Source organism: Podarcis vaucheri (genome assembly GCF_965113315.1).
Source record: "Podarcis vaucheri genome assembly, chromosome: 12".
NCBI classification, from domain to species: Eukaryota; Metazoa; Chordata; class Lepidosauria; order Squamata; family Lacertidae; genus Podarcis; species Podarcis vaucheri.
Window position 1 is genome coordinate 9,106,410 of NC_138750.1, and position 71,423 is coordinate 9,177,832.

At 45.4% G+C, this 71,423-nt stretch overlaps 1 protein-coding gene and 1 long non-coding RNA gene across 4 annotated transcripts in view; both read left to right on the forward strand.

Annotated features, from left to right (window-relative positions):
• The window catches only part of LOC309515255, a 3,688-nt gene extending 3,385 nt beyond the window's left edge, over positions 1-303 (forward strand). The window contains exon 2 of the long non-coding RNA XR_014212364.1: positions 1-303. This exon is cut by the window's left edge and continues 477 nt beyond it. This is a non-coding gene — a long non-coding RNA (uncharacterized lncRNA).
• An 18,764-nt stretch (positions 304-19,067) lies between these two features.
• On the forward strand, positions 19,068-60,103 carry TBX20 (T-box transcription factor 20). Of its 3 annotated transcripts, none has more exons than XM_082192871.1 (8): positions 19,068-19,491; positions 27,717-27,957; positions 31,405-31,569; positions 38,440-38,548; positions 41,210-41,368; positions 46,564-46,640; positions 57,107-57,219; positions 58,108-60,103. In XM_082192871.1, the coding sequence occupies exons 1-8, from the start codon at positions 19,365-19,367 to the stop codon at positions 58,446-58,448; spliced, it is 1,332 nt and encodes a 443-aa protein (XP_082048997.1). In that variant the 5' UTR covers positions 19,068-19,364; the 3' UTR covers positions 58,449-60,103. The 3 variants fall into 3 exon arrangements, with proteins under 3 accessions (XP_082048997.1, XP_082048999.1, XP_082048998.1); XM_082192872.1 differs by lacking the exon at positions 19,068-19,491 and adding an exon at positions 24,437-24,613; XM_082192873.1 differs by lacking the exons at positions 57,107-57,219; positions 58,108-60,103 and adding an exon at positions 51,170-51,710.
• Positions 60,104-71,423: the final 11,320 nt, after the last annotated feature.

The window sequence follows — 71,423 nt, forward strand, 5'->3', positions numbered from 1 at the left end:
CCTGGAAGACTGTTGTCTCCATAGATCCAGCCCGAGCTCCTTCTCAATGTAATGGGTGCAATTGCTGGATGGTAGAGAAATCACATTTCCTTCCAGTAACTCCATGTTGCAGTGGGAGTGCTGAGGAAACGTAACTTCCCAAAACTGGGTAGATGCACTAGCTGGAATAAGGATGGGAAGACTGTGGCCCTCCAGAAGTTGTAGAATCATAGATTTGTAGAGTTGGAAGGGACCCGAGGGTCATCTAGTCCAATCTCCTTCAATGCAGGAATTTCAAAATCCCATAAACAATGTGGAGGGAGGAAAATTGCAAGTTGCATTAGTGGCAATACAAGTTGGGTTCAAAGATAATTTGGGGTAGGAATCACTGCTGTTTATACGTAACAGGGCATCAAATCCCATTTCTCTAGAATTCCTCTTCCAGTTCATTCTGGAATCGATAGTTTGGCTATTTTATCTCATAGTGACAACCACAGATGGCAGAAAAGTGTTTTAATTCTTGGAAATCTTTTAAAGAATACTTTTAAAAACTACGGTATAAAAGGAAACCTCTTGGCAGACTTAGACTGAACCTTGCACGGTATAAATATAATTTGTAGGGAAGTTAACAGAAACTATATATGAAATATGTAACTGTGTAGTACAAGGTAATCAACAGATAAAGTACAGTGGGACTAATTGGAAGTCATTTTTAATTTCTTGTTTTATAAGTTCTATAATTGTTCACATCATTGGGAGTATAAATGATATAGTTATAATAATTGTGTTGGTTCATATATTGTTATTGCTTGTTTGTTAATTTGTTGTTTGTCTGTTTGTTTGTTTGTTTGATTGTATGTTTGTTTGTTGGTAGGTTGGTTTCTTTGCTTTCCTTGCATAAATGTATCTATTTTAAAACAATAAAGATATACATAAAAAAGTGTTTTAATTTTATTGCTGTTTTTCTTTCCGTGAAGGAACTCCCAAATATGCTCTAGCTAAGTGGATTGAACTTCTCTGTCTCCCTCTCCTTCTCTGTCTCTCAGTCTGTTCCTTGTCAATTCACATCAGTTTAAGGTCAAGAAAGCTAATAGGGAACAAGGCGCTACAAGATTTGAACTCAACCTTGCTTTCCTTAGGAACATAACTGACAATTAGCACAGGGATCAGCATCAAAAAAGAGCAACCCAGCATGAAGCCTGTCTAATTAGTCATATGAACGAAGGGCTTCCCCCTCACTTCCTCAAGGAGCACATGCCTGTCAGATCTTATATGGCAAAAGCCGCTCTCCCTCCAACACAAGGCTGAAAGGCGGTTGAGAACAGGTAACACCAGCTGAAGAACTTAATTAAATCCTTGCCTAAGACAGAAATATTTCATGGGTGCCTATAGGGGCTTCTGGTGCAGTTCATCATAAACGTTTGGCCAGTGATAGAGAGTAGGGGGAAGGTGACTCCCCACTATGAAAAAGTACCACCTCCATCCCCAGCTTTCACCAGATCTCCTCCAAGATCTTCTTTTCCTACGTTGACAGACAAGTATCAGCCCATGTCAGATTATGAGATGTGTGGTATGAAAAGCTGCCTATTTCTCATCGTCCTTTTTCAAATATTATATCTTCCTACCCCAGACGTCTGGGTTCCTGTGAACCACAAGAAGAGTAACTAACTCTCAAGCCTATTCTTCATCCTTGATTTTGACTGTCGTGTTTTACAAAGGAGCGTTCAGTTCTTCTGGCTGAAGGCCTGCTTGAAACAACTGCACTCAAAAGGCAAAGATCAAGTGAGTGGGTTGGTATGCCCAACGGAGGACCTTAAGGTTGAGGCTCTATAAATGGCAACACCCTAGAGGTCCCGGGCCCTAAGGAAGTTAGATTAGCCTCAACCAGAGCCAGGGCCTTTTCAACACTGGCTCCAGCCTGGTGGAACGCTCTGTCTCATGAGACCAGGGCCCTGCAGGATCTGATTTCTTTCCGCAGGGCCTGTAAGACAGAGTTGTTCCTCCTGGCTTTTGGCTTGGAATTAACTTGATCCCCTCCCCCTCTTTCCTTTTTCCTTCTGTGATGGAACTCCTACTTGGGGACTTCCCTGGCTTTTTTCTGGCCCACGTAAGACCAGTCTGGATAGTTAGCCTTGGTGAAGACATGACATTTTCATCTGCAAAAAAAAGTTTTTGAGTTTCTGCTGAAACGAGGTTGCATTTTAATGTTGTATTTTAATCTTGTTTTTTAAGTTGTATTCCAGTCAATTGTTTTACATCTGGTGTTAGCCGCCCTGAGCCAGGTCTTGGCTGGGGAGGGTGGGGTATAAATAAAAATTATTATTATTATCATTACTATTATTAGTTGCCATTTGCTTCAGTGCCTTGATGTAACTCATTTAGGACTCCTAAATGTGTTTCCTCATCCTCTCAACTCAGGAGCAGGGAACCTTTTGTTGTTGCTGAACTACAACTTCAATGACTAAGGATGATGGAGAGCCAAGGTTCCACATGCCCACCATAACTCATAATTCTGCTGACTGCATGTATACCTTGCCATTTTGCAGAACACGGGGTAAATGGTATAGCATATGTGAAATAATATTACCCACAAAACAATTCAATGAGTTGAAAGGAAGTGACTCACCCAAGACAACTTGGGGAATTCCTTGACTGAGCGGGAACTTGCACCTAGACCTCCCTGATACGACTCCTTGATTTCTTCCGTTTTCTGCCTAGAGTAGTAGTATTTGTGATGCTGTTGCATCCTATGTAGAACTAAAGGGCCTCTGATACTATACTTGACACCAGCCTTTCTTTAGCCATATCACTTGGATTGCATTGCCCTGGTATGATGCACTGTGCTTAATAGAAGGTTTTTTTTAAAAAAAATAAGATAGTAATAATAATAATTAAGTTTTTACATCAAGGTTAAGGTACATAAAAGCATAACAATACTAATAACAATCTGTTAGATCACCCTTCTCTCGGAGGTTGAATCCACTTCTACTTTAAAGTAGCTTGACACTAGAAAAAATTAGGACAAAACTTTGAGAATTTTTAAGTAAAAACGATGCTGAGGATCATATGATTACTATAACTTGGGAGACGCTATAGTCTTGAGAGGATATTTTATTAGTGAGCAAAGTAGAATTAGAAAGGAAACAAATCTTGAAAGATCAGCCCCTTCAAAGGAAATTAAAGTTCTACAGCAAAAGCATTTTTTAAAAATGGTATCAAAAGGTCTTATTCTCTTTTACTTTAAAAGCATACTAAACTCTCCTCTTTAGATAATGCAAAACTTTCATGCGTGCTTCAATATTTAGATCAACCCTGCTATGAATTTGTTGACAAAACTCAGATTTAAGGAAAGGAATCTGAGAAATATGATTATGCCATTAGATTTTTATTACATTCCTTTTCCAACCTAAGATACAGGAAGTGTGCAACTGATCAATATCACTCCCTCTGTTTCTGATGTTCGGAGGTGAGTAATGTTGCTTTTGTAGCCAAAATGGCACTCCTTGTCCACAACAGAGTGTTGTCAGTAGGCTTAGGTAAAACCCAAGGTTTGCAAAGGTACAAAAAAAACTTTAGGCGAAGAAACCATGTGGGGGTGAAATAAAAACAGCCAAATGGTGACTAGACATATTCAGTGAGCATGGATTCACTGTTGGTGGGTGTGGTATGGAAAATTGTGTGGGCAGGGAAATCGTGGAGAGTCTCATGGCGGAAAACTCAAAGTTGTAACATTTTGTTGCTGCTTCCACTTGTCCTCCTGTAAATCTGTGCAGGTCAAGGATGCTGCAATAAAAAGGTACAGATTCCTCCTGCTCCAAGCTGTCATGTGGGAGGGAAATACAGCTCTGGTATTACAGCACTCAGGTAAACACAAGATGACCGAGGGAGGGGGGATGTTAACTGGTTGACAGCCTGGTGAGAACATTATCAGAGTAAGACCATCTGCATTCCTTCCAGGGAGAGAATGATAACTGCTTCCACTCTGGGAAACAATTATCTATGGTGATTGCTATGGCAGAGGGAAATTCTGGGACAGCACACCATGTGACAATTTCATCCTCCTTGTGAAAATGGAGGTATTAACTCACACTACATGGTGGCTGCAAAATGAGCTATTTGCATTTAACAGTTTACCAGAAGCAATGGATTTTGTGTGTGTGTGTGTGTGTGTGTGTGTGTGTGTGTGTGTGCCACAGCATACAACCAAGACATCTGCAGAAATGTACAGAAAAATCTGCTGATCAGCTGCTGCACACAAATGATTCACCATGTAGTGGGGACTGCCACATTTTAGTGGACATCCATGCCTTCGCCATCTCTGAAAACCTTGCAAGGTATAAAGTACCCAACAGTAAGAAGACAATGAAGCAATGTAATATCAGTAAAAGACCCTGGAGTTCTTGGGAGTGTATTGTAGTTTTAATGCATTGTAGCCATGTATTTCCAATGGAACAATTAATGGTAATTGAACCCATGAAAAGTCGTTAATTATATTTATATATATATATATAACTGAAGGATCAGTAAGAAAAGGAGAATTTCCTTAACATTTTTTTTTCAGCAAGGTTGCTGTAAAAGTAGCCTGTCTTGAGTTGTCTGGCTCTCTATCTGCTCTGGATTTGGGCTTTAAAGTGATAAGGAAGCTTTATCTCAAAGCTTGTGTGGTTTGGGAGACACTGGCAGTCTGAAAAGCTCCGCTGAGGCCAGCACAAAAAAATTACAGGCATCAGCGGCTGTGTGAAGTGCAGAAAAGTGGAAAGGAAGACCCAAACCAGCTGAGGAGCGTGGAGACATTCTGCAACAACAACAACAAAAGTTGCACTGCGGAATGCTAACATTCAGGGTGTCAGCCACCCATTCATGCCATGCCCCTTTCGGGGACACTCCATTCCATTCTCCCTCCCCACCCCCAGTTCCCATCTGCTTTTTAAAATTCTCCAGCTGTGAGTATTGCATAGCCACTGAGCCATTGTTCTGTCCTCACTGGGCTGTTTGGGGGGTGATTGCCTCCTTAGGGTATTTTACACCCACAAACCCCCTTTTTTACAGTCTTGGGGTTCCCCTGAGTCTGCTGCCCTAGCTTCTTCTGTGTGGGTGGTTCTGTTTTGGCTGCATAAGCATCCATACTCAAGAGAATGAGTTAGCTTTCAGTACATAGGAAGTACACACCCAGTTGATGCAGCTAATGTCCTGGTCAAAGACGTTTGTGTCCACGGTCCTGTATCCAAAACCCTGGAGATCCACCACTAGTCAGCCTAGAGAATATGGAATTTGAAATAGAGTCAAGAGTGGATTTCATGCTCTTTATTCAGCTCATAGTGGTGAGGAGGAATGAAAGTTTCCCCAAAGTATCTGCTTTATATACATTATTTACACAATGGGCTGCACATGATTGGCTAATTCCGGAATTCTCCTGTAGGCCAATCAGGTTGTGGATTCACTTCCATCTGGAGCTGGATTGGGTGGCTCCTGCAGACCAATCATACTGCTGCATTGTTCTAGGACCAATCAGACTGCTGCATTTTGGATCCTACTCAACTGAGTACATAAAAGAACTAGATGGGCCAATGATCTGGTAAGCTCTTTGGCCTGGTCTCCACCCACAAAGCAGCGTGGGATTTAGGGTAGTGTGGGTGGTTTTCTCCCCGGTGCCGAGCCGAGGGGGTGCAAAACAGCGCACTTGAGAGCATGCACAGAAGGCGAGATGGGGCGGGAAAACTGCGAAAATAAGAATTGCGCGGGGGGGGGGTTGTCCTAGCTCAGGGCCCTGCACAGAGCCAAGGTTTAAATCAACCCAGCTGTAAGGACGGAAACAAAAAAGGAGGGTAGCTTTGGTCCAGACTCCACCAACTGCTTCTGCCGAGGAAGCAAACTGCCAGCGCTGGGACCTCGAGAGGCTAGAAGGGTCGCGCTGGGGAATCTCCTGCCTTTGCTAGGTATTTTGGGACCAGAGCTGGGATTTGCTAATGGGGCCAAAGCTCCTCTGGCGCCATCCTCCCAAACCGGACTGATAATGGGACAGATTAGGCAACGCAAGGAGGGAGAAGGCCGGGCAGTCGCCGGTGCGCCTCTTGCGCTTTAGACTCACATTGCAACAAGTGTGGGGGGCGGCGGCAGTTCTCGGCTCTTCTGGTTGGCCGCCAGTCCGGGGCAAAGTGGGCGGGTCGCTACCTAAAGGGGCGGGGCAAGGCTGGGGGGGGCAAGCGAGAAAGGGGGAAGGGGGAAGGGGCAAGCAGCCCCGCGCTCTTCCCGTTCCCCTCGAGCTAGCCTGATTTGGCAGGACACAGAATCTTTAAAATCCACCAATTTGCAAGGCGGGGAGGGGGGGAACCTACCTTTGGCCAGGTAGAAGGGGGAGGGAATTGTTTGATCGCCAAACAAATCCTAACCGGCACCTGCACAAACATGGGCGTAGCTAGGATGGGGGGGGGGGCAGAACTTCAGTTATCTATGCATTTTGATTGATGGGGATAACTGGCCCTCCCCTGGCTACGCACATGTGCCCAAACAGGTGTTCCATGTCTGCTCCCATGGTGTCCAATTACCCAAAACAGTTCCTGTTTGTGGGGATATTTTTTGCCTAGGGGAAAGATGGCGAGGCGCCTTTTCCCACGCCCATGTCCTTGTGGATCGACGTCTCCTAGATTTGCCTTCCTTCAAGTCTCTCCTCCCTTCCCAGTCTCTAGAAGTTCAGTCTTTTGCGGTTGCATCTTGAATTTCGCGCGCGTAACGGCGACTGTGAAAGGAAATTGGCGATGTATTATATTTGGAGACGTGCTCTAGAAAAGCCAAGCTTGATGCTGAAAGGCCAACGGGATAAACTAAATCCTTTCGAACTAAGGGTCACAATTCTCTGTTGAAAAGCCACAGTTCTTGGGGGAAGTGTGTGCTTTAAATGCACGATGTGTCGGCGGCATGTTTTTATTTTACTCCAACCACAATCCCTGGTCATCTCCGTGGGATCCTAGCAATGTTGACTTGGGACTTAGTCTCGTTTAGGCTGCAATCCTATTATGCTCACTTTCCTGGGAGTCAGTCTCGCTGAAATCATTGGGATTTACTTCTGAGCACCTTCTGTTGAGGAGAAGCCTCCAAGTAACGTTCGTCTTCCATAGCATTCCACATCCAGACAGTTTCTCCCACCTTCTCAATTCCACTCACACTTTCAGGAAGTGACCTTTAACCTGGGGGCGGGGAGCTCTTGCCCGGTTAACCAGTCGGTACCTGGCACCCCAAACCTAAACAGATCACTTAGAAGAACGAATTTCTCCTTGGGATCAACAGGGATTACTTTGAAAAGGCAAGTCTGCAAAGAAAATTACCCACACTGATTCCTGAGCTGTTTCTGTAGTGGCAGAGGGGGACTCAGCCTCAGTAAGGTGAAAGAACTCTTTATTAGAAAGTGAGTATTCTAGTGTGCCTGAGCCCGATGGGAGTTCTAGTTCAAAATTTCTAGAGGACACCAGATTGAAGAAGGATCCTGACCCAAGTAGTATACCACAGTGTGCACACTATCCATTTAAAGCATTACTTCCTCCAAAGAATCCTCAGAGCTGTTTTTTTGTTAAGGGTGCTGGGAATTGTAGCACCGGGGTAAACTGCAGTTCCCATGTTGTGGTTTTGGGCGGGGTGGCTTTCAAAGAGTGGAGAGTATGTAGCCATAGGCCATACGTCCCAGATTTCAATTTTGTATGTATTGCGGAGCTCAAGCTCATGGGCCTTCACATTTTTTTTATAAACCCATCAGCAAATGAGCTCCACTCAACAGAATGAGCAGGAAATGAGGACGCTTCCCACCCCTGTCCGCAAAAATTTTTTTTTAAAAATTAAAAATGTAGCAGAGTTGCCCGCTTACCATATTTTTTAATTTGCATTGTCATCTAAAGCAAGCGGAGGAGTCAAACTCACCTAAGTGTGCCACTGTCTCTGTTGCGTGAAGTTCCATCGTTTCCAAGGATGCATATGCTGAATGGAAGCCGCTTTAAAAGTACTTCGCTTTGATTGGATAGTGCTGGTCCCTTGTGGCTGCGCGCACACCACACCTGTAAAACACATCCCCCAACCACGCACCCAAAGAATCCTGGGAACTATAGTTTACCCACTACAAGTTCAGCACCCTTAAACTACGGTTCCCGGGATTCTGTGTGCGCGCTTTGAATGAGCTTCTGCTGTAATGTGTGTATGTTAAAACTATTTCATTTACACCCATGGAGAAAGAGACACACAGTGCCTGCTGAATTCTGGCTCGCTTTGAATATGTAGGTAGAACAAGGAGCCAGCTCTAGCTTAAAGAGAGAGAGATGCTTTAAGGTACAATCCTGGGCGTGTTTACTCAAATGTAAGTCTCACTGTGTCCAATAGGCTTATTCTCTAGTAAATATGTGTTGCGCTTCTACTCCCTATGATCAGAACGTGTTCCATACATTATAGGCCCGGTGTTTGTGTTGACGTGAGCAGGGCATCTTTTGCTACGCCCGCGTTCACACGTTACGCGCGTTTCTTTTACCAGATCCACCCTTCCTACGACGTTTGCGCTCGATAGCTTCGACTCTCGGTCGATGGCAGGCCGTCTCCGTCGGAGGCCTGGCCCTGGCTCCCTCGCCTCCCCTCGCCTGGCCCGCGGGAGCCGGCAAAGTGTGAATAATTCTCAGGAAGGAGTTACACTAAGCGCGAAAGCTTTTAGCACATTATCCGCTGGCAATTGGACTATAATCTAATTGTCAACCCTCGGGTCTTAATCGAGCTTTCCCCCCTCTTTCCACCCTCGGATTTGCATCGGGGAAATGCCTAATGGGTTTAAGAGCGCCTCGCTTTGCGCTGCAAAGAAGACACCTCGGCTGAGAAGGAGGTGACATTGAAGGGGCGCGGGCGGTGAAATTGGATAGAGGTCGCCAAAGTCTCGCGCAGATGGCGAGACGCCTGGGGGCGGGGGGGGAGACAGAGACTCTTTCAGAACCGGGTCAGGAGGATCTAGGTCTGTCTGGGCTTTCCGAAAAGGCAACGGGGGATTCTCCTGCGAAAGCCCCATTGAAACAAACCGGGCTGCGCAAAAGGCACGCTTGCGCGCGAGACTAGGGCTCCCGAGCCCGATTGCGCGCTTCCTAAGGACCCTGCCTTGCGTCACCCAAGCCCCCATCCCGCTCTGTACGACTGGTTTAGGCTGTGATGCTTGGACTTACGCCTTCCAATAAGCCTGACATTTATTTATTTAATTTGTCTCACGCATATATATCCCGCCTTTTTCTCCAAGGAGCTGGAGGTGGCACGCATGACTCCCCCTCCCCTTCATTTAATCCCCCACAATAACGCTGAGAGGTAGGATACGTTGAGAGGTAGCGGCTGGCCAAAGGTCACCCAGTGGGTTCCATGGTCAAGCGGAGGTCCGAACCCTGGTCTCCAAGTCTGACACTCAAACCACTACACCGCACTGCCTCCGACGTCCAAATCTTGGCGCTCAGCTTCTGTTGGGACTTACTAAACATCTCTGGACCATCGTCCTGTATAACGTGTGGCACCTGCCACGACATGTTGCAGAGTGTCTGTTTTGTTTTACAAATTTCACCGCTTTATTGTAATCAAACCTCTAAGCGGGTCGCAAGCAACGCGAGCAGTTTACAATTAATCTGAGCGGTTTTCCCACCTCCTGACAGGAATGCTCTGTTCACGTTGCTCCCAATTAGCCAGCAAACAATTCTTGTTGTCTGTATTTCCCCCCTGTCAATCAACCTCCCGTGGTGACTGAGCGTGCGCAGTCCTCATAAGGCTTTTTGGGGGGTGGGGTGCCGCTTTAATCCCCTTCCCTAAATAAAAATTGTACCCTTTCAAGCCTGATGGTTCCGGAATATTCAGATACTTCTCTATGGCTTTATTAACTACTAATTGCATTAATAGTTGCTGTTTGCCTTATTACATGCTACTGTGTTTGATGTTTGTTGTGATTGCAGTGTCTGTTGTTGTTTGAAAGCTATTGCGGTTATGGTGGGCTCAACATTTATTTTTGGAAACGCGGGGTTCAATGAGCATACCAAACTACCCGTTGTTACACAGAGGTCCAGTTTTGGCTTCATTTCTGTCGGCACCCACCACCTGCGATTACTATTGAAGGGAGCAATAATGCGAGCTGAGAAACTTAGGGTGAAGGGAAGGCGCATCTCTTCCTACTACACGGAAGAAGTTCTGTCCGCCTTCTTTAACTCCAAATCTCTGGAGAGTTTGTGGGACTAATCTAACTGGGCTTCACTTCCAAATGATATGAGGATGATAGGGTGGGAGATAGCAAGGTTTGTATCCTTTGTTGTGGGTAAGCCTACTGATGATCACAGTTCAACTTGTTATTGTTGTTGTTTAGTTGTTTAGTCGTGACCCTCTGGACCAGAGCACGCCAGGCACTCCTGTCTTCCACTGCCTCTCGCAGTTTGGTCAAACTCATGCTGATAGCTTCGAGAACACTGTCCAACCATCTCGTCCTCTGTCGTCCCCTTCTCCTTGTGCCCTCCATCTTTCCCAACATCAGGGTCTTTTCCAGTGAGTCTTCTCTTCTCACGAGGTGGCCAAAGTATTGGAGCCTCAGCTTCACGATCTGTCCTTCCAGTGAGCACTCAGGGCTGATTTCCTTCAGAATGGAGAGGTTTGATCTTCTTGCAGTCCATGGGACTCTCAAAAGTCTCCTCCAGCACCATAATTCAAAAGCATCAATTCTTCTGCTATCAGCCTTCTTTATGGTCCAGCTTTCACTTCCATACATCACTACTGGGAAAACCATAGCTTTAACTGTACGGACCTACAGTGCAACTTAGTGTCCTGCAAACAGGATCAAGGCTTGACCTGCTGGACCAGAGATTTCTTCACACCTCTCTCTCTTCTTCTCCGCTGCACTTGCAAGCCACCGGGTTAATGCAGATGAGGCGAGGTCTACAGAAAGATGCGCAGCGTTTGACCTTGAGCACGTTGGATGAGGTTATCCTGCCTTCTCTTGAGATGGAAAGGGAGCGAGTGGCTGCACGGTAGCAGGAAAGAGGAAAGAAGAGTTTTGAACTAATGCCAGTGTTGCTTGGAGACAGAATTGGCATTCAATACTCCAGTTCGACCCTCGCTACAACCCTGTAAAGTAGATTAATCTGAAATCTGACCCAGGGTCGCCCTAGTGAGATTCAGCATTGATGGGGTGGGATTAGGACGCCGGTTTTAGGCCTATTGAATAGGAAGCGCGGGCGCCAGTTTTAGCGAATTATACGTGTTAATTGGCCCAGAAGTCCGTCACCAAAAACTGTTTTGTGAATTACCGCGGGTAAGTGTATAACTATCGCTGCTTGTGCTCTGGATAGCGCTTCAGGCATCCGGTGAAGTGGGTAGGAAGTCCTCCAAAGCTTATTCTTTATTATTTATTTGTTAAATTTGTATACCTCCTTTCATCCGTAGATCCCAGGGCGGTTCACAACGCATGTCATATTGAAATTGAGGTTGCCACAAGATTCTAACCAAAAGCACCAACCCTCCTATCGCATTATAAAGTAGCTTCCTTTCATCACAATGGAATCCTCTTCACAGTAAACTATGCGCAAGATCAGCCCGCGCAAGACCTGTGACTTGCCCTCTAAAAATAGGATTTAGGGCAATGGCAGCTGGTGCCCATTGGGACTGTTGGAGCAGAAAACAGGGAGGTCTCTGAGCCAACTAATTCGAGTTTTATCCCACCTTGAGACTGAGGAAGCTGGATGTGGATAAGAAGACTGGCATGGCAGTGCCCTGTTAACCCCCACTAGCTGAGGGTAGAAAAGGAGGAAGCATTTGCTAAAATTGTTTGTGCTGTCACGAGATTTTTTATTTACTTTTGAGGCTGTAAAGCTACATTTCTGGAGTAGGAACTGAGTCCCATAGAAGAAAATGGGGATTACTTCCTTGAAGGCATGTTATGGATTTGTGCTGCTGGTGTGTTGGGGGGGGGAATCCCGGAGATATAAAGCCCACACCAGAGAGCCAGGGCGTGGGACTAAGACCTGGGAGACTAGGGTTCAGATTCCCTTTGGGCCCTGAAGCTCAGTGGGTGATCTTGGGCCAATAACTGCCTCTCAGGGTTGTTGTGGGGGTTAAATGAAGGGGAGAACCATGTAAGACACCTTGATCAGGTGGGCTATAAAAACAAGGAAATGAAGAAAGGAATAAGTTCTAGCCAGAGTTAGAAATCCCACCAGAGATCCAGATTGAGTTCCATCACTCAAGTGTGCCTTGATCGTCTCCGTCGCCTGGCAGGTGAGTTTATCACAAAATACAGATGTCGTGTAGCAAAATAGTCTTCTGGGATTATCCCAAATCTCCGGAAGATCACTTGATACACACAGCGCAATCCTAACCATATCTCATCAGAAACAAATCCTACTGAATTCAGTGGGGGGGGGTCACTCCCAGGTAAGTGGGGTTAGGATCGCACCATTTGGTTACACTCCTGGGATTCACTGGGACTTGCTTCCCTCACTGCGAGAAGCGAGGCTACAGGGAACCAGGCAGAGGGCCTTCTCGGTAGTGGCACCCGCCCTGTGGAATGTCCTCCCATCAGATGTCAAAAAGATAAACAACTACTACCTGACATTTAGAAGACGTCTGAAGGCAACCCTGTTCAGGGAAGTTTTTAATATGTGACATTTTAATGTATTTTTAATCTTTGTTGGAAACCGCCCAGAGTGGCTGGGGAAACCCAGCCAAATGTGCGGGGTACAAATAAATTATTATTATTATTATTATTATTATTATTATTATTATTATTATTATTATTATTATTAACATGGCTAGGATCGCACTGTTCAGGAGGAATCGTCACCTCCTTAGCACCCCTGGTAATCTAGAAGACGCTTAAGGAAGCCACTGAATCCTGTGGGATTTACTTCCGAGTAATTATGGATAGATTACTATCTATCCATGTGCTAACAGTGGCTAACAGAACAGCAATAAATTGGAATAAACTGGGAATGCAGATTGACCAGGCAGTGATAGTTCTAGTGGGTCGGTTAACGCGCAGTAGTACCAAAATCCAGTTTGCAAGAAAAGGACGTGTTTGGGACCTGTCCGACCTGCAGAGAGGCGGCGCCTTACTGGCGCCTCAGCACCCCCGATTGGCTGGATTCAGGGCATGCACAGCAGCCCCAGTTCCACAAAGCACTACCAGGAACTTAAGCAACCAGGCGGCTCCAGTTGTTTCCTTAAGGGACAGGCTTTGGCAGCTAAAGGAATTTCTCTTCCCCCAGCTCCTCTCTTGGGGGGTTTTCCTGTCTATATAAGGAAGGCAAAGGGCGTCTGAAGAAAGGGAGGTCTGGGGGGTCGTGCCTCAGACCAGATTTTTAGGTGATCTGCTTATTCAGCTCTATTCAGTTCTGTGGGTCCTGTGGATCTCCCGCCCTCTTGCTCCTAACTCGACTTGAACCCGCTGAAGGAAAGGCCCGCATCACGTCCCTGGAAAGTGAAAGTCCCCTGAAAGCTGGTCAGGTTCAGTGTAGGCTAGGTTTAGCCCTGCTTTTGGACCCATTTCAAAAGCAACTCCCACGGCCCTGCTAAATGTAGAGTATGCCCCCTTACCTGGGAGTAAGGGCCTTTAAATTCAACGAGACTCATTTCTGCGGAAAGAAGCGTGCTTTAAGCCCCATCGATTTCAGATATTTACTGCTGGAGCTCGAGCTCTGCGTTCAGTAAATGTGTATAGGATTGAAGCCTTAAAGTGCGCGCTTTCCTCTTCCCATTGAAGCCAATGGAATTTGAAACGTGTGCTCAGATTTGGTGGGATCGTACTCAGGGTCGTGCTGGAAGCCAATTTCTCTGCAAGCGCACGGGTTACGCTGTTTGGGGATGGCACCATCCGGCAACCTTATAATTCGCAACGGCGCGTTTCTGAAAAGTGCGTTTCTGCTTCCGGCAGGTTCAGGTTGTTTAAGGCGAGAGTGAAAACCCCAAAGTTCCCCGAAGCGGTACCCATTTTTTAAATCAGTCCAGGGGATTTATCTTGGCCAATCCCGGAGGGAACTGAAATACATATAGCCTGAGTGTGGAACTCTTTCCTTTAAGAGACGTGCCTGGAAGCTGGCAGTTTTCTTTTTCGGGAAAAGGGGCAGTTGGATGAGTTTGGTCAAAGGTCAGTAACAACACTCTGCATATGCTCAAAGGCGATCTGCACTTTCCTAGGTCCCAGGGCTAAGAGAGCTGGCTAAACTAGATTGCAATCCAGTTCTGCTGAAGGAAAAGGAAGCTTAGCCCTCGGATCTCATTTTCCTTCCAGAACCACACCCCCCCCCATGCAATTATTTTACATTAGCAGTACTTGAGCTCTAGAAATGCAAAATGAACGAAGGCCAGGGGAGCCGGCGTGCTTTCGGGTTCAGCTTCTCACCCATTTACTTTCTCTGAGAAGTCCTAATGAACGCGGAGAGGTTTTGCTTCTGAATCGACAGGGAAAGTGACTGCCGACGTCCGCACACCTCTGGCAACAGGCTGATAATACACTTCTGTTTAGGACCGGAAGAGTTAGTTATGCATTTAAGGTCAAGCCAGATGGCTTAACTGATGTGTGGATCCGATTTATAAACACAGAATTCCAAAACTCACCAGTTCGCAAGGCTGCAACAGGGAAAACGTCTCACACTTTCCAGATACATTCCAGCGCCTGCAATTCTGGGAAGCTTTAGCGAAGGAAGACACGGGTTTCAGCTGGAGAAAGGATATCAGTTTCTGCTTATGGGGGCGGGGGCAATACGTGCCCAAGTCAGTAAAACTGAGGAATGGAAGCTGATGCGGGGTTTGGGTGATGGCACTTTCAAGAAACAACCAGCATCCTATACTGCAATTTGATAATGCAGCCTGACCTTAATCCGTTTTTACTGGGAAGCAAGTCCCACGGAGTTAAAGCAAGCCTGTTCCCCCCAAAAAAAACTGTGGAGGGGAAGGCGCTGCAGTTTAACAGTCCGATTTCGTGCTTATTTTCTCCGATGCAAGTCCCACCGAGTTCAGAGGGTCTCACTTTCCAAGAAGTGTGCATAGGATTGCACTCCGGTCCGGATTTAGGGCTGGGGTTTTACACTGTACAGTTGGACAAAGTCCTCAAATGTCGCTTAGCGCTGCGAGTGGCAGCAAGAAAACTGAGACCCTCGGCTTAACCTGGTTAGGATCGCAGCCCAAGCTGACCTCCAGGGAAAGCATATGCTGACCTGTAAAGAAAAAAGAAGAAAAAGCGCAATTTTTGTCGACCTACTTTTGAAATCATAGGTAGAGGAGACGATTTGGTCTTCCCAGAGTTAAACAGTGCATGCTCTGAAAACAAATTTAGTTTAAAAAAAAAACAAATTTAGTTTGGTGTTCAGTGCATGTTAATTAAATTTTGCAAAGGAAAAATAAACTAAACTAAAATCTTAGGATGCGAATCCTTTATACAGACGCTTTCTACCGATGGCCTTTTATAGATAGTCCCGACCCCGATCCAAATACGGTGCGTGGATATATTACAACCTATGGGACACCCAAGGAACAAATCAGAACGGTTTACGGAGCATCCGTTGAAACATGCGCATTCCTATATTAGTCGAGGGAATCGCAGGGGTGGAGTGTCACAAGAAGGCTAATTCCTCGGATTTAATCCGGTTTGGCCCAATGGACGCCCATCGGCTTCAGTCAAAAGGGACCCGCTTTCTTCGGGATTTGGATCCGGGTGTCGAAGTGACTCTGGGTCCATTTATGCATGGGGCAGCTGGGAAGGTCAATGTGGGTAAATGCAGCGCAGAGCTGTGGGTGAAAGTGAGCAGCCTTCAGGATCTCTCGCACACTGCCTGCGTGGAAGGGAGCACTGCTGCCACCTGTGGGGCTGACTGCCCGTGGGGCTGAGTTCACTGCTTACAGGCGCGTGGCGCGATCTTAAGCCTATTTAGTCGGAAGCAAACTCCCAAATAGCGCAGCGAGGGGACCGCATTGAGAAACCCTTGAACTACCACTCCAACCGGGTTTCTTTGAATAGGGGTTGGAGTGGGGGGACGGGACCTCACACTACTTATTTTCAAGTAAGCTTTCTGTGGGATTGTTCCGGAGTAAATGGCTCAAGCTTGCCCTCTCCGGCGCCGATCCAAAATACGCTGCCTTGGAAGGAAGTCTCGCTGGAAGCAAAAGCAAAACAAACCTCATTCCAAAGTAAGAAGCATATTTGAGATCGGCCGCATTATCTTAACCTCATTCCGTTAGAAAAAGACAGTACAGTGGTACCTCAGGTTAAGTACTTAATTCGTTCCGGAGGTCCGTACTTAACCTGAAACAGTTCTTAACCTGAAGCACCACTTTAGCTAATGGGGCCTCCTGCTGCCGCCGCGCCGCCGGAGGACGATTTCTGTTCTCATCCTGAAGCAAAGTTCTTAACCTGAAGCACTATTTCTGGGTTTGTGGAGTATGTAACCTGAAGCGTATGTAACCCGAGGTACCACTGTATAGACAAAGAGCGGTCTAAATTTAGTGCAAATCGGATCTCAAAAGCAGTGAAGATATTTGGGTTTTGGCTGTAAGGAATGGGAAGAGTAAATAATAACAATTTTTAAAAACCACGCGTGTTTGTATAGTGCGATTCACACACGCAGAGACACACCCATAGTTTGCAGGCAGCGGTCGGGACTAAGTCCCAGCGCCTCTTGGAACTGATTCACATAACCTTGCCATCACTTGGACCTGAATGAATGTGTATGGACCCGAGCAGGAAAGAAAAACAGGACAGCATATGCTTCGCCCACCCAAAGATTCCTGGGAGCTGCAGTTTATCCCACAGCTACAATTCCCAACATGCTGAGCAAACTATGACTCCCATGATGACTTAGGGGAAGTGCGCTTTAAATGCGCTCTTAAGTGTACAGCGTGCACACAGCCGAAGGAACAAAGCAGACACATCTGTCTCTGGTGTTAGAGCTCTGCCGGTTCATTCGCACGTGCAAGAAGCCATCAAGAGACGCGTGAACCAGCCCTTGGAGCGGAAGCTGCGTGGTTTAGTGGAAGGCAGTGTCCACAGCTAGCTGGTTACTGGAGCAGCCAGATCGCTTTAAAGGCGTTTTCTTCCCTAGGAAATGCGTTGCCAGAAAACGTCCAGCTTCCGAATCAAGGTGGTTAAAGGACAGGCGTGTCCATTTTTAGGCAGATCCGTCGCCGCGTAGGCAAAGAGAGTTCCTTAGAGTTAGGGCAGAGTAAATTCACTCTGCTGGGCTGCAGTCAGTCCCCGCTACGCCTCTGAACAAAAGGGGCGAGGGGAAATTGTGCAGCGGTTGTGGAACCGCGAAATCCCGAAGCCCCTTTGAGAACAAGCGCTCTTGCACAGGATCGGCCGGAAGACAGGACAAAGTCGCTGAAGGGCGAGAAAGAGAAAAGGATAATAATTCCTTTTGACAGTGGCGTAGCGTGGGGGGTGCAGGGGGGGCCGGCCGCACTGGGCGCAACATCTGGGGGTTAGGGTTAGGGGGCGTAAATCCACGGGTTAGGGGGCGCAAATCCACGGGTTAGGGGGCGCAAATTACTTGCCTTGCCCCGGGTACTGACAACCCACGCTACGCCACTGCCTTTTGAGAAACACCTTTAGTACAGTGGTACCTCGGGTTAAATACTTAATTCGTTCCGGAGGTCCGTTCTTAACCTGAAACTGATCTTAACCTGAAGCACCACTTTAGCTAATGGGGCCTCCCGTTGCTGCCGCCGCGCCGCCGAAGCACGATTTCTGTTCTCATCCTGAAGCAAAGTTCTTAACCTGAAGCACTATTTCTGGGTTGGCGGAGTCTGTAACCTGAAGCGTATGTAACCTGAGGTACCACTGTATAGGGAAGTGCTTGATGGAGAGCCGGTGGGAGTAAGACCGGGCTCTCCCTAAGCTGGTGAGCCGGTGTCTTGGCTGCAATTCAGTCTGCGGGCGGAGGCGCCTCCATAAGTGGGTCGGAGTAGCCAGGAGTCCCGTAGGCAGCGCTGGCTGTCAAAGCGGCAGTCAGTACAGTGGTACCTCGGGTTACAGACGCTTCAGGTTACAGACCCCCGCTAACCCAGAAATAGTACCTCGGGTTAAGAACTTTGCTTCAGGACGAGAACAGAAATCGTGCGACGGTGGCGCAGCGGGAGGCCCCATTAGCTGAAGGTTAAGAACAGTTTCAGGTTAAGAACGGACCTCCTGAACGAATTAAGTTCTTTACCCGAGGTACCACTGTACTACTTGACAGGAAGGAGGGGGAGACGTTGGGGTGCGGGGAGCAAAGAAGTCTGGGAACCAGAGATCTGGCCTTGCAGTTCTCGTCGTCTGAAACCTTTTCAGTGCAGGCAGAAGAGTCTTAGGAATGGTTAAAGGCCTCCTTAAGGACGCAGGGCAAAAGAGCATGATGTTAAGAACCTTTGTTGTGGATATATACAGGGGGTGTTTTGAGCAGGAACTCGGGGGGACTGAGTTCCCTTACCTTTAAAAAAAGTAATTTTTTTGTCCGGGGTCGGGGGCTGGAATGGATATACAATCCAATGTCTGAGCCAAAAATCCACCTATATCTGTAATGAAGTTTTGGGCATTTCTAATCCAAATCATTGTCTGCTTGAGTTTAATAATAATAAACCTTTATTGTCACTACACCACCTGTGTGCAGTAATATCACATATTACATTTAGCCACTGCTGGGGGGTGGCATTGTGACTGGGCCCATAATAAACAAACAAACAAACAAACAAACAAACTTCGTGGTGAGCAAACCATGAACGCTCGTGGAGCCAGCGAGCTGCCCGGAGATGGAGAAATCAAAACGCGTGGGCTGAAATCCAGAATAGGGGTGGTCCGATGCCCTCCATGGAGGGTCCCCGCTCCCTCCTGAAACCCCGAAAAAGGACCAGGGGGAGACCTCTCCAAACCCTGGTTTCCTCCCCAGAACTAAACTGTTGGCTTGAAAGATAAGGCAAGTTTGGAGAGACCGGCGCTTGCCCTCCCGCGCGCTCTGCCTTCCTCTCCGGTGGGATCAGCGAGGCCTGACGTGGGCAGGCTCTGATTGGCTGGCAGCCGATAGGATCTCGGCGGCCAGCGAATTAAGGCGGAGGAGGAAGGAAGGCGGATCTCGTTGCGAGCCCTCCGGCCCTGGCAGACGCCTCTTCCATCCGCACCGAAGCGCGCGCTCTCCTTCTCCCTCTCCTCCATCCAGGGAGCAGGGAAAACGATGGTCGCCGCGTAAACTGCGCCCGCGCGCTTCCCTGACCTTCCAGACTCGTCCTGGGGAGTCTGGCAAAAAGTTCTGGCCTCCCGATCTCCCAGCCCGTGGGCTCCTTCCTCCTCGCTGCTTCTCCTTTGGAGCCGTCTGGGTAGCAGGAGGGAACGGCTTGGCTCTGCGCGACCATCTGACTCTTTTGGGGGTGCCGTCCTCTGCTCCGAGACCATGGAGTACACCGCCTCCCCCAAGCCGCAGCTCTCCTCCCGGGCGAACGCCTTCTCCATCGCCGCGCTCATGTCCAGCGGGAGCTCCAAGGAGAAAGAGAGCGCCGAGAGCACCATCAAGCCTCTGGGTGAGTCTCCGGAGAAGGAGGGACGCGCCGTCGGGGGGTCCTCTTCTCCATGCCCACCTGCCCAGCCTAGAGGGGCTTCCGCCTGGGATGCTGGAGTGATCGCTTGGGGGGAATGGAGGGAGGGGGTGATCCTGTCGTAGGATCATAGAAGGGACCCCCAGGGTCATCCAAGCGAAGCCCCTGCAATGCAGGAAAAGAGACAGGTTCCTGCTTAGTTTTGCAAATGTGTTGGCAGTTTTAATGCGGCACCAAGCTCGTTGGGCCTTACTCCCTGGTAACTGTGGGGGGGGTGGCGGGGGGAAACGTTTAGAAAGGACAGCTTTCCAAAACAATAATTATTCGTGGGGTGGGAGAATGCCTTTCCTAAGTTAGACTGGATGGTTCAACTTCCCCTTCACTGGGATGTTCTCAAGGATGCCTTCCAAACGCCCAGTTGAAAGTGTTAAAAAGCAACGGAAGCGAACGCTTTTCTAAGTAGCCTGGTATACAATTAAAATACCCCTGTGTTACGACGGGGAGTTCCGTGGTTCTTTAAAGGCTGCAATTATCCGACGCATCGTTTTCCTTTTAAGAAGAAGCTGTTTTTAGAGGGGTTAGATACAGGATCTGGCCCCAGTGCCGTATCTCCGGTCAGAAATAAAAACCAGATACGATTTTGCTAAGTTGAGTTTTCTTGGACTGCTCTTCCTCTCTCCGGGCAAAAGAGGCCGTCGATCCGGAAAACAAACTTTTCATCCTAGAACTTTGGGGCGCAGCTGTAGTTGTAAAATCAGCCCAAGGACCAGCTGATTAAGTGGGAATCACTTCTCCCCAGTTTGTTCGTACACTTTTTAAACTAGGGAGAAAGAGTTGAAGGAGAGGGAGATTCAGCTAAAGTAATTACTAGCAATCAATTTTTTTTTTTTTAAAAAAAAGCCCGAAATTCTGTGAACATTTGCTGCACAGGAGACAACTGCAATCCTGTGCACATTTAGCTGGGAGCAAGTCCCAGGATCGCTGGGCAAGCACGTTTAGCTTGGTAGGATTTGCTTCAGGATGAAAATGGGCCCTCCTTTGGAAGGAGTTTGTATTCAAAATAAACTTGTCCTCTGGAATCCCTGGGATTCGTAATAGCCAAGGCTGTGATTCTGAATCTGGAAGCCATTAAAAAATAAATAAACCCGACCAATTTCAGATAAATGTATTTAGGATGAGGTGATCATAAACTAAGGAGTCTGAAAGAAATGGGATTTGCTTTCAAATACAAAGAGTCCGTTCACATCCCTTTGAAGTCGAAGGCAAAACTTCGCTGGACCTGAATTGCAATCCACAACAGGGAGCCCATATTTTTGACTGTGATCTTTAAAGCCTCTGAAGTCAATCTGCGCTATCCTGCATGGATGGACGTCGCATCCTAAAACATCTCTCCGTTGAGTAAATAAGATTTGCTTTCTGATAAACACGCCAGGACTACAGTTTCATACTCTCTAGTAAAACTTTCCACTTTGACTTGAAAATAAAGCCATTTTGATTCGTACGAGAACTTGCTTCTAATTCCAGAAGTTTAGTGCGTCAACCCAAATACCCAACCCAATTTATCCTGGCTTTTGACACTCGATGTGTACGCTTTTTAGGACCCACCTAAGTTATTTCAAACTGTTTTTAAATATTGTGTTTGAATGTTGGAACCCGCCTTTTGGGTAAAGGGCAGGTGATTAATAATGATAATGATAAGTAGTGGAGAATGTGAAAAGTTTTGTGCCTTTTGTTTTAAATAAGTTTTGTCGACTTGTATAGAACCTCAATTACAGAATTTCCTAAGAAAAGAGTAAATATGTCTCTGCTCCAAGGACGTTTCAAGGAAAATAACAAAGAATTATTGCACTTTCTTTATTTTAAGATACTATTGTGCTGATTTTGACCTTTATAGCACTTCCAGCTTTAGGTACATTATGTATTTAGATCCTTTTCTCTTACAGAAGCTTTAACAAAAAATACTTATCATAAAATCATTGCTCAGCTCTTTGTGTGGGTTTCCTTTATGGCTGTTTAAGAAACATTACCCAGAAACCCTTAACTATAAATTTTTCCACACCACTTCCCTCTGTCAGCTAGCCCACCCTTTAACCATTAATAGAAATAACGCACCTTTAGAAAACTACCTTTTTCTCTTGGTGAATAATGAAAGGAAGAGCGAGAGTTCTCTCTCTTTTTATATAATTTTAATTAAATTTTATTTTTAAAAAAATGACAAAACATCCATCTTACATATAATATATAAAAACTTCTTGGCCATCTTGGCCTGAGACTTCCCTCTTCCTCAACTAATGGTTTTCCTAATTATATTCTGATATTGCGTTTTGTTATTAGGAAGAGCGAGAGTTCTCATTGGCGTTGTTAAAAAAAGGTAATTTAAACAGACAAAACAAAAATCCGAAGGCTTTTAAGTACAAAAAAGATGCATTCAATATAAGCAAGATAATTTTATATTTTATCTTTCTGAGCTTCGGTCACAGCGAATTTGTTTCCGGTTATTTACAGCCTCTTTTTTCTGTTCCGAGTATGGACTGGCTCGTGGTTGCTTAGACTTGCCTTTGCGCCTGTTCTTAAGAAAATATTACTTCCCGCCTCCTACGGCAGTTTTTAAGTAGAAATGAGCAGAAAGATCCTGGACAGGTTGAAAGAGATTCGGTACGACCATATCCTTGAGATCTGCTAAACCGACTAAGATGATCACCAGGAGATTGGACCGTGCAGGATCTCGATTTTTGATTCGGTTTCCTTGTTTGGTCTCTTGCTGAGGAAGAAACCGGAGGCCGAGGGCACTGGGTTTTCTTTGGAGCGCGTTCCCAATCGACTTGCTGTAGACATGCCTCGCCCTCTAGCTCCCATCTGCCTTCTTCCATTGGAAGTGTAGGCCCAACTTGCCGTCTCTTCTGTTCAGCCCATTTCCCAGACTCAACCGCGGAGTCTTGCGCGCCCAGGGGCAGATTAGAGGCAGAGTCACAGATACGGCTGGCTTTGCTCGGTGGCGGATTCCGTTGCCGTGAACTGGGGGTTACACTTTGATCTAATTCGGTCCATTTAATCCCAATGGGACAGCTATCTGGGAAATCCATTATTATGCGTTGGAGCTAGGAGTCACTGTTGAACGTGTGAGACGCAACTTGATTGTGCTCGCGCCATACACTTAAAGCACCCCCCCCCATTAATCCTGAGAACCACAGTTTGCTGGGAACTGCAGTTCTGGGTGGTGGTAAACTACAGTTCACATGATTCTTGGCAGCGGGTGCTTTAAAATGCGCTTAAGGGTTACACCAGGACTGAGAGCGAAGGCTTAGAACTTCCCTCGAGTGTCTTTGGCATATATTATCTGAATTAAAAATCGCTAGATCTCCGTGGGAGAGAGTTATGGGGTATTTTGTGCCACTAGTTTACTCAACTAAAAACTGGCTTTCTAGAGGAAGTCCCGTTGACATAAGTAAGAGCGTGACAAAACCATTGAACAACAAAAACCTGACAGAGGTTCCTGCTAAAATCCCAACAAAACGAGTGCTCTCTTCTTTTCATAGTACTTTTATTTATACATTTATCAAAAATTTGTGTAACCCGCCTTCCATCATACAGATACCAGGGCGGGGTACGGAACGCAAAACCAAACAATTGCCACAAAGCCTCCACTGCGCTTAAGTCCCTTGCTGGGAGGTGAGATATTTTAAATGAAGAGTTTGAGATTTCTGGAGGGTGCGATCCTGTGTGGATGCGTTTATACACCCTGGATCGAGGGAGGCGCAGTGATTTCCGTGCAGACTGTTAGAAGTCAGTGAACTTCATCCCAAGGAAAGCCACAACCCACCTGAGCGTTTCTCCCTAAATAAACCCCATTTCAAAGGAGCGAGACTGCGTAAAAGCAGAGTTCATTAATTTCAATGGTGTGTGAAACTACTGGTCAGTTTGCGCCCTGCGGGGAACCTCGGAAGAGTGTTAGGAACAGAGACGTTTTGTCCACCCCCAAGTCTGGATGCATATGTCATCCTTAGTTATGTCCCTTTCCAAACCGTAATTATTTTAATACCCCACTCAGCTCCGAAGTTTACACTGGATCAGTGAGTTGGGCAACCCAGCCGCGAAGTTATTTGGATTTGAGCGCACCCTGACTTTGAATAAAGCCCGAGGTTTTACATCTGTCCGATCCCTCTGAAGCTGAAATATTGATCCTGAATAAAGGGGTCGAGAATCAGGCTGCTTCTTCCCACCCCTTCTTGACTTTATTCCAAGGTTACAACACAGCTTTGCCCACTGCCATAATATCACAGAATGATCATTCCAATCCTCAATCCCACACCACTGTCAGGATCAGGCTTCGAACCTGCCTTATGGGACATGGACTGTACAGGACGATTAGATCTGCTTCGTTATTGGAAGTAGATCCCACTGAATTGAATGGGGTTTTCGCTTGGGATCGCAGCGCACATCTTACGTGCTCCAAACCTGCGCATATTTCCTTGGGAAGGAAATCTCAGCCGTTTTTAACATCTCAGGGAGTCGCAACCTTTCAACTGGGCTAGTCCGGTTGGAAACGTGTATCTGACCAATTGGTGGTGTGTGATTTCTGGCATTTAGTGGGTGAAATGCTTTGGATCAGTCTTCGGCTGGTGCGACCCCAAATCTTGGCACAGGATGCGTCCTGTGAGTTGGTTAGGAATGGGCCGCCGGAGTCGCTGGTCCGATCCTGCCCATCTGGGACCAGTTCTATTTTGGGTTTCCCTTCCATAGCGCGCCGCTCGCTTCCGACGCCAGCTGGATAAAGTCTCCCTCCACCGCCAACCACCACGAAGCCCCTCAAGTGGTTTCTTTATTTAAGGGCGGCGATAATCAGGGCATTTAGACAGGCTCCCTGCCTTCAAAGTAACTGGGCCCTTATCAGTTGGCTTCGAACAGCGCCGAGGCGCGCGACCCAGCAGGGGAAGCTCTCCTGCGCAAGCCTCCTGAGCACATTCGAGAAAATTTTCCCGGTGGATGCTGGCCCCTGAACTGGATTTAACAAGCAGCTGCTAAGAGGGGGCCCAGGGCTTTACAATGCAATCAAATTTAAGCCTACTCAGAAGTAAGCCCCTCCGAGTTCAGTGGGGCTTACTCCCAGGTAAGTGGACGTAGGGTTACATCCTGAGAGTTTTAGAATTAAGAGTCCTATATCTGGTTTTAGCTAAAGCACAATCTAGCCTCTCTCGCCTCCATCCCGACTGCGCACAAACCACTAGATCCCGATTTTCTGGATACAGCTGGGGCGTTAGGGGGATCTCTGACTTACTTTCTCCAGCTGGATCCGTTTCCTTCGCATTTCGGCTCTAGTTTCTGGCACTTGAACTCTAGACTTGTGCGGAAGGTGAGGCGTGCTCACGATGCCCACATCTGATAGCGCCCCGCGGAGAGTTACAACGCCAGGAGGTCAAGCGATGACTTTATTTCCCGCTCGGTCCCCTCGCCTGATGAAAATGGGGGTTTCTTTGGAAACAGCCTCTCTCCAGGCGGAGGGACTGGAGAAAGAAATCCAATCAGAAGAACTTGTCTTCTGGAAGATTGATCGGGACGATCAGAAGCCGCAGGGTGTTTGGAGGCGGTTTCCCCTCTAGACTTGGGAAGGTTCCCAAATCTGTGGTCCTTTTCCCTACCTATATCTTAATATTTATGTGCTGCTTCTCCATCAAGTTCTAGCCCCCCCCCCAAAAAAATCGCTTTTATCCTCGCTACAATCCTGTGAGGTAAGTTAAACTGAGATGTAAGTACCGGCCCAACGCCACGCAACCTGGTCCCAGCATGACACTCCAAGCATAGGTGCCAACTCCCTGGGGCTCTGGGTGCCCGAGCACCCACAAAATTCCCCATGAAGGGGCTGGGCGGGGACCCACAAATGTCCATGCCAGCACCATGCATGCTGCCTGATATCCACGGCCCTGGGCGCCCACGGTCACAGGAGCAAGTTGGCACTCCTGACTCCAAGAATTCATTTCACTGGTAATCATTTAATTTCAGTTACCCTTTGCAGGTAGAAGCAAGCCACAATAGAGAGATGCTCTACCTATTCTATGTAGTTCTTTTGTTGATCACAAGTTGGGGCAGGATCCAGCCGAGAAGCGCGAACCTAAACATGTTTATTCACAGAAGGCTCAGCGAGAGCTACTCCAAGGAGAATGTCCAGCCCCTCGTGAAATCCCCTACACGTTTAGTCGGAGGTAAATCCTATTAAGTTCAATGGGGCTTATTCCCAGGTAAGTGTGCCTGGGATTTCAGGCTCAAGGTGCGATCCTAGGCTTGGTCTCACAGAATGCAACGAGGCTTACTCCCACGGAGATGCTAAAGGATTAGCAGCCTGCGCCTTCTATTGAAATCCAAGGAAAGCAGTAACAGTGCTTTGAATTTTGGAAAGGTTAGCTGGGCTTTTGGTGTTCCACCCGTTGTTTGCATCCAGATGCAAGTCTTGTACCTATTTTCTTGGGAGGAAGCCCAACGGATCTCCTTCCGAGTAGACTTGCATAGGAATGCGCTGTCGGTTGGGGAAGGGGGGGGCGGGAAAGCAGTTTAAACTCATCCTGAATAAATAGAAAAACGCCTACGGAGTTCAGAGGTACTTCCTTTCTTCCAAGTAAGCAGGGTCGTTAAAAAATAAATACGTAAATTACACCCCCCCAAAAAAAAGATCCGCGTCTTTGATTGCAAATCATCATCTTCCTTTCGCTTGGTATCATCTACACAAGTTTTTTGAGCTAAAATCTTTCTGGTCGGGTTGTACGGTAAATAATGTTTTCAAGGACGTAGCTTTGTGCCACACTTCGAGGTGCTAGGCATCAGTGAGGAGGCAAACCTCTAAATCTTTAGGTGGAAAGTGAAAGTTCACGTGACAATGCTTCAAGATCAATAAATAAACACAGTGGCGTAGCGTGGGGGGGTGCAGGGGGGCCGGGCGCACCGGGCGCAACATCTGGGGGTTAGGGTTAGGGGGCGCAAATCCACGGGTTAGGGGGCGCAAATTACTTGCCTTGCCCCGGGTGCTGACAACCCACGCTACGCTACTGAATAAACATACACTGCGAAGCGGAATGCCAGAGCAAGTCTGGAAGGTTGACGCGCTAGTTTTTTATTTGCAGGGTTGTTTTTAAATGAAGAGCATTCATTCATTCATTCATTGAGGTGAACCCCGAGCACAAGCCTGAAGTAGAGAGAAATGTAGGCTTGGTGGGGGAAAGGAAAATTGGGGGAAATAATTTTCCGTTCCCTCCCCACTCCTTGTTTCCGAAAAAATGGGAGTGAGAACGGGACGTAAAATTTGATTTCCACCGCTTGTCTACTCTGCAGTTGTTCAGAAACTAATAAGTGGGAGGAACGGACAAACTGGGGGGGACAACCCAACTCCCGCCCGCAATCTTTTTCGTTTTCTCCCAGGCCTTCCCATCTAAAGTGAAGCGGATGAAACACCGGTTTCTTGCCGCAGAAAGCAAGTGGCCAGCGTTCTTGCAAAACATTGTCCATGGCGCGCTTCGAGAGTGGGCAAAGCCGTCTCGGGGCGGCGTCTGCACTCGTCTGCGAGGCAACCAACAAGTTCTCTCTTCCCCGTTCTCTCTTCTGAAATCTTGAGGACAAGACGCGATGGAAATCAGGAGGTGGCGGCAGTGGAGAAAGCTCTCCAGACGCAACACTTTCGCTGCGCTTTGATTGCTTTTACCTGCCAATTGCGGTGACTGTATGTAGCCGGCTTCCTGCCTAAAAGTGCCCGAACGCCTCTGCTGTTGCTGTGCGTAAAACGCAGGGCGGCAGGGAATTTAAACACCGTATCCTCTGCCGCTTGAGAAATTCAGGGGGCTTAAAGTCGCGGGATCCTGGCCGCAGTTTTCAAGGCTCCGCTTTCCCAAAGGGGCCGTAAGTTCATATGGGTGAGGGAAGAGACAGGCAGACGGAAAAGAGACCCCCAGATAGTCTTGGATCGGCAATAGCCACGACGATCTCTCCAATTTCGTGCGCGTCGGTTTCATTTGCTGGAGTTTAGGACCTGCGGGCGCATCGGTTCCCCTCCTGGTTATTATTGGCTTTCTGCTGGAATTCTTCCTAGTGTTTGTCAGGTCCACCTCTCTGCTCCTCCTGGCAGCAGGCTGACTTGCTTTCCCATTTTTGCTCTGCTGTGGTGACTCGATTATTCACCAGGAGCAGCGATCTCACTCCGTCGTCGCCCTTTCTCTCTGTCCCATTTGCAGAGCAATTCGTGGAGAAGTCGTCTTGCTCCCAAACGCTCGGCGACTTGCCCGCTTTGGAAGCGCCGCCGGGGGATTTCGGCAGCGCCAGCCCCTCTTCCCTGTGCACCGAGCCCCTCATTCCCACCACCCCCATCATTCCCAGCGAGGAGATGGCCAAGATCTCCTGCAGCCTGGAGACCAAGGACCTCTGGGACAAATTCCACGACCTCGGCACCGAGATGATCATCACAAAATCGGGGAGGTAAGGCTATACCTTCAAAGAAATCGGTTATATTTTGGCACCACAATCCACAGCTGGACAGTGCCTTCGTTAGGACTAACCAAAAACGTCACAAAATAGTGACGAGCTTTGGTTGGTGGTCCTAAGCAAGGCATCAGCTGCGTGTGAGATTTGGGGAAGATGTTGCTTCAGCACAACTGCTTTTGCTTATTTGTTGTGCAGAATTACAATGGAGCAACTGAAAGGAAAGAGGGGTGAGAATAGAAGTGCCCAGGGCAAAAAAAGTTGACTCAAAAGTCTGGGAAAGGGGTAGTTTATCACCAGCCAGCGTGCAGAGCTGTGGATTTACCCAGCCCACGCTTCAGGCATCTGGATTGTGCTAGAAAAGCTTCCTTTACGCAGAAAAAGGTGCTGATCTGCTCCTCTCCGCTTCCACGCCTCATTGCTAAAAATACTGAGTTTGAGGTGTTGTCAGATGACATGAAGGTTCTTGTCCTCTTTTTTCCTTTTTGATCTGTGATGGCTGTTTAACACAGGCATGTCATGGGTTGGATGTTGGTGTCTCCAAGTGAAGGGCCTGCCTTGTGTATCAGCCACTGTAACATTAGACCACTTGAAGTATTTGCTTGTAGTCTGCACCTAAAGGTTATTAATATCAGAGTAATAGTTAGAATGAGAATGTTATGCTTCCTTTCATTTTGACGTGAGGGAAGAGCTGTAGAATACCAACTATACAAACTGCTGCAGTGCAAAAACCAGCTTTGGGATATTGTCTGGACCTGTTTGTTTCATTTTGCTTTAGGCTGCAATCCTGCACCCACTTACTTGGGAGTAAATCCTATTGAACGCAATGGTACTTACTTCTAAGTAGCATTACATTGTAGTGCATGAGCAGTACTTGAGAAGCTTAGGATGGAGTAAAAAAATGTGTGCCCTCAGTTGAAATCTGTAAAATAACCAGTAATTCCCCCCCCCCAACAAACCTACATTAATATAATTTATGGATTAATGCTATTTTCGGAAGGGTCACCAAATCAGTCTGTTGTAGCAGAAACAAAAACAGAAAAGGCTTGCAGCACCTTAAAGATGACCTCAGTTTACTGTGACGTGAGCTTTTGGGGACTAAAGTTCACTTTGTGCAGTATATGAATCCGCCTCTACAGCTAATAAGCAGAGCACCCCATCCATAATAGGCATAAAATGGATATGTATTCAAGGAACTTTGTAACACTGGAATCTGCCTATTATGAAATCAGACCATTGGCCCATCCAGCTCAGTGCTGCCTACATCGACTGGCAGCTGCTCTCTAGGTTTCAGGCAGGGGTTCCATCCAGTCCCACATGGAGATGTTAGGATATTGAATCTTGGACCTTGTGCACTCAAAGGAGATGCTCACCCTCATTTCTTCCTTGTTTTCATTTCTGCTAATAATTTGCACATTCCACACACCCCATATAAAAATAATTAAATTACAAAATTTCCTTAAGCCAAAACCCATGGCTTAAAAAGGGGGAGATTGTAGGTTTGTAGTAGTTGTTTGTTTTAAAAGCTTTTCTTAGTTACCCCATTCTTAGGGTCCTTTGCAGAAGTCCCACCCAGATCTAAAAGCTCTAGGGTTAATCAGACTTGGGAAAGCCTGTCTGAGGATTTAGGATTCTGGTTTCATTCTTCTCACAAACACTCAAAAGTGAGTTTCCTCCCTCTTCCTGGGCCTTTCCAGATTACAGTACAGTTTCCTTAAGGCTATTTTACACAAAGGAAATCTGGATTTACCACAGGCCTATACAAAACTCAGCCGGGCTCTAAAACCAAGCTCATCTCCTTTGGCATGATACAAGTGTTGACGTACGCATATTTATCCCACTATATACTTAAAATATAACTTGCTCTCTCAATGAAAGCAGTATATATGAAGGCAGTGGTGGGAATTTTGCACTTTCCCATTGACAAAATATTGTTCCATAAGCGCTGGGAAAATGCCATTGTCACAACAGGAACTTTGAAAAGAGCTGTCACGATCCCATGCAACTCTTGAGCAACAACTCTGAGTTTACCATGCTATTTCATCTTTTTAGAACTATAATGTTTTAAGTGTTTACCCAGAAGGAAGCTCCAGTAAGCTCAGTGGGGTTTCCTCCCCAAAAGTTGCAGCTAAGAGCTACAAATGGTGCCTGTGAAATCACTAGCAAGTGATACAACCCCTCTTCCACGCTGCATAATTTTGTTATATTTGACAGGTTCTTTTTGTTTAGTTCATTAGACTGCTGCTTAATTGTCCCACTTAATATGGGAGCGCTTAAACAATTTGACACCTGCAAGGCTGCTTTTTTTACAATACCACAATTTCATGCCATTTCATGTGGAAAGGAGGGATATAAATTGGAAACACATAGCTAAAATTCCCCTTGATTTTTTTAAAAAGTTAGCTCTTAGGAAATGGCACGCACATTTTATTTTTTAAAAAACAGATCACCTTTCATCCTGACTGGTTCCTGGGCAGATGACAGATACAATGCTATTACATTTATCAACACCATAATATTCTTCATAACAATATACAGTGGTACCTTGGGTTACAGATGCTTCAGGTTACAGACGCTTCAGGTTACAGACTCCACTAACCCAGAAATAGTACCTCGGGTTAAGAACTTTGCTTCAGGATGAGAACAGAAATCGTGCTCTCGCGGCGCAGCAGCAGCAGGAGGCCCCATTAGCTAAAGTGGTGCTTCAGGTTAAGAACAGTTTCAGGTTAAGAATGGACCTCCGGAATGAATTAAGTTCTTAACCAGAGGTACCACTGTATTTACTTTGGATATGATGCAGAATGGAAGTATGACCGACTTTTAATTCGGCAACACATCTAAAAACCTGGAGGCATATGTATTTTCCCATTCTCTAGGTTAGGATGTGCAGTGAGATGCCTCAACTCGCAAGCTTGCTGTCATATCCAAAGCCACGACTGCTGTTTATTATACTAATTTTCGCTCTTCTCCCGCATAGCCTCCATTCTGCTTGTTGCTTCCTTGCCATATTTCCCCCACTGAGCTCCACATGACCAGAGGATTCCATTCCATTGTGTTCCTACAGATCTACAGTTGCATTCTTTACACCTCCTTCCGCTTGCAGCCTTAGGCTTGCTCACCCTGCACTGGAAGGGACATGACAAGTCTTCTTACACGACTCTCTTTCTTTAACTGCCTGGGAGCTGCATGTGGCTGTCAAGCTGCAGTTTAAAATACATTTTAAATGTTTAAAACGCAGAGCGGCTTCAGTCAATGTATATTTGTAGGGAGATATGGATTGTTTTAAATATCCCCAAACAAAGATATACAGAAAATGCTTGGAATTTCCCTGTCTCTCTGGTAGGCTAGGCTTATAATGTCTGTTTCTGATCAGTTTCAAAGGGGCTGTTTTCTCTGGTCCCTTATTTATATATTCATCATCTTGTTTGCTTCTGTCTGCTTCAGAAGAATGTTCCCGACCATTAGGGTTTCCTTTTCGGGCGTGGACCCGGAAGCCAAGTTCATTGTGCTGATGGATATCGTTCCAGTGGACAATAAGCGATACCGATATGCCTACCACAGGTCCTCCTGGCTGGTTGCTGGCAAAGCGGACCCTCCTCTGCCTGCAAGGTCAGTTCATGTGCAAGTCATATCCATTACACACACCCCTCAAATCTCTGCTGTGAATCCTCAGTGTTGCTTTGTAAATACTGGGGCCAGACCAAGAACTGACAACTGCAGAAACCAATGGTCAGGAATACAAAATCCTTGATAGGAGTCAAAAGTTCTGTCCATTCCAAAGGTGGGCAATCTGAAGTCTTATGGCTGCATTTGGCCCTTTGGTCTAACATTATGTGGCCCTTGGTTCAATTTTATGCAAGTAGCAAGGAGGAAGAAAACTGGAAGGAAAGGGGGTGGGAGAAGAGGAGGTGGTTCCATCTACTTTTGGCCCCAGGCCATGCCCCCTTTTGACTCCTGTTCCACACACCACTGTTTTGCAGCCCTTGACAGATTACTTCCAAGGAAATTTCCCCAAGGGTTGTCCATCCCTGCTGTATTGTTGAGCTTTTTTATAGGACCCCCCCCCCCAATTTTGAGCAGTGTATGGCAGTGTGCATGATCCAGCTAGATGCAAGCAGATTTTAAAAGGAGAGTTGCACACTGCCCCCCACAAATCCTAGGTGCAATCTAATCAAAGTAAAAACAGGTTTTATTAACGTTGGCTTAATCATGCCCAGAGATCTTAAGAATTTGCTACCCTCCCCTCCCCAAAAAACCTTGCAAAAGTTTTAGTGCCAAACAGTTTAAATGGCACTTTAAACTGAAAGTATTGTAGCAAGAAGGAAATAATGTATATATTATACATTATTTCCTTCTTGCTACAATACTTTCCACTCTTTAACTTCAAAAAAAAATCCAGGCATGTTTGGCCAAGTGCAAGTCAAAAATATTAGATTACAGCTTGATTCATGCAATTACATTATTTTTTCAACTGAAGACTAAACCATGGGTCATGTTTATGCACTGCAGTCAATTAATTGTCGACTTGCTCTGCAAGTCAAGGGGACACGATCCCTTTTTCAGTTTAAACGTTCAGTTTTTTCAGCTTCTGTAGCCACAGAACTTCTGAATAATAAATGGTGTGTGTGTGTGTGTGTGTGTGAGAGAGAGAGAGAGAGAGAGAGAGAGAGAGAATATATCTAGGAATGACTGAGCGCCCCTTGGCTCAGTCTGCAATCCGACTCAGTAAGCCAAGCCATTCCACTCTCGGGAAAGCTGCTGCCCCAAGCACAACTCTAAATTCAGACCCCCTTCATGTTCCCCATGATGTTTCAAAATGCACATTGAGATCCAAATCTCTTTCCCCAACTCCTGCAATATTCCAAATCCAATGAACCATTTCTTCCCTTCTCCTAAACTTGCCTGCTGCCAGAGCTGTGCTGACATGGGTGCTATCTCACTTGGAGGCCTCCATGGAAGGTAAATAAGGTAAAGGGACCCCTGACCATTAGGTCCAGTTGTGGCCAACTCTGGGGTTGCGGCGCTCATATCGCTTTATTGGCCGAGGGAGCCGGCGTACAGCTTCCGGGTCATGTGGCCAGCATGAGTAAGCCGCTTCTGGCAAACCAGAGCAGCGCACAGAAACACCCTTTACCTTCCCGTCGGAGGGGTACCTATTTATCTACTTGCACTTTGACGTGCTTTCGACCTGCTAGGTGGGCAGGAGCTGGGACCGAGCAACGGGAGCTCACCCCGTCACAGGGATTCGAACCACCGACCTTCTGATCGGCAAGCCCTAGGCTCTGTGGTTTAACCCACAGCGCCACCCGCATCCCATGGAAAGCCTTCCTCTATTTCCATGGCACCTGAGATGCTTCAGTGTAGTTCTCCAAGGCAACTGAGTCCTTAAACTTTGGACAGTAGGTGGCTGGGAGAATGTTGTTTCTCTGATGCCTGTCAGTGAGGCATTCAAGGCCCCAGAGGTTTCACACTGAAGCTCCAAATGAGACCTCTTCATTACCACAACTGCTCCAAAATGGTGTCTGGTACTTCCTAGAATGGTTTGTCTAGGGCAGGGTCAGGTGATGTGATGATCCTTTCCCCAAGATGTTGTTGGGCTATGACTCCAGTCCTCCATGACCACTGGTGGTGTTGGCTGGGATGGTGGGTGGTCGAATCCAGCAGCGCTGGCCACCTCCTGGACTGATGTCATCCTTCACAAGATGCAGCACAGAGTGAAATGAGTCAATCTGGCTGAAAAACAACCTCCTCATCCCACCAAATTATGAGATATGATGGACGGTTACCTTACACAGGGGTTTCTCAGTGGTGGCCCTCAGAATTTGGAATGGCTTCCTGATGGAGAATTTGGCTGGCAGGCAGTAAAGACAACTTTATCCACATCAAAGCTTTTTCCTATGGGGGAAAAATATATCAAAACAATTTCTCTAACTGTCCAGATGTGGATAAACTTTGTTCAGAAATAGGACCTTCACTATGCAGTCTATACATGTCTACTCAGAAGTAAGTCCCACTAAGTTCACCTGGTATAGGACTGTGGTCTCAGGCAGTCTCCTTCAACTGATGCTTTTGTCTATTGTATTATGAGGAATTTTTTGGCAGATTAAGCTGAAACTCTCAATGGCAAAAACTTTAAGCATGTTGGCAATCGAATATTGATTAAGTTCCAGGGGTTTTAAGTTCATTTTTTCAGGGATCACTATTTGAAGACTGAACCCACATGTGTGTGTGTGTATGTTTAAGTGTTGAAGATAGAAATATATCTGTTGCGTGCTTCGCGAGGTTGAGTCAAATGAAGTTAACTTGTTGATGTCGAAAAGATCTATCCATACGTTTACTTACATAGGTGATTCTCAAGAGAAAGGGGGGGCGCGGGGGAAGGAATCCCTGCCGTAGGTAAGCCTTGGTGACATCCATACCCTCAGGCTCCCCCCCCCATCATTTTTGTAGAGAAATAACTTTCAGCACCACAACTGCTGAGACCGATATTAACGAGGATTAGCCAATATCATTTGAAAGCATTTCCATTCATAAACCTTCACTGCGGATGACCATTAAATCCTCCTTTTCCTGCTGTCAGCGTGCAAAGTGGCTCTCCCTCCCTGGCGCTGTGAATGGAAGGAGCAAAATTCTTTTGGAAAAATCTATTGTGAAACTTTCCGCGGGTCCCCAGTCCCAGAATACGACTAGCTTATATGGCTTTAGGAACCAGACCAAACCTTTGAAAGACATACCTGTCTTATGAGTTCTAGCTTGTAGCTTAAATATTCTGCTTGTCTTTTCTTCCTTTGGGGTTTTCTGTTTTGTTTCTTTAACATTGGTACAGAGTGTTGATTAGTTTCCTTGACAATGCAAGCCACCTTGTGCTTTTAACTCCTTGCTGACTAAGCCAAGATCCACCACAGGGCAAAAAAATAACTTGTTGCTCAGTGGTAGGTAAAAGTACAATTGGTTTCTTGATTATGTGCTGGATAGTGGGCGGTATTCAACAGAGTTTTACTCAGAGAACACCTATTAAAAATAATAGACAAGACTAAAGTCCTGTCTGCACCATACATTTAAACAAACAGGGCCTTCCGCAAAGAATCTTGGGGACCACAGTTTGTTAAGGGTGTTGAGAATTGTTAGGGGACCCCTGTTCCACTCTCAGAGCTACAATTGCCAGGGTGGTTTAACAACCAAATCCTGTTTCTAGGAAACTCTGAAAACTGTAACTCTTTGAAGGAATTAGGAATCTCTTGACACCTCTCGCCGCCCTTGACAAACTACAGTTTCCAGGATCCATGACGGTTCAAAGTGGTATGATGACTGCTTTAAATGTATAGCGCAGGTGGGACTTTATGCGGCCTAGGACCCACATACCTATGGGACCGCCTCTCCTGGTATGCCCTGCAGAGGACCTTAAGGTCCACAAATGACAACATTTTGGAGGTCCCAGGTCGCAAGGTGGTTAGATTGGTCTCAACTAGGGGCAGGGCTTTTTCAGTACTGGCCCCGACTTGGTGGAATGCTCTGTCGCAAGAGACCAGGGCCCTGCAGGACTTGACATCTATCCGCAGGGCCTGCAAAACAGAGCTGTTCCACCTGACCTTTGGTTTGGACTCAGTCTGACCCTTATGTTTCCATCCCCTTACGGTTTTGATCTATGGGCTACATTTAAAATGAGGCTGCATTTTAAATTGCATATTAACTTGTATTTTAATTTGGATTATTATTATTATTATTATTATTATTATTATTATTATTATTATTTTATTTTACTGTAATTTTAATGGTTTTAGCCACCCTGAGCCTGGCTCTGGCCGGGGAGGGCGGGGCATAAATACAATTTATTATTATTATTATTATTATTATTATTATTATTATTATTATTATTGTCACATTCATTAAATTCAGTGGCACTACTCTGAGTAAAACTATCCAGTGATTTGTCTGTTTTATATTCTTTTTTTTCCTCTAAACAGTCCCTTTCCTTCATTTTTATCCTGCTCAAAACCCTGTTATGCAGATTAGGCTGAAGGAGAGGAAGAGAGAGAGAGAGAGAGAGAGAGAGAGAGAGAGAGAGAGTGTCACCTGGAATGCTTGATGGCTGAGTTTCCTTTTCTTAGTCCAGTCACTATACCATGTTGGTACTCATGAGCCATTCACTGTTCTTTCAAGCCTTGATCAGAACAGCTGCAGGGGAAGAGGCGAACAATCTTCCATTTTTGGGGGCGGGGGGAGGGGGGAGAGACAATGCAGTGGATTTGCTTAATAATAATCTAAAATGGAAGCATTAAGCATCAGCTAATGAAATAAAATTATGACTGAGATTGCAAAAGGAATGAAAGGCCCAGGAAATAATAAAGCTTTAAAAGAGAAACAGGCATTCATGATTCAGGCCAGCAAATGAATAACTTAATGAGCCTGTTTCAGACATCGCTTATCTCAATCCTATTAACCTGGGACTGTTCCATTGATTTTGGTGGAATTTACTTGCAAGGAAGTGGGCTTGGGGTTGCTGTTAGTTAGGCAGCTGGACCTGAGACAGATTGACTGGGAAGTAAGTCCTACTGGGTTCAGCAGGGCTTACTCCCTGATTAGCATTGATGGGATTGCCGTGTTTGTCGCAGAAGTGGATTCGAGAATGTCATACGTGGCAGGTCTTCAGGCTAGCTGTGTGTACCATTTTGCCGCCTGAGGCAAAACAGGATGCGCCACCTGCTGCTGCTTCTCTGCTCACCCTGCTGCTTCTGCAATTTTGGGCGCCATTTCAGCCAATACAGGAGGCAGTGGGGCACCCACAGGGCTTCCGCCACCTTAGTTTACCTAATGGCAGAGCCGGCTCTGCATCCAGAAGAGTCCTAATGAAAAGCTGGGGAGATGTGCATTGGGAAGTGTTATGTACTGAAGTTCCCACCCTGGGCCAGCAGGGGGATACTGTAGATAGTTTTCATTCAGGTCCACATATGCAAATAAGGGATTGAAAGTGACGTTCAGTGATTGGATAGTTTCAGAAAGTTGTTACAGTTGCGTTGTACTGGAGCTCTATATAAGCAGGCTGGCTGAACCCTTCAGTTCAGTTCTGTTCTGGCCTGTGAATAAACAAGAGCTGTTTGAAGAATCGGTGTGTCGTCTGATATGTTCACCCACAGCTTAACTGGAAGCCCTGTGTATCATGTTGGCAGGGGCAAAAGCGGGGGGCGGCAGCAATTTATTAGCTAACCAGCTCCAGCTGATCGAAGGCTGCTGCTACCCTACCCTCTAGTAGCCCATTTCAAGGCTTATTACCCAGCTGGAGGTAACTTGGGGTCTCCACTGTGGTAAACCCCACCCATCTTATCTGTTGGCAAAGGCTGGCAATGATGCCATGCTAGGTCTCCACTTCCCTGGCCATTGATTTCGGTGGTACTGGAACGGGCTTTTCTATTGTACAGCAGTTTCTTCCCCACCCAAGACCGAAAGTCTGCCCCTGGAATCAGGGCCGGATTTAGGTTTGATGAGGCCCTCAGCTATTGAAGGTCATGGGGCTCTTTATATGTCCAGCTGTCCTTTGTCAACAACAAATTGTCACTGTTTTTTGTGTTGAATATATGTTATTTGGTAATTTATGGACCTAAAGCCATTTGCACATAACAAAATATGTATTTTATCAAAGTAATTGTTGGACTGAAATACAGTTGGAAATGTACATCCAGTTTTTTCCCCTTTAAATATTTTTGGGGGCCCGCAAGAGAGTGGGGCCCTAAGCTATAGCTTGTTTAGCTTATACATAAATCTGGCACTGACTGGAGTATATTGTTAAGTAGGGCTGCCGTATTTCAAAAAGTGAAAATCCGGACACAAAAGTTGTTGCAGTTTTTTTTGGCAAAGTTGTTGAGCTATTTTTGTGTGCAAAATCTCAAAAAGAAAGTTTTTTGAGCTATTTTTAATGGAAATCACCCAAATCTACATCAACGTGGATTTTCCCGGACACTTCAGCGATTTTTGCCCAGACACTGCTTAAGAGAGCTGAATACCGGCCATATCCAGAGAATTCCAGATATTTTGAACATCCATAGATGACTTAATTTGTGTGCTTTCTTTCTGAGACTGATACATTACTAATTTCTTTTGCCACTGGGGCGGCGGCTGTTTCTTTTAACATCTATAGGATATGGAGCCAGTGAACCCCTTTTCACTGGCATATCTTTCAGTCTGAGCCTTCTCCTATATTACTCCTTCAGAACAATCTTTCATACATTGCATTGCTTTTTCTTCAAGAGGAAGATCTTTAAATAAAATAAGAATAAGAATAAGAATAAGAAGAAGAAGAAGAAGAAGAAGAAGAAGAAGTAGAAGTAAATAGGGTGCCTGAACTTGAGCTGGGTTGTCAGTGTTGTTAACTGGCTAGGCCTAGCAGACTAGGCTGGGAAGTTGTAGGGCAACTCTCTTACAAAAGCAAACGTCCTGAACACAGATTGGGTTGATTGACAGGCCCTGTGTCTCTTGGCTTTCCAGACTGTACGTGCACCCGGATTCTCCGTTCACGGGGGAACAATTGCTGAAGCAGATGGTGTCCTTTGAAAAAGTGAAGCTAACAAACAACGAGCTGGATCAGCACGGTCACGTGAGTAGCTGGTCCTGTGGGAAGGGAAACAATGTCCGCTCTCTCAGGCAATGACACCTGCCGGCACACCTGGTGGGAACGGGCGTTATCAGCAGAGCCCCGGTGGCTGTTGGGAAGGTGCTGCTGTTTTGAGGTGGCTGTGAAGGGGTGCGAAATGTAATGGGGGGAGCAAGGGATGCCTTGGGTGGGGGCGAAGGTTCTGTCATTTATACCTCATTTATCCTTCTCTTGCTTCTGTCCTCTTTGTTCAGCAGCCCAGCATCTTAACATCTTTGTAGTCACCAGCCCATGACCCCATTTAACAATTTCTCTCCTAAAACAGGCTTCTGTGGTGGTATGCTTGTCCCTGCCCCCTAATAATAATAATAATAATTTATTTTATTTTATTTTAGCCCTCCCTAGCCCAAGACGGTCTCAGAGCAGCTAACAATAGTAAAATGATACAACATTCTAAAATCATTTCATTATAAAAACAGTTTCTTGTGCATCTTTCCCCCCATATAATCATTATAATACGGACGTATTATTGGGCATGTTCTCTTTATCAGTCTTGTGCAAGCCTTAGTGATGTAAATTTCAGTTTTGCACAAGATCTCCGTATTAAATTTCAGTTTTGCACAAGATCTCCGTATTAAATATTAATGGAAATGCCTATCCCTCCCTCCTGGATCACAAGCTACCATTTTGCCCACTGTGAAACATTTACTGGGATGGATGGCAAATGGTGGAACAGCAATGCACACCAGTCCCTAAAAAAATGGAAATGTGCGGAAGCTAACACAGTAAGCTTGTACACACAGAAAATCAGGTCTGCTTGTAATAGACATCCTCCACTTGGAAGTATCTTGAGATGGGCTTGGAAGGCCCATTGGTGTGAAAAAATTCTCCTGATTTAAGTCCCATTGATTTCAGTGGGGAAGAAGCATAACTAAGGGAGGCTGCGATGCTATGCATAATTTACTGTTGAATTCAGTGGGACCTACTTCTGAGTAGGCATGTCTGCAGTCACACAACTCTCCTTGTTAGCTTTTAAGAAGAATTTATTTCTCCCACTGTCATAATGGAGAAATGATGGTGTGATTGTTTGTCCTTACTGGATGTCATTATTCATTAACCCTAAAGAAGGCATCAAAGTCCCTGGGTGGAAGTCTTGCAGCTGTATCTATGTGATGGTTGCTATGAAAAGTGTGTTTCTAATAAATAGAAATGAGAGCTTTAAAAAATTGCAATAGGAGTAGCTGAGCCAGCTTGTCAAGAATACAGTAATATGACAAAGATATATTGTCTTTCCTTGTCTCATAGAATCTAACCCAAGAGCCCAGGGCAACTAACTCTTAGTAGTGTGGTACATTATCTGGGACCAGACTGCTGCTTTTTTAGTGACATGAGCCTTGGTGTTCTCCAAGGAAGACAATTATTCACAGAGTGTTTGTGATTATACTTTCTCTACAGAGAGCTATTGGCTTTGATCAGGATCAGCAAAGGCCACTGCGTTCCTAAGGACTATAAAAAAACCATATAGTGATAGAAACTTTTTCTGCACCAAATCCTTCTGCTTTTGCAATTGTTCATAATGACAACATGAGCTGGTCTTACACAGTCAGCTGAGTGAGGCAGACGGCAGAAAAGGATCACATTTCTGAACGTGCATCCAAATTCTGTGCAAATAGTAATAAAACCAACAGCTAAATGATAGGATGGAAGATTCTGCTCCAGCTTTTGCTCTTAGGGAGTGGATGGTTCATCCGGAATATTTTTTTGAATGCAGAGAAGCATTTGATACCCTTCACCTGCAGTCTGAAGTGGGGCAGTCCACATTGTCCCATCATTCTTCTGATTCATCATTTTTCCCTCTTAGAAATCTTTAAATTAGGAAAGAGATCTGTGAGGGAACAATTTATTGCACATTGCTAATTATAAGGTCCTAGCCGTGAGCTGTGGAACAGTTGATATATGTGTTGCAGAAAGGTGTTGCAGAAATCTTGGGCGGAAGTAAAAAAGTTGGTAGTTGTTGGGATTTGAATGGATGCTAGGAGAGAATATATTTATTAGATATTATCCTTCCTCCCTCAAGTTTGTGAGTTCAGCAGAGTGCATCCCTTTGCAGCTTAAAAAGAGAAGCTTAGATGGGCTAGTTTTAGTCTTTTAGTTTAAGTAATCCAGAATGCTTTAAGACAGAGCGGATTCTCCTGGTATTTCCCACCTTTCTCCCCCTTGAAACAATAATCACGCAAACAGTCTTATAATAGGTAAAAACAACACTTACTCAGAATACTAGTTGAAGAATAACAAATACCGCAGCTTTGTTCAGGCAGACTTAAAATGGTAAATCAGTTACAAAGGCTTACTTAAGCCTTGCTTAAAATGGAGAATGTAGCTCAGACTTAGCAGATGCTTTCACATTGCTGGCATGGTGATGAGTGGTAAGAGAGTAGGCGAACACGCCAAAGCAGGCAGGAGAATATATAGCTATGCCCTCCCCCTGTCAGGGCACAGTGGGGGTGTCTCTCACAGAGTCCTCTCTAGCAAGTTTACAGGAAAACTTTGTAAGCTTCAGCTCCTATCTAGCAAAAGACGAATTGTTGGTTTGACTGCACTTTAAATACCCCACAGTAGTGTTGACTTGAATCTGAGTAGCTCTTCCCTTTATCTCCTCTCCAGATAATCTTAAATTCAATGCACAAATACCAGCCTAGGGTTCACATCATCAAGAAGAAAGACCATACAGCTTCCTTGCTTAACCTGAAGTCTGAAGAATTCAGGACATTTATATTTCCAGAGACTGTGTTTACTGCTGTCACTGCCTACCAGAACCAATTGGTAAGTGTTCTATAACTCTTATTAGTCTTTTCATCAATGCTACTACTGGACTGAGAGACAAAAATGAGGGTTGTGTGCCTGAATTGCAAGGATGAAGGAGACCTCTCCTTCTTTCCCTGCTACTTTTTGTGCTTGTAAACTGGATCAGGCCCCTGCAGCAGGTTCCTGTTGAAAGCCATCCCCTCCTTTGGAGACAAATATGGCGGGGTAGCAGATGATATTCAACTGATGCAGGAGCACACACTGGATTGGGGCCCGGCAGCTGCTTTCTCTTAAAAATGCAAGTGACCTGCTTAAAAAGTGTGAACAATGTGACATGATTTGGTCCTAAGGATGTCACAAAGTCTTACGTCTGCTTGGGGTAGACCGGCTGCAGCATTAAACTGCAATCGGAAGTCGTTGGGTGTTTGTGATGACATTCCAGACACGGTGAGGAAATACAGTGGTACCTCGGGTTAAGTACTTAATTCGTTCTGGAGGTCCGTTCTTAACCTGAAACTGTTCTTAACCTGAAGCACCACTTTAGCTAATGGGGCCTCCCGCTGCCACCGCGCCGCTGGAGCACAATTTCTGTTCTCATCCTGAAGCAAAGTTCCTAACCCGAGGTACTATTTCTGGGTTAGCAGAGTCTGTAACCTGAAGCGTATGTAACCTGAAGCGTATGTAACCCGAGGTACCACTGCATTGTAACATTTGGGCATTTTTAATTTAGAAAAGGGACGTGGGTGGTGCTGTGGGTAAAACCTCAGTGCCCAGGACTTGCCGATCGCATGGTCGGCGGTTCGAATCCCTGTGGCGGGGTGAGCTCCCGTCTTTCGGTCCCAGCTCCTGCCCACCTAGCAGTTCGAAAGCACCCCTAAGTGCAAGTAGATAAATAGGTATCGCTTTATAGCGGGAAGGTAAACGGCGTTTCCGTGTGCTGCGCTGGTGCTGGCTCGCCAGAGCAGCTTCGTCACGCTGGCCACGTGACCCGGAAGTGTCTCCTGACAGCGCTGGCCCCCTGCCTCTTAAGTGAGATGGGCGCACAACCCTAGAGTCGGACATGACTGGCCCGTACGGGCAGGGGTACCTTTGCCTTTACCTTTAATTTAGAAAAAAGATGAGTTAAGGGAAATGATAGAGATGTATAAAATAACTCAGCTGGGGGTGTGTGGGAATGGATAGAGAGAGGCTTTTCTCCATCTCTCGTAATCCTAGAATCCCGGATCATCCAATGAAATGGAATGTGAGAAGATTCAAGACAGACAAAAGCACAGGAGCCACCTCCTAAGGGTCAAGGGGTCTTTGGCCCTCCCAATAAAATATTTGAGGGGATGCCTCCCCAAGTTGATGGACATTGCCAATGCTTTCGAATGGTGTGCATGCTTGATCTATTATGCGGGCCGGGCTTACCTGGGCCCCGCAATATTTTATTCAGGTTAGCGCCCCTGGGCAAAAGGAAGTCCGTCTTTATACTGTGAATGTGGAATTTGCTATTACAAGACAAGATGCCTTTAAAAGGGGTTAGACAAATTCACTGCAGATAAGCCTATCAGTGGCACTAGCTATGGCGGCCATATTCCAAGTCTGCAATTCTATGGTTCTATGACTCTACTTCTGGTATTGAAGCTGCTGTGTGGGGAGAGCACTATTCCGTTCATGTCCCGCTTGCAGACTTCCTATGGGAATCTATCATTTTCTAGGCTGGTCTGGGGAGCGGTTTCACAGAACAAAGAGGGCAAAGGACTTCTCATGAGCCAGTTCCACAATGGAACCTTCAGAGACTTTGACGAAAGAATCTCCCTCTGCCCTTTGCTTTGTGAAATCTCAAAATAGCTTTCTGACACTCATCCCTAAGCCATGTCAGAAAAACTCTTCTCTGGTCCCGGATGAGGGGCTCACATCCAAGCCATTTGGAGAGGTGTTGCTGGAGAATCACAAGACCGCACTGCTTATGTCTGAAAGGAGAACAGCGTTTCCCAACACCTTCCTAATACAGGCAAGTCTGAGCTTGCTGATGAAGCCGTGAGACATGGTGCGTGATCTGGCTGAAGCTGAATGCGCGGCCTGAAGCCACGACAGCATACTAGAGCTCCAGATCTACACTGGGCAGGTAAATGGCCATGCCCAGTAGGGGAATGGGGAATTCTAAACACTTTCTAGACAATTTCTAGAGTCTGGTGTCCATCCAAAATGTGCATATCATCAATCCACAGGGGCAGACTCTCTACGAATTCAAGACCAGAACACATTCCCCATACCCTCCAACATTCCTCAGATGAAAAAAGGACATTTTTCAATCCCTGCAACTGACCCTTCTCAACCTGCCGTTTTTGGGTCCCCCTGCCCCCACAGAGCATTTCTGTCAGAAGAAGGGCAAGTGCCATCGCTACACCAATGGGACACAGCACACACACACTCCACCACCCTGAGAAAAGCCCTTAATCCTGATTTAATTTTATTATTTGGTAGATTTACAAAAGGAAAACACACACCAATATTATTATTTTTTTAGACGCAGATGCACAAAGCAGTTTTTTTAAAAAAATCAAGACTCCTTGCACTCTACAAACCCTTTCTTGCCACTCAGGGTGGCCCTGCCCTCTGTCTGCACCTCAGAGCAGGCGCACCATGCGCGGCCCGCCCTGATTTCAGTAGCACCCTTACTTTGTTCCCCCCAAAATGAATCTGTTTTGACCAAATGTATACGTAGTTTTAGTTATTTAGATGCTTAGAACTTGGCGCATTTCCAAAAGGCTCAGAATAGTAGATAGCTGCATTTTTGGCAGTTTACATCCCTTTTGGGACGCGGGTGGCACCGTGGGTGCCACCCACAGAGCCTAGGACTTGCCGATTAGAAGGTCGGGGGTTCGAATCCCTGTGATGGGGTGAGCTCCCATTGCTTGGTCCCTGCTACTGCCAACCTAGCAGTTCAAAAGCACATCAAAGTGCAAGTAGATAAATAGGTAGCGCTCCAGGGAAAGGCTAAACGGTGTTTCCATGCGCTGCTCTGGTTTGCCAGAAGCGGCTTAGTCAGGCTAGCCACATGACCCAGAAGCTGTATGCCAGCTCCCTTGGCTAATAAAGCGAGATGAGCGCCGCAACCCCAGAGTCAGTCACAACTGGACCTAATGGTCAGGGGTCCATTTACCTTTACATCCCTTTTAAAAAATAGCCACAATCTATCACATTATCCACACTGAACACAGTGCGTCTTGCTTGTGAGCGGCAACCCTCTGTATGCTTACATGACAGGGACCTCTGCTGAACACAACTACGCTAAGTTCCAAATCTTCTAGGTTTTCAAACCCGATTTCAAAGGAAACTTACCACATGGAAGTAATTGGTGTATAAATGAATTACTTAAATTAAAAATAGAATTTATCTGCCTGGCAGCTATGTGTTTACCCTTCATATAGATCCTACAGTCTTATAAACTTTGAATCAAGCTTCAGGCCTATGAAAGGGGGGGGAAGGTGTTTGCCTGGACAAAGCAGTTTTAGAAAGCTGTGGTCTGATTCTCCAGCACATCCCGTAAATACTGCCAAATTTCCCTCTGGAAATCCTAGAGACAGAGGCTGTCGTATTACGTATGACTAATGAAAATGGAACCTCTCTTATTTTTGCCATTTCTTTCACTGCTGGTTTTAAGGGGGATGATTACATTTCTGCGGGTTATTAGATAAGGGCTAAATACATTACACTTTCAACAAACTATCTCACATTTAAGATTTAAAGGTCATGCATTTGTTTAAACAGTCAAGCCACTACGGGAGAGTTGAATTGTAGGTCAACTTTCATTTTTACAAGCTTTCTTGGAGATGTTCTCATGATTCATTTGGGAACTGGGAGTTTAAAAAATGACGGCAACAGCGTCCAACAAATCTGCAAACCACCTTCCCATTCTGATGTTAAACTGGTGTTGCTCCTGTACTGAGCATTTTCTGTGCAACAGCTATGCTTTGTGGATTCCCTTTTTATGGAGAATCTGCACAATACTGTGAAAAGAGTCCTGTTTTGTTTGTCCCCTTGAACAGCTTCCTTTTTTTTAAATTCGGAGCTTAGAAATATTTTTTTGAAAAACAACCTCAGTTTATATTTTTAGGATTAATCTTATTTTTGTGTTGGTAAATTGTCTTTTGACATTGTGATCTACCTTGGGACCTCAGGGTGAAAGTAAATAAGCAGATATTAACCACACCATTTCCCCAGGCAAACATGGCTTATCTTTCTTGTTTCTGGCCAATTCTGTCTTATCTAGATTGCTCCAGATACTTGTAGATTGCTCACCACAGTCTTCTCCATGGTCCATCTCTCCTCTGTAGGAATCAACTTTGTCACTTTGCTTCCCTTTCGAAATGACATTGCCAGAATAAGAATAATACCATCCCACAGTGAGAAAAATTATCTGCTTCTGTACTGGTGGTGCTCAAGATTGAAAATGTTAATTCCCCTCATGGAATTGAGATATGTCTACCCTTCATAGTATTTTTAAAAAACGAGACAACTTTATTGCATTCCTGTGTAACCAAGTCTCAGTTTATCACCCTGTCAACATTCTCCACACAAAAACATGTGGCCATTTTGGATGGTTATTTTGGCGGAGATACTGTGAACTGGTCCAGTCCTTAAGAGGGGGTCTGGTTTCAGTAGCTGTCCTGGGTCCCAATAACACCGCACTCCTGATTTACAATGGTTTGAGCAAGAAAACCAGACTTTTACACTTTGGGGGCTTTCACAAATCCCTAAGGAGAAATTTTTGTTAGACTTATTGAAATGTTTAGCTTTCCTTGGAAATTCCTGGGATGTTTAACTTGAGCAGGAGTTTCCACTTTTGCTGCAAAATTGTCTTTGACAGCTGAGGAACAGTTTAGGTCTCAAGAAAGTTCTCACGTTTTGTAGCAAGCCTCCTCGCTTTTCACAAATTTCCTCTCATGTACTTCCGAGGAGAAATATGTATTACAAAAAATGCTTCACATTTTGCTTTAAGTTGCAACAACTATAGTTCCTGAGCCCTGAAGGCTAATGGTGGTCTTCAAATGCCATTACAGAAGAAGCAGGAAGTCACGTCTTTGCCAGCCTGCCTCTGAGATGAGATAAATTTGGTAGAGGCGCAGCAGGGGACTTGGTATGGATGGTTTGGTTGAGGTCATGCTCTGTAAGACTGTCTCCTCAAAAGCTGGCCACAAATGCACTCTGCTCTTCTCTGTTTCCAGATAACCAAGCTGAAGATTGACAGCAACCCTTTTGCCAAAGGATTCAGGGACTCATCTAGACTCACTGATATTGAGAGGTAAGAGGGACTTTTCGTTTACTTTTTGCTCAAGATAAGATAATGCTGAGGAGAGAGGAAGAGCTGTTGTGAAAAGTGTTCTGTCTTCTCCCACGAAGCTGTAGCGTTTGCAAGTTCATGTTGCACTGTAAGAGGTCTCAGGTGCTTTATATAAATACTCAAAAATAATAAGTTTGCTCCCCTGAAGATCCCCCCACCTTTTCCAATTGCTGCTCTAAAGGCAAAATGATCTAGTGAGCTGGCCACTCATATAACTTATATGTGTATCTCACATAAACACACATATGCATGACTTCGTATAAAATAAACACATAACTTAGTGGTTGCCGTTTATCTCTCGCATTTTTAAGTCTTTCTCATGTCTTTTCTTAACAACCTGTATGTCTTTTTGTCCAAGCCCACAACCAGAATATTCACCTTCTCATTCAAACCCTCTGCAAGGTCATGGAGATAGTCCCCATCAGACTATTTCAGAACATGAACATGCTTCTTCGTTTGCTTGTGTGAACGTTTGTTTGATCATAAAGATGTTGATGGAACCTAAGGGACAAGGTATAGGTTTAGGATAAGGTATAGGTTTTTCTAGATTTAAAAAAAAGCCTCATTAACTCCAACCAAAGGACAACTGGAACCCAGTGCAGATATTAAGGAACTGTTGTCATCATTAGGCACTCTCTTCTCTTTCTTGGACCATTGCAATGTCCTTTTGTCTCATGAAAATGAGAATTTGCATGGCTATTTTTAATAGCCTACTTTGCTCCATTTATACAGTAGAACCTCAGTTGTCAAACGCTTCGGAAGTCGAACGTTTCGGCTTTCGAACACCGAAAACCCAGAAGTGAATGCTTCCGTTTTCGAACACACCTTGGAAGTTGAATGGCTTCCCAGGCGCGGTTCTCCATTTTTTCAATGGATTTTGCCAACTGGCAATTGTGCCTCGAACATTTCAGAAGTCGAATGGTCTTCCGGAAAAAGGATTACGTTTGACAACCGAGGTTCTGCTGTAATGGGTGTATGAAGGCAACCATGTTGTTTCTGTCCCACATTTTAAAAATGTGGTCAGATCATCTTAGTCCCTTAGCAGGATGGCAGCTGGTTTAGCACAGATTATTTTAGCTGGTCATTTCTATGCCAAGGGCAGGATCCCAATCCCAACCCCATTCACTGAATACCCCCAGCATCAAAATCATTTGAAAGGGTGATACTAAATCACACATTTCTGCAAGAAGGTGACAGTCCTTTCTAAGAAGTAAGCCCCATGAATACATTCACACCTGTGTGCAACAAAAATGTTTTTGATTGGGCTATTTATATACCACATGATTTCTGATGTTCAAGTTGCACCCCTGTCCAGCTGGCGCTTTGGGCAGGTCCCATACTTACATGCCTGGCTTGCTATGTGATTACCACTCCATCAGTAATGTGGTGACCTTCAGATATTCTTGGATTCCAAGTCTCATCAGCCACAGGAAGCATGACCAGCGGTCAGGGTTGATGGAAGTTGGTGTCCAAACACATCTGGAGAGAACCACACCAGCTACCTCAGGCCTAGTGGACTGGAAACAGTTTGGCTTAGTGCAAATTTATACGTACCAAAAACCTTTCATTACACAACTCCACTCATTTCATTGAATGACGGACCTTGAAAACAACTTGCAAAGTTAATAGAGTCTCAACTGCCATTTCTGGAAACAAACAATATTATCAGTTCCATTTACATGCCTTGGCACGGACGGTTTGCCAGTTCACATTCACACCTTCTTGAAAGGTGGATATTTGATTAGCTCTTGTAATCAGATAATCCATTTTTTGAATGGACTTCCTAAGGCAGACACACTTTTGTGTATGAACAATTTGGGCTATAGCATGGTCACCTATGCTGGGCAAAGCATCTGTGAGGACTTTTATTCACTGCACACTGCCTGTCTTTGGGTTGACCTAAATAGTGTGAATGTGGGACAAAGCTTTGGATTTAATTTCCAGATATTTAAGTCTGCTTTTTTTCCTAACTAGCCTTTAGGGAGGGAAGCAAATCAGATCAATTGATCTTTAGAGACCTAAAGAAATCAAATTAGGCTGGAGTCAGTTACCGCACTAAACCATCTAGTAATTGGATTGCTCCATGTAACTGATTGAACACTGCTTCTATCTGCTGCAATAGAGGCTGGGCTTCCTTTCGGTTGATCTGAGAGAAAAAACACATCTTTTTATGACATGATGACAGACATTGCACTTTTCTAGCCTAATTGAATATGTTTTTTATAAATACACGACTCCAACAATTTCAAACTTCCCATTTCAAATTTACGGTCTCTGCCAGGACTTAATTTGAGCCAGGGCTCCACTGCGGAATCTGTGAGCTCAGCCTGTTTTCGATGGCAGGGCTTTGTCTAAGAGCATAGACAGAGTGCTTTCCCTCCACTGCTGAGATCCTTGTTGGGTGAACACCTGGGCTTAAAGGCAAACTTCATACAGAATGGTTTCCAGGCAGGTTGAGCCTTAGCCCAATACCAGACTGCCTACACAGTGCTAGGTAGCATTTCTGCAGGCCCAGTTCTCTGCAAATGGATTCCTATCGGTATTCTGTTGTATTCAGAGCCAGAGGGTTCATTGTCACTGCCCCCTTAAGCATAGTTTGCATGTCTACACAGAAGCACATGGGCGAGGCCATCTGAGTAGATGTTGCTCAGTCAGCCATTGTTCTCCCAGCTAGGCTCCCATCACAGGTAGGACAGCCATCATACCATGTTGTGATCATGTGTTTCTGATAGCTGCACGCATACTGCAGCTGGATATGGCTGTTGTGCGTGTGTGTGTGAGGAAGAGGATGGTATAGTTTGTTTTTGTCTTCTGCCTGTTAGTCACCCTTTCCCTTCTTCTGCACTGAGGTGCCTGGTGAATTTATTTTTATGCCTCCTTTGGAACCCATTTCGATGACTCACCTCTGGGGGTTGTTGTTGTTGTTTGCAATCTGGGCATTCTTCCAAATGTGCAAAGAGGCAACTGCACGAAACGAAAACCTTTTGAAATTTAGAACTAAAGAAGTCCTTCACGCTGGTGACTGCCAAGCCATGGCACTCCACATCCGCTTTGGCGGTTTTCTTTTGTCAGGCGTTGAATGGAGAGGCAAATTTGATTCGTGAGGTTTTATTATTTGTTCTCTCTCATTAATATTCTATTCACCAGCAATCACGTGAAAACAAAAGAGGAGAAATGATGAGTGGGTGACTTCTTACTGCATGGGTGGCCAAACTATGGCATGGGGAGAAGTCTGCGACTCTTGGGGATCAGCCCCTGCCTTCCCTTCCCAGCAGTGGCAGACTTTGGGCCCTCAAATTTCAGCGGTGCCCTGCGCCTATGCTAACATTTGGTGCTTCCCTGCTTCTCGTGCTCTGTTCCACAGCACTGCTGTGGTGCCCCCTGCAGTCCGGCTGAACCAGTCCCGCTACCCTAAAACAACTTCTTTTCCCAGTGCAGCCCAGTTGCCTCTCCCAGTAGGTTGGAGTCAAGAGACTAAACATATATGGTTGCACAAACAAGAATGGTAGTTGTTGGCACCTGCCTGTCTCAGGAGACAATAGAGTGTGCCTCCAGGGGTTGAAGTCATTAGCAGCACCAGGGCGCAAGCCTGGGAAGTGTGCATGGAGGTCCAGACAACAAGACCCCCCTCTCGGCCTCGCTGATGTGGTCCAAAGGCAAGCAGAGTACAGTGGTGCCCCACAAGACGAATGCCTCGCAAGACGAAAAACGCGCAAGACGAAAGAGTTTTCCGTTTTTTGAGTCGTTCCGCAAGACGAATTTCCCTATGGGCTTGCTTTGCAAGACGAAACGTCTTGCGAGTTCTTGCGAGTTTGTTTGCTTTTTCTTAAAGCCGCTAAGCCGTTAATAGCCGCTAAGCCGCTAATAGCCGTGCTTCGCAAGACGAAAAAACCGCAAGACGAAGAGACTCGCGGAACGGATTAATTTCGTCTTGCGAGGCACCACTGTAAGTTTGCCTGCAGGAGTTGCTAGAAGGAGGCATACAAGGTGACACCCAACCGTCTTAGGGACTTCACTCTGGATTTGTGTAGGGTTTAAAGGTAAAGGGACCCCTGACCATTAGGTCTAGTCATGGCCGACTCTGGGGTTGCGGCACTCATCTCACTTTATTGTCCGAGGGAGCTGGCGTACAGCTTCCAGGTCATGTGGCCAGCAGGACTAAGCCGCTTCTGGTGAACCAGAGCAGCGCACGGAAACACCGTTTACCTTCCCGCCAGAGTGGTACCTATTTATCTACTTGCACTTTGACGTGCTTTCAAACTGCTAGTTTGACAGGAGCAGGGACCGAGCAACGGGAGCTCACCCCATTGTGGGGATTCAAACTGCTGACCTTCTGATCGGCAAGTCCTAGGCTCTGTGGTTTAACCCACAGCGCCACCCACGTCCCTGTGTAGGGTTTACTGCTTAGTTTTTTCTACTGAAGATAAACCACAAGGCAGCGGAAGTTTAGGATCAGAGTTTTCTTTCTCCTTGTTGGACTACCTTTCCAGCTTCACGAGCCCCATCTGCCCCTTACTTCCCTCTACAGACAGCACATGCAGAAAATGCCTTCTTCACCATTGGACCCATAACTGGTCTCATCTGCTCAAAGAGCAGTGCTATCTTATGTTTTGGGCGTACCTGTTGGGTTGCTTTTGCTTGAGCCCTTTCCTGGAATTGCTGTTCTTTGTTAACTCGTTTTTTTTATGGAGAGCCCAGCTGACCTTGCTGTTGGCCTGTTGGAGTCCACTTTTTCTTTGTATTGACCTGTTTTTTCCAGTCCTGATTTGTGGGTTCATTTGTTTTGGTCACAATTGATGTATGACGTATTTCCATGCCCTGTCAGCTTTACATGGAGAAGGGCATAGCTCAGTGATGGAGCATCTGCTGTTGCCAGTCATTGTAGACCACCAGTACTGCGCTAGATGGACCCAACGCCTGACTGAATATGACAGTTTCCAGTATTCCTGTGTTCTTATTAATAAATCTGCTCTGTCCTATTTCCACATCAATCTGTAAATTAAAAACCAAACATTTGCATTATTCTTGAACATAATTTTTTTCATTTGAAATGGATTTTTGTGCACATTGTCTCCCAAAGCATGCATTTAAATCCCAAATACAGATTGTTGGTACTTTTCAAAATTGTGTATTTGTCCAGAATGTGTGAATCTGTTTAATTAAAGATATGGAATGAACAAAATTCTCCTCATCCCTAATATAATATAATTACAAGACTGGCCTGCTTAATATAAACAGGCAAAGAGTTGTTGAGGCTTTAGGAGCCCATTCACCTGTAATTAAACCTTTCCTGTTTGCAGCCCTTTTTATTGAGTGGGTGGTGGTGATTATTGTGCAGAGAGGGCACAAAACCAAGAGTGTTGTTAGAGAGTGACCTAGAGGTCCTAAGCCATGAATTTTGTGCACCAGGTTTGTGCCTACAAATGGTTCTCCGTTCACGTCAAAGGACGAGGAGCTCCATGTGTGCTTAGAGCTGTCCCATCCATTGAAGTGAATGGGGAAGTCATCTAGTGCTGGGACATATATATGTGCTCATGTGTGTGTTTATTCAGAGGTCTTGATTGGAAGCTATGGCTTCTATCAATCATGGAAGAAAAATATCTGTAGCATTTGTGACTGTTCTTTAGGATTCCTTTTAATGGATGGTATTGTCAAAGTTTATCTTCAGAGAAAAATGGGGTTAAGCATCAGAGGCAATGTATATCTGACTTATAAACATGCCCAAAGCTTTTCTAAAATTAAAGTAGAATTAAATAATTATTCACAAACTGACTGGCTCAGTATGTATCATTTTTGAAAAATGTGCAGTTGTGCAGTCTAAAAACACCCTAGATTGAATTTCTGCCTCAAATTGCCATTGACGTATTTTTATGGGGTAGAATTGTAATAAGAAATATATTGATCTGCCTGCTGGTAATTTATAAAATTATCTGCATCTGCTTATGAAAAACACCATCGCAAGGTGGCGGTGTACAGTACAAGGTGATCTTGCAGCCTAAGAACCTGTTGAGACATAAACGAGAGGAATCTTAGCATCACTAAATTGGGTGACAAAGCTTCCGTTTACAGGTAGGGTCAGTCATGGTGCTGCTCAGCTATTTGTGAAGAGAGCTGGATCCAGTCCCTGCCTGCTCCCCATATGTTAGCTTACATTTGTTTGGGGTCATCAGAGTACTTCCCTAGTGGCTGTGCATGTTTCAGCTGCATGTAGGAATTATGTGTTTTGTATTTGAAGAACATCTGGAAAGCAACATCGCATGAATTTGTGTGGTTTCAGCGTGTGACCCCCAGGTTTTCTCACATATGTGCTAAATCGTACATGGCCGTTGCTGGAGAGCAATTATTCATGTGTATGTAACAGTTATGGGGAACCTGCTATCTTCCCAGATATTGTTTGACTCCAACTCCTGCCATCCCCAACTCACCTGGCCCAGTAATCAGAGATGGAAGGAGCTGAAGTCCAGCAATTTACAGGCTTCAACTTAGGTTTGTCATCCAAATACAATGGTACATTTGTTCTCAAACTAAACCCGTTCCGGGAGTCCGTTTGACTCCCGAAACTGTTTGAAAACCAAGGTGTGGCTTCCAATTGGCTGCAGGACCTTCCTGCACTCCAGCAGAAGCTGCGTCAGATGTTTGGCTTCCAAAAAACGTTTGCAAACCGGAACACTTACTTCTGGGTTTGTGGCATTCAGGAGCCAATTTGTTTGACAACTAAGCCGTTCGAGAACAAAGGTACCACTGTAATATAAAAAATAAAAGGCTTGCTTCTGCAGTTACCTCTGTGCAGATGTTCACAGCACCTCAAGCTCAGGGGATGGAGCCACAGACGCAAGTCTCAAGTGGCCTCAGGTGATCTTGCCTTACAAACCGAGGTGGAGCTGATGAGCGCTTCCTGGCAGCGATCTCCATTAATGCCGCAGGGTTCTTGCCCATGCTTGACAGAAATGAATGGAGGTTGGGTAGGCGCATGCTTGGCAAACTGCACTGCGTTAGAGGTCAGGAACAGGAGACATTGGGGATGAGTCTGGTCTCTTGAGTATTGCCCGCTGGTCCCTGACATGCCAATTTGCAGACAAGAGAGGAGTATAGGAAGGAGTTTTGCTGGTAATCCAGCTTGACAGATGAGTGGGGCCAAAATCCCGCCTTCTACCCCCTCCGTAGAGCAACCCCCCACCATCAAAACCAGTAGCTGAAAAAGTAACTAAATGTTAACACCATGGAGTATTTACTTCAAGGGAGTGTATTGAACCAAAGCCTGGAGAGCCTTGCTCATCGACTCCATGGCCTTCGTAATAACATGAAATGGGGTTTTTTTTGCATTTCTCCTTTTGCTAGAATCAGGGGGGAAGGGGGCATTCAGATCCATAATGTAGCCAATGCAGCCTCTTTCTCTCCCCCTTCCCCTTTTCCTTGTAAGATCTTCTGGGAGATAACGCTGGATAGCCACTGTCTTCAATCACTTAAAAGGCAATAATTCAATTATAGCCTCCTCTCAGTAGCAACTGCCATTGCTTTCTGTCCACTTCCAGTCCCCGCAAGTAAATTGCTTCAATAAGATTCTCCTCCCTCTCCCCCTTTCACTCTTTACTCTCATTTCCCCTCTCCTGCAAGAGGCTTGTATATGTAATGATACCAGTGATATTCCAAGGACAAAATATTCTCGGTTCTTTTGTAAGGAGATGGGATCACTGTGATGGATTTATTGCACTGTTTGGTAAACTGTCCTCCCCATTTTATTTTATTTTTAAATGTAGTAGGCTTTGCTGAAAGGCAATGCATTTTTAGTTAGCCTGAGTTACCAAATGCGGGTTCAGCAGGGATCTCTGCCAAAGGCTAGGTTTAAATGGCTTCAATTAACTGGATTGTCTATGGGAGCAGGGATAGACAGCTGATTTGAAGTGCACCAGGTCAGACTGGCCTTTGGGGAATCCTGATAGATAAAATGGCTTTGTTCATTAAATCGGTTCTTCTTCTTACTACTACTACTACTAAGCTTTCTAGCAGTGCAGCTGAAATCTATGTGATGTTTCTTGTTAAGTATTTGAAAAAATGAAATGAAACTTCGGGTGAATTCTGTACTCATAGTGAACACACAGAAAAAGAAGCAAATTGCTTCTCTGCCCTGCTGCGTGAGTTTAATCAGAATCATTACAAAAACCTGTCCCATGAGAAGCTGAGGCAGACGGGATCAAAGCGACCCAAACTGCAGTGACCCCCAGCACAGTGGGGTCAAAAATAAATACCATCCTCTATCACAATCTCCTGACTGTAAAATCTGCAGTGAGTGGTAGTCACTGCTGAATTGGCTTGAATTCTGTGCCCTCTGGCTTGTGATGCTTTGGCAGCTCTGGAAATAATCTGGCTCCCGGCCGGGGAGAATTTACACAATTATGTGCTAGTGCAAGGGTAGGGAACCTCAGGTCTGGGGGTGGCGTTGAATGTGGCCCTTCAGACTTCTTTATGTGGCCCCTGGTTATGCTTTTTTGCATATCTCCTCCTGGCCATACTCCACAAATGCTTTTGCCTGGCTGCAGTGTGCCTTTGAACAGTGACAAATGCCTTTTGCGTGCCTGGGTGGAAGATGGAGAGTTGTGTGTTGAAAGCTCTGACTTTTGCATTGCCCACTACACAAAGCTTCTGGCCGTGCTCTCCACTGAGACGCAGTCCCACAGAAAATTATGGGGAGCTTACTTTTCCAGCCCTAGTGGTGCAAGTATTTAGGCATGTTTGCGTTCTGGCTGATTCCCATCCCCTGGTGCCCTGGCATTATTCTATTGTCCAATCTATAATAACCAGGTAGAGTTACGATTTTTCCTCCTCTACCACCAACAATATCACCCAGTGGGTGAAAATAATCTACTGTGTTAGGCTGTGGGTACAAGTACAAACTAGTTAGGATGTAACTCTGCATGATCTTCTGCCCTTACTAAGGCTCCCAGTAACAGGTTTATTATCTGCTACTTTGAAAGCTTCTCTCAATGTTCGAAACTGAAAAGAAAGTATGTGTGGTTCTGATGTTATTTTAATAATTGTCAGCATATACGCGGGTGGCGCTGTGGGTTAAACCACAGAGCCTAGGACTTGCCGATCAGAAAGTCAGCGGTTCAAATCCCTGTGATGGAATGAGCTCCCGTTGCTCGGTCCCTGCTCCTGCCAACCTAGCAGTTCGAAAGCACGTCAAAGTGCAAGTAGATAAATAGGTACTGCTCCGGCAGGAAGGTAAACGGCGTTTCCGTGCGCTGCTCTGGTTCGCCAGAAGCGGCTTAGTCATGCTGGTCACATGACCCAGAAGCTGTACGCCGGCTCCCTCAGCCAATAAAGCGAGATGAGCGCCGCAACCCCAGAGTCGTCCGCAACTGGACCTAATGGTTAGATAGTGTCAGCAATAGCATCTGGGATTGGTTGCAGCTGTGAAGGTATTGGCGGCGAGCCTTTAGGCTCGGGTGGCGGTTAGGCATTGGAATAATGTGGTGTGGTGTGTCGAAGGGCTAGGTGTGGCCATCGCCTATGCCTTCAATTTTTGGGTATTCCGTTAAAGGAATCTGGCGGTCGTGTGTTCTGTCCGATGCCTGCTTGGCGGGAGGCCATAGCACGACCCTCGGTGACATCGGGGGGAGTCTATAGTTGGATTAGCATCAACAGGCTCCACCTACTGGTGAATAAACCCACTTGCTTTAGAGATCCAATGCCTAAGCCAATACCTTTTCCACTGCTGTAATCAATAAAGTTGTGGCCTTTCCATGCCCATTAACCTTATAACATGTGTCCTTGTGTATTCATTCTGCATCGGGTCCTCGAACCACAACCATATGTCAGGAGTGCTCTGATGGTGTTTCCTGCTTGGCAGGGGGTTGGACTCGATGGCCCTTGTGGTCTCTTCCAACTCTTCTATGATTCTATGATTCTAATGGTCAGGGGTCCCTTTACCTTCAACATGCCCTTTAAGATCCTCTCTATGCGCCCATCATAACTGGGGCTCCTGCAACTCTGTTCTAGTCTATGGGGTACTCTATTTTATTGGGTACCCCATAAAGTCAATTTTCAGTCTGACTTACCTCAGTCAAGACTCCTGGTGTTTTTTACGGGGATATCTGAAAGGGCCTTCAGTTCAAAAGAATCCAAGCGCATGCTTCCATTGTATGTCCATCAAACAGCTGCCCAAGACATTTTGACACCTGAGGTAAACCACAAAATGCCCCACTTTCCCACCAGGGGAACGTGAAGTGAAGATTTACATCATGAACGAGATGAGGGGATAAAGATCTAAGTCTGAATTTGCTGTCCTTGCGCATCCTGCCACCTGAGGCAGTGGCCTCACCATGCCTCTTGTCTGGGCTGGCCCATACTAGGAGTAGAGGGAGCTATTAAAGAAGTGTATAGATGGCTTTCAGTCTGTTGCTAACGTGGAATGTTGCCTTTCGCAGAGAAAGCGTAGAGAGCCTTATTCAAAAGCATTCCTATGCACGATCCCCCATCAGAACCTATGGAGCAGAGGATGAAGTTCTGGGAGACGAGAACCAAGCCGCCCAAAGCAGAGGTAGGAGAACATCTGATCTTGAAGAGGTTCAAGACCAGAACCTTTGGTGCTTTCAAATGAGCCCACAATTTGGGCTTCTTCCATGCGATTCCTGTATCATCGTGAATCTGATTATGCACAATGCTTGGAATCTGCGTGCCCTCTCCTTTTATTTATCAATTATTTTTAAATGACCCAAGATAAATAAATTAAATTTGTTATTTATTTTTAAATAACCGGCCCCCTGAAGAAGATCAGCTTTGCCTGCTGTGCATGTGGCAGTGACCCCTTTTAATAATAATAATAATAATAATAATAATAATAATAATAATAATTTTATTATACCCCGCCCTCCCCAGCCAAGACTGGGCTCAGGGTGGCTCAGGGCAGCTAATACCCGATATAAAAACAAATTGATTGAAATACAACTTAAAAACAAGATTAAAATACAACAGTAAAACATTAAAATATTAAAATACAGCCTCATTTCAATGGAAACTCAAATAAAAAACTTTTTGGGGGATGATAACGTCAAGTCTTCACTAAGGCTAACTTTCCAGACTGGTCCTGCATGGGCCAGAAAAAAAGCCAGGCAAGTCCTCAAATAGGGGTTCCATCACAGAAGGAAAATGAAAGAGGGGGAGGGGATCAGGCTGATTCCAAGCCAAAAGCCGGTGGAACAACTCCGTCTTACAGGCCCTGCGGAAAGAAATCAGATCCTGCAGGGCCCTGGTCTCATGAGACGTGTGTCCACCAGGCCAGAGCCAGTGTTGAGAAGGCCCTGGCTCTGGTTGAGTATGCCCCCTAACCTCATGTGGTCTTGCTATGGCAGCCCCATTACTTACATCAGTTGGTACTTTGGATATAGTTGCTCTTATGCAAACCTTGACTCTTTTCCTTTGTTTGCAGGATCAGCTTTTACCACTTCCGACAACCTGCCCCTCAGTTCCTGGGTCTCGTCGACCTCAAGTTTCCCGGGATTCCAACACCCGCAGTCCTTGACCGCTCTTGGTTCCGGCGCCGCGTCCATAGCCACGCCGATTCCTCACCCGATCCAAGGCTCCCTGCCCCCATACAGCCGCCTGGGAATGCCTCTAACCCCTTCTGCCATTGCCAGCTCGATGCAGGGCAGTGGCCCGACGTTCCCTTCTTTCCACATGCCCAGGTACCACCACTATTTTCAGCAGGGTCCTTACGCAGCGATCCAGGGACTGCGCCACTCCTCTGCGGTGATGACCCCTTTCGTATGACTGACCTAAGGCGAGAGAAGCCAAGACTTGGCAGGCAAACCAGCCTGGGCCTGTTGGGAAGGCCCAGGGCGAAACGACTAAGAAAACCAGCTTGCATAAAGGCGTTGTGGAGTTAGATCCCTCCTCTTGAAGGATCCGTGTTAAGGGATGGTTAAGGGAGCTCGAGTGGCTCTGAAAATGGGCATGGCCCAAGGGACTTCAAATGTTGCAAGGTCTCTAATTAAACGCTGAACGATCTGAAGGTGCATCATAACCACTAGATGTGAGGCTGCCATCATGCAGCAGTGTATAGTTTGAATTGTGTATAGACTTCCCCTCCTGACAGAGGCCAAAGAGGCAATACTGTGCTGATAACTTCATTGCTTTTTATGAATGGGGTGGGGGGGGCGATATTTGTTGCTTTGAGCATGTTTAGGCTACTTCAGCATTAAGCTCGCTATGAAAGAAACAGAAGGAAAAGACTGCACCATTCCCTTCCCCGTACCATCCTTTAAACTCCTTTATTTTAAATATGGAATCCAGTTAGTTAAGAACACTGGGCATAATCCGCTGGAATTCCTCCTGCATGAGCCTTGTTTGAAATGAATGGAAGCTGTTTCACCAAACCATAGATAGGGTTAACCACAGTTTGCCAAATTCAGATGATAGAACATGCCAATGGTTCATATAGCTCAGGTGTTTTTTTCTTGGATACTGACAGCAGCAGGGAGGACTGATGGTAAAACAGGGTGACTGAAGATTGCTCTGCATTCTGTTATTTTATTCACAGCTCATTGCAAATGTTGGGACAATTTTTGGGGTACGAATCTATGGTGTCTGTCACATGCACCTCACTCTTACCATCTGCAATGGCGATATATCTGGAATTGGTGAGGGTGAGGTTTAGCACCGTGTTACTTTGAAGAACATTGTAAAAGGCTGAAGAGCAGCAGCTTCAGGCTTCATCTGTCTGTTACTCAGCCCTGATCCATACATGTTGCTCTGGGGCTGGATCTTATGACTAGATCCCATGCCTGCCCAGTAATTTGGTAGGATCGTATAAGCAGTATTGATGCCAGTGTCTGTGGGCCATATTGGGTGTGTTCATGTGGTCCCTGGGAGTCTATTTATTTATTTTTGTACTTTTCCATCCTGCCTTTCTTCCATCATGGAACTCAAGGTAGGTTACATGGGATTTCCAGGTAATCTCCCATCTGGGCACATGCCAAAACTGCTTAGCTTCAGCAAGATGGCTGCATCATGCGGACCAAGAGCACACCCTTAATTGATCACCAGACATTATTGGAGCATTGTGGGAGGCCACAACTGATAACTGACAACTCCGTTGATCTGACATTGTATCTACGAGGCCTACCTGGGTTAGAAAAATATGTCGCAGAGGAACATTTAGAAGTGGGAAGTTGTTGGCACCTGCCGTTGTTCACCTTCAAGGCCTTCTTCCTTGCATAATTGCATTTTGGAACAAAAGGTGAGACGTGAAGCGTTTCCTTTCCCTGATTATTTTGTAACGCAGAACACTACAAATTCAGTAGATAGGCATCAAGAGTTTCCGTAATGAGAACGAGCATGGAAAAACTCAAAGAGGTACATCGGTGTGTGGTCCTTGCTGAAAATTAGAAAAACGCAATAGGGAAAACCTCAGTCCTGGAAGGGTGGTGGAATCCAACCCACTCCCAATCAGACACCCTGAATGGGAACACATATCTGTAATATGGAAAGACCGAGAGGAGCAGAAAGCCACATCTCATGATGAGTCAACAATGGCCCAACCAGCATTTTTTCAATTCATTGTTTAAGCAAGTTCCTAGCTAAAGAACCGAAAGCATTGAAACTACATTCTAAAAGGCCCAATAAATTTTCAGTTCTCTTGATTTCTAATTCCATAGTATGAAGATTTATCCAATGGATAAACTGGGGGCTGCAAAGGATTGCAACCTTGGTGTTGCCCAATCCTGTTGAGAAAGATCTAGAGAACGTTAAGGGAGGGTGGCATCACAGAACCACTAGCTGTATGGGGTTGCTTAAAACTGACTCTCTGGCTGCTTTAGCAATGTGGAGAGCCTGTAGTGTTTAGGATCTGGCTCTGCGATGAGACAAGCATTACCTTACCATGTTCCCAGAACCCAGTGGTTGTTAGAGCCAAGGACAGGCTGAGACAACTTCTTATTATTTTGTCCTCACCCTTCTTGCTGCTGAGTTCTTTAAGACCAACAATGAGTCATGGTGTAGTGGGGGGCAGTTGTCCCAGACACAAAATTGTTAGGGGCGCAAAATTTCAACACTGCCTCAATACAGCTGTGTGCTTCCGTTGCTTGGCTCCATTGAAAACTGCTTCTCCATGCAAACCAGGAAGTGATGCGGACACCATTAGGCAGTTGAATGTCTATGTGTCCTCCATCTGTTTCTCTCCACCCCACCTGCTATTCATGGCCCCGGGCACAGGCAACCCACGCTATGCCACTGTTACGTTCTACGTAAGAAGGTAGGTAGCAGGAAAGTGGGAGCAGAGTGAAGTTGTGGGGCACTGTCCCGTTTGCCCTAAAGGATTTACCTCCGCTGCCTGGATCTGCTTGCAAATCCATGGAAGCAGGTTGGAAATGATGGTAGAAACTGCTTACCTGACTGATGGGAAAGAAGAAACAATCCGTTCCTCCCCACAGGTTCATAGCTGCTGCAGTTGGTTCACCCTAAGCCTAAGGGCCTGTGATTTAAACCAGACTTAGGGTACATGTAGTTTATCTGCCACTTGTGGGCAGATAAACACTGAAACGGCTGCTCAAAATAGTGGGCGCAGTAGATGACTTTGTGGGGCTGTTAGGCACACATCAAATTTCATGATGTAAGTAAGGGTTCCCTCTTCTCATTTCTGCAAAATGTGTCATGTCCCATTTGCATGTGTTGAGCATTTCCCAGTACAGTGGTGCCTTGGGTTACATACGCTTCAGGTTACATACGCTTCAGGTTACAGACTCTGCTAACCCAGAAATAGCACCTCGGATTAAGAACTTTGATTCAGGATGAGAACAGAAATCGTGCTCCGGGGGTGCGGCAGCAGCAGGAGGCCCCATTAGCTAAAGGGGTGCTTCAGGTTAAGAACGGACCTCTGGAACGAATTAAGTACTTAACCCGAGGTACCACTGTACTGCAGAGATTGGGCAGCAGCTGCACCTGCGCACTGAAGCTGTTGGACTAGGATGCCTTTAGGGTTGGGGAGTCAGCTAAACGTTTTCCTTTTCACTTTTCCAACTTGCTTTTACCACAAAGATTCTTTGATTTTCCTGCTCATTATTTGCAGTAAATATGGTTCTGGTACTTCCTGAATCTTAAAAGGATGAAGGGTTTATTTATGACAGTTTCTGGTTTAAAAGATCAGGGTTTGATATTGTTTTAAAATACTGAAGAAAGTGATTTCAGTCAATAAATGTGTTACTTTCTAAATAACTTGTTTTTAAAAGTATTTTGGACAAAAAAATTACAGATTGCTGTATTTTAGCTTTGGCACATTATAAACGAGCATTTAGTTTCTTACTGTAACACCAGAAATAGGAGGAAAGTGTTTCTGTAAACATAGGGAAAGTAAAAACTGGAGGTAGTCTCTCTTAACAGAATGTATTACTGGTCTGTTTGCTGTGTTAAATGGTTTAAATTAATTGTGTGAACACATTCACCATGTAATGACGTGTGCGTGTGCGTAATTTGGGAGATGAGGGCAAAATGTTTTACGAAAAAGAAGTTGAGTATGTAAGACTGCAATCCGAAATCCACTTATCTGGGAGAAAATCCCATTGAGCACAATGGGACTAATATCTGTGTCGAAGTGTATAGGCTTGCACTGCAAATTAGAAAACAATATGCAGCATCAACAACCAAAAGATTCTTTTTAAGTGCAATATATTTATTTCTGCCAGAAATATAATATCAACATGATGTGATATTTCAAGCACTAAATGTGATTTGTAAACAGCTTAAAATGATTATATATAAATATATATATATATCACAAAGTTGTACATAAGTGCAAATGTGTGGATATTCATTTTTTCCTTTCATTAAAATACTGGGATTTTTAAATATGGTATGTGTTCATTTGTTCAAGCTTGTTTCAATTTTAAACCATTTGACATATAGTATTTTTGAATGGCCATGCAGAGCACCTGCTTTCTACCAGCACCCCAAAGTCAAGACCCAAAGCAGGACTTGAGGACAAATAGGCCTCTCTCATGTTTATATTCCCCAGCTGGTATTGAGAGCCAAACTGCCTCTGTTTGTGGAAGCAGCAAGTATCCATCTTGATTAGTAAAGGTAAAGGGACCCTTGACCATTAGGTCCCGTCGTGGACGACTCTGGGGTTGCGGCGCTCATCTCGCTTTACAGGCCGAGGGAGCCAGCGTACAGCTTCCAGGTCATGTGGCCAGCATGACTAAGCCACTTCTGGTGAACCAGAGCAGTGCATGGAAACACCATTTACCCTCCTGCCAGAGCAGTGCCTATTTATCTACTTGCACTGTGTGCTTTCAAACTGCTAGGTTGGCAGGAGCAGGGACCGAGCAAAGGGAGCTCACCCCGTCGTGGGGATTCGAACCGCCAACCTTCTGATCAGCAAGCCCTAGGCTCTGTGGTTTAACCCACAGCGCCACCCATGTCTTGATTAGTAGCCACTGATTACTCTCTCCTCCTTGGATTTGTCTAATGCCCAGTGCCGGATTTATGTATGAGCTAAACAAGCTATAGCTTAGGGCCCCACTCTCTTGGGGGTCCCCCCAAAAAATGAAAGAAAAAAACAACTGGATGTACATTTCCAACATATAAGATAAAACAAACAAATAAAATAAAACCTACATACAGTTACAGCTTAATAATTATTTCACTATTAATATACTTTTTAATTGCATTTCAGTTCAACAATTACTTTGATAAAATGCATATAGTGGTGCCTCGCAAGACGAAAAGAATCCGTTCTGTGATTCTCTTCGTCTAGCGGTTTTTTCGTCTTGCGAAGCAAGCCCATTGACGGATTAGAGGATTAGCACTATTAGCGCTATTAGCGGCTTTTAGTGGCTTATCGGCTTATCGGATCAGCTGATAAGCGGCTTAGCGGCTTAGAAAAAGGGGGGAAAGGAGAAAAAAACCCCACAGGAACTCGCAAGACATTTTTGTCTTGCGAAGCAAGCCCACAGGAGATTCGTTTTGCGAAGCACCTCCAAAACGGAAAACTCTTTCGTCTAGCGAGTTTTCTGTCTTGCGAGGCATTCGTCTTGCGGGGCACCACTGTATTTTGTTATGTGCAAATGGCTTTAGGTAGAAGAAGAAGAAGAGTTTGGATTTGATATCCCGCTTTATCACTACCCAAAGGAGTCTCAAAGTGGCTAACAATCTCCTTTCCCTTCCTCCCCCACAACAAACACTCTGTGAGGTGAGTGGGGCTGAGAGACTTCAGAGAAGTATGACTAGCCTAAGGTCACCCAGCAGCTGCAGGTGGAGGAGCAGGGAAGCGAACCCGGTTCACCAGATTATGAGTCCACCACTCTGAACCACTACACCATGGTGGCCTATTAGGTAGGTAGGCACACTACCTATTAGGTCCATAAATTACCATACAGCATATATTCAACACAAAAAACAGTGGCAATTTGTTTGTTGACAAAGGACAGCTGGACATATAAAGGGTCCCATTACATTCAGTAGCTTAACAATAATAATAATTTTTATTTATACCCTGCCCTCCCCAGCCAAGGCCAGGCTCAGGGCAGCTAACAAGCAATAATAAAAACAGGTTGAATGAATACAACTTAAAAACAAGATTAAAATACAACAATTAAAATACTGAAACATTAAAATATTAAAATGCAGCCTAATCGCAGGAGAAGGAAAAGAAAAAAGAGAGGAGGGAATCAAATTGGCTCCAAGCCAAAGGCCAGGTGGAACAACTCTGTCTTACAGGCCCTGCGGAAAGAAATCAGATCCTGCAGGGCCCTGGTCTCATGAGACAGAGCATTCCACCAGGCTGGAGCCAGTGTTGAAAAGGCCCTGGCTCTGGTTGAAGCTAATCCAACTTCCTAAATCCAGCCCTGCTAATGCCCATTTAAAGCCATCTAAGTCGGCGGCCATCACCATGCTCTGTGGTAGCGAATGCCAGATAGTGCAGGCCTGATCCTGCGATATCTCCATTGGGGAGGAGGAACAAGCTTGGTGGCCAACCGGTGGCACATGCCATTTTTTGAGAGACCTTCTCCTTTGCCCTTTTAACCACACGACTCCCTTTTTATTTGTGTTTTAGCTCAACAGAGCTAATTTGGCACTGGAATCTAGATAGATTTTAGTCTGGGTTTGGTAAGAAACAAATCCAGTTGCACAGTACCGTGGGGCACTGTGGCGTTTGCCCTCCTAGGTGGGTCATAAGGAAAGGTTTAAATGAGTGTGATGTGATTGGCCAGTGGGAACCCAAGGGGAGGAGTTAGAGTTAGAGCTGGAGTTGTTGGGAAGTCAGTTGTTGGGAGTTGGAGAAGGAAAAGGGAGGATAAGTCTGTGGGTTGGTCTAGTTTTGATGTGAGGGAGTGAGAGAAACTGTTAGGAGGAGTCAGACAGACAGTTGGGATAATCAGTTAGAAGTTATTAGGAAGGTATAGGCCGGTATAGAATCATAGAATCATAGAGTTGGAAGAGACCACAAGGGCCATTGAGTCCAACCCCCTGCCAAGCAGGAAACACCATCAGAGCACTCCTGACATATGGTTGTCAAGCCTCTGCTTAAAGACCTCCAAAGGAGGAGACTCCACCACACTCCTTGGCAGCAAATTCCACTGTCGAACAGCTCTTACTGTCAGGAAGTTCTTCCTAATGTTTAGGTGGAATCTTCTTTCTTGTAGTTTGGATCCATTGCTCCGTGTCCGCTTCTCTGGAGCAGCAGAAAACAACCTTTTCTGCTTATCCTTATAGAAACTAAGGATAAGAAACTGACAAGAAAAATGGCAGCTTTCCCTTAGTCTACGTTTCTGTTCTCCTCTGACTTGGTTCTCCCAGTGGTATATAGGGCCATGGTAGGGACAGAGGAAACTGCCATATGCCATATATTGAATTAGACCACCCATCAGGGTCTTAGCCAGACTCCATTGGGCCTGTCCTGTACTTTCAGGCACAGCCTATAATGAAGGTGTGGAAGGGTGTGTGTGTCATGGAGAGGTTAGTTCCCCTTGTCTGACTTCTAGGATATCTAGGATATCTTACGGAGTCCTATTTTTCCTGAGTCGAACAGGATGGGCAGAGGTTTCCTCCCTGCACCCATGCGTTCCCTTGGGACTCCTCCATACTGTCAGCATCGCCCTAGAGCCAGTGCACCAACTGGACTCTTGCACCTCAACCCCGACTGGGCTAGGCGAGCTGGGAAGCACTGCCAGAGACCTCCTTCTCACAGGAACAGGTCACAGTGCTGTGGACTCACAGCTTAGAGCTGAGAGCACCAGATTCACTGTCTCAATAATACAGTCGTTGCGCAGCAGAGTTTTGCAGAGTCTTGCAGAGTATAAACCACTCGGAGAGCAGCTCTGTAGAATATCTTCCTTTTATTCTGTAACTACAACTATGATACAAAACTATATACAGAGCTGAATGTTCTAAGCATAAATCAATGCTACACTGAGAGTCTGCAGCTGCACTTAGCAGCAATCTTATCTCCAGAATCTCTAACACTCTCACTTTCTCCGATACACTGACTGACTGACTCTCTCTCACACACACAGATATGTTGCTGGGCAGAATAAGTAGATAGGCAGGACACACCTCCTTCTCTCTGGAGAGTCAGCAGAGACCATCAGGAGATGGTCAGGAGATTCTTGGGTATGGGAGGGGTGAAATCTCCTCATCCTCCCCCATTTCATCCGACCATTTCAAGAATCTTTAACATAACTGCAATTTACACATACACTCCAAAAGTTGTTCTCTGCTTACAACCTTGGTTAACATATTTGCAGGTATCTCTCTCCCGGCATATAACACACTGTGACAATACAAATGAATAAGCAGCTTCTGGAAAAATCTTCACACACATTTCTTCCTCTCAGATACAAATTGACATTTCTAATTAGGCAGATTTGAACAAACCATTTTCAGAACTCAAATACACGCTTTCCTTCAAATATCAGGTAAGGAAACAAATGCAGCGTTTTGTGTTATTACTCTCAGCACACTTCATGCCTGGTTTAAAAACCCCACCAGAGTTGCTCGTGACCGCAGTCTTTGCAAACTCTTCAGAAAACCTTTTCGGTGGTACACCCTTGGTTGTTCTCTCGGACCTGCGCAGAACTCTTTGATCCTCTTGTTCTGGTGCTTCCTCCTCTTTGGGAGAATGGGGAGCTAAAGTATATGAAGCTGCTAAGTCTGAGTCAGCGTCAGACTCACCTGAGGCTTTTGGGCTCTGATAATCTGTGCCATCATCTGGAACTACATTGGCATCAGGATTATCACCACCAACAACACTTGCCTCCCTCTTAACTTTCTTTGCTCCTTTTGCACCATCATCACAAATGGGATGGCACTGAAAAACACCAATCCTGTCCCATTTTGGATTGTCATCAATACTCCTGTTCAGCCTTATGGTTTTCGTGTCTGTGATCAGAACACGATAAGACCCTTTCTCATATCCTAGGAAAACACCATGTTCTCCACGCTTGCTCAGTTTGTCACCCTGCGAAGTGTGCACCCAAACCTCCGAACCAAAATTTTTAAAATGCTTTACACATGGCTTTCTTCCATGAAGCATCTCATATGGGGTGCAATTTACACTAGACTGGTACCTCCTGTTATACACATGACAGAAAAACGAAAGAGCTTCAGCCCAATAAGGATTGGGCAGCCCCGAATCATGTAACAGTGTTCTGATTCCTTGCTGCAGGGTCTGGTTCACTCTCTCACATAAACCATTCTGCCAGGGTGATCTGGGCGTGGCGGTCCTATGCTCAATGCCCTGTTCAGAAAGAAAACTCTCAAACTCTTCTGAACAAAACTCTCCACCCCTGTCTGTGAAAAGAAAACGTACATTCTCATTATGTACATTTCTGAGCCATTTACAAAACTGGCGAAACTTGGTAAAGGCTTCAGACTTTTTCTGCAGCATATAGACCCAAACATATTTCGAATAGGAGTCTATCAGAACCATGAAAAACCTTGAATTGCCTCTAGAGAGCGCTAGGGGCCCCACTAAGTCTGCATGAATGACTTCATATGGTTTCTTGGCCTCTCTCCCAGACTCTGTACCTTTGGGAGCTTGCCTTGCCTTACTCTCAGCACAAGAAACACATTTCATGTGGTAGGGACATTCTTTCAACTTCATACCACAGCCTGGAAATTCAAATGACCATAAACGCGATGATAATAATGAATACATTGGTCATGCAACTTCTCATTCTTATCCACAGATAAATTGCAACACTCTTTCTCAGTTGCTTCTGCAGTGCCTGTACCTGAAACAAAAGGCAATTGATACAATCCATTTACACATTTTGCATACAAAATGAGCTTGCCATCTCTAAGAATTTCACAGCAAGATTTAGCAAACACCACCTTAAACCCTTGATGATCAAGCTGGGAAACACTCAACAAATTGTCCTGAATATCAGGCGCATACAGGACATTCTTAATAGTTGCATTCAGGCTCTTTAAGAACACAGTTCCCTGAGCCACACTCGTGAGAACTGTCCCATCTGCTTGATGAATTTCTTTCTCTTGCTTCTCAAGCTGAACAAAGAGATTCTTATCTTTGGCCATGTGGTTTGAACAGCCAGAGTCGACCATGAAGAAACTCCACCCACATTGACTGGAACAGCGAGAGATCAAGGCCTTTGAAGTAGCAGGTGCTTGGGGATTTCTTCCTCCTCCCCCTCTGCCTCTGAAGTGTCCCTTCTTCTTTGAAGACTTCTTGCACTGGAAACTTAAATGGCCTTGTGCTCCACACGAAAAGCACCGCTTCAATTTCAAAGCTTTAACAGCAGCAGTTTCACTTTCACTTTCCCCTGCTGAAGACTCAGGTACATTTTCAAGCACATTTTTAACAGCACAGTTTTCCCGGCTTTCTTTAACAGCCTGTCTGCGATCCCACTCATTCAGAAGCACGCTAGACACATAATCTTCTGTTAGCCGGTCAGAAGGCTTTGTAGAAATCTGGGCAGCCACTCCATCATAAGACTCATCTAGGCTATTGATCATTAGCATTGCAAATACAGCCTCTGAAATAGCCAGGTCTCGCTGAACAAGGTCCTGTCTGAGACGCTTTAATTGAGACAGATGGCTAGGCAAATCACCACCTTTCTCCAACTGCAGCCTGCACAACTTCTTAAAGAAAATCACACTGGAACCAGCATTCTGCCTCAGATGCATATCTCTCAACTTATGCCAAACAGCTTGTGCAGTCTCTTGACCCTCTAAGTTCACCGACAAGTGGTCTGAAACACTCAAAACAATTGTCCCTCGGGCTTTAATATCTGCAGCATGCCATTCAGCCCAATCATCTGCATCCTCATCGGGAGGGTCATCTTCTATTGTGTGAAATAGCTTCTCCCTCTGTAAAAGCGCTTTCATCTTTACTTGCCAAACTGCATAGGTTTCAGGCATGAGGAGAGGAAAGGACAGAGCCATCTGGCCAGAATGTGCACAGGCCATGTCTGCTATTACTTAGAGCAAGACACTTCCCTCGTGCAACACAGATAAAGCCTTGACTCCTTCAGCCACTCTCTCTCCCACTCAGAGCGCAATTAACAGGCAAACAGGGATGCTATCTTCTTCCTTTGGCAGTCAGCAACATACCTCCATAAATCAAGCAGCAGCAACAGCAACAGCGGCAGCTTGAACACTCTGCTCCAAAACAGCTCTGCTTCTGGGCACCGCAAATCAGTCCAGCATGCAGCGTCCGTTCCACCGTCCGGCAAACAGCAACAGAAACCTCTGGCGACTGGGACAACTGGGATGACTGGAACAACGCCAGGTCAGACGACTGGAACAACGACTGGGCCCATAACTGATGTCAGCATCGCCCTAGAGCCAGTGCACCAACTGGACTCTTGCACCTCAACCCCGACTGGGCTAGGCGAGCTGGGAAGCACTGCCAGAGACCTCCTTTCTCACAGGAACAGGTCACAGTGCTGTGGACTCACAGCTTAGAGCTGAGAGCACCGGATTCACTGTCTCAATAATACAGTTGTTGCGCAGCAGAGTTTTGCAGAGTCTTGCAGAGTATAAACCACTCGGAGAGCAGCTCTATAGAATATCTTCCTTTTATTCTGTAACTACAACTATGATACAAAACTATATACAGAGCTGAATGTTCTAAGCATAAATCAATGCTACACTGAGAGTCTGCAGCTGCACTTAGCAGCAATTTTATCTCCAGAATCTCTAACACTCTCACTTTCTCCGATACACTGACTGACTGACTCTCTCTCACACACACAGATATGTTGCTGGGCAGAATAAGTAGATAGGCAGGACACGCCTCCTTCTCTCTGGAGAGTCAGCAGAGACCATCAGGAGATGGGTATGGGAGGGGTGAAATCTCCTCACATACAACTTGTTTACAGTATTGAGTATTCATCCTGATTTGCTTGCTCGATGTTTACACAGAGGTTGGAACCATGTCCTTTCTTCAAGCATTTGTTCTGCTTAGTGGGAGGGTATACAACAAGGAGCCATCCATCCAGATTTGCTTGTGCAGTGGTTATTTTTAAGTTTTTTAGGTATTTAATTACCCTTTCTAAAGTACTTATCGCAAAGTGGTGTACAGAAAACTAAAGCAACAACAGACAACTTAAGCAGCAGCCAATTTTGGGGGGAAAGTCTTAACAGTTAAATACAGAAATGCCAAATGTTAAATACAAAAAAGATAGATGAATATTGGGAAATTTTGGAACAAGAGGGAGATAGACTGAAATTGCAGAGTTTTGAGAAATTAAAAAACAAAGTGCGAGATTGGCTTCATTATTATCAGATAATGGAGGCATACAATTTGGACAAGAAAATTGGCTTCCAGGTGGAAAAATCAAAATTAGAAACAGAACTGCCTGAACCCAAAACTAAGATTTTGTCAAAGATGTATAACTTGCTGTTGAAATGGAATACACAGGATGAAACGGTGAAATCTGCTATGATTAAATGGGCACAAGATGTTGGACATAACATAATGATGGCTGACTGGGAACAGTTATGGACCACAGGTATGAAATTCACGGCATGTAATGCCTTAAGAGAGAATATTATGAAAATGATATACAGGTGATACATGACACCAGTCAAGCTTGCAAAAATCTATCATTTGCCCGATAACAAATGTTGGAAATGTAAAGAAACTGAAGGTACATTTTTTCACCTTTGGTGGACGTGCCCAAGGATTAAGGCTTTCTGGGAGATGATTTATAATGAAATGAAAAGGGTATTTAAATATACCTTTCTGAAGAAACCAGAGGCCTTTCTCCTGGGCATGGTCGGCCAAATGGTGCCAAAGAAGGATAGAACTTTTTTTATGTATGCCACAACAGCAGCAAGAATACTTATTGCAAAGTATTGGAAGACACAAGATCTACCTACTCTGGAAGAATGGCAGATGAAGGTGATGGACTATATGGAATTGGCAGAAATGACTGGCAGAATCCGAGACCAGGGAGAAGAGTCAGTGGAAGAAGATTGCAAGAAATTTAAAGACTATTTACAGAAATATTGCAAAATTAATGAATGTTAGAATGATGTCAGAATGAAGTTAAGTGGTTTAAGCAGCAATGTTATAAAGGTGTATGTAAAAATGGATTGTTAACAGGTGAGAATCTAAAGTTATAATATATTATGTTAAAGGACTAAGATAAAAACAAAGAGGGAAAGAAATTGCTGAGTTAACTAACTGAATTGGAATACAAAAAAGGGAGGCGTGAGGAGGTCAGGGAAACAAGGAAATGAATGTAAGGTATGGAAAGACTGATGTTTTTTTTAAAGTGTTTTTTA

Coding starts and splice junctions, on each gene's coding strand:
- TBX20 (XM_082192871.1), top strand. CDS start 19,365: ATGGAGTACACCGCCTCCCCCAAGCCGCAGCTCTCCTCCCGGGCGAAC. Junction 41,369..46,563: donor CTGCCTACCAGAACCAATTG/GTAAGTGTTCTA, acceptor CTCTGTTTCCAG/ATAACCAAGCTGAAGATTGA. Junction 46,641..57,106: donor AGACTCACTGATATTGAGAG/GTAAGAGGGACT, acceptor TGCCTTTCGCAG/AGAAAGCGTAGAGAGCCTTA.